The sequence below is a fragment of the Diplotaxodon limnothrissa genome, linkage group LG12 (genome assembly GCF_057381915.1).
Source record: "Diplotaxodon limnothrissa isolate DT_005_m linkage group LG12, D_limnothrissa_male_GT1.1, whole genome shotgun sequence".
NCBI lineage: Eukaryota > Metazoa > Chordata > Actinopteri > Cichliformes > Cichlidae > Diplotaxodon > Diplotaxodon limnothrissa.
Window position 1 is genome coordinate 2447316 of NC_140607.1, and position 72089 is coordinate 2519404.

Genomic DNA, 72089 nt, shown 5'->3' on the forward strand with positions numbered 1-72089 from the left:
GTAACGTGCACGTGCATGCTTTACACCGCGTTCCAAATTATTATGCAAATGATATTTTTCTCAGATTTTCCTAAATAGTCGATTCAAATGACAGTCGGCATAGTTTTGCAGTCATCAGCCATTAGAGTATAATTCATATGTTACTCATCAAAGCTGCCAATGAAAACAGTATGTTTGTCAAAAATAAAAAACTTAAAACGCTCTGTTCCAAATTATTACACACACAGAGTTACAAAACGTTTTATAGGTTGTAGAGAATTGAAAATGGTCATTTGTTAAATTTGCAGCATTAGGGGAACATATTCACTGAAATCAAAAACATCTAAACAGGTCAACTTGCATATTAACACAGGACCCCTTTTACAATTCTTGCATCCATGGAACTTGTGAGTCTTTGGAAAGTTTCTACTTGAATGTCTTTGCAGGATGTCAGAATAGCCTCCCGGAGCTGCTGTTTGGATGTGAACGGCCTCCCACCCTCTTATTTGTTTGCTTGAGGATGCTCCAAAGGTTCCCAATAGGATTGAGGTCAGGGAAGAATGGGGACCACACCATGAGTTCCTCTCCTTTTATGCCGATAGCAGCCAATGATGCAGAGGTGTTCCTTGTAGCATGAGGTGGTGCATTGTCTTGCATGAAGATTGTTGTGTTGCAGAAGGCACAGTTCTTCTCTTTCTACCATGGAAGAAAGTGGTCAGTCAGAAACTCCACATACCTTGCAGAGGTCATTTTTACACCTTCAGGGACCCTAAAGAGGCCAACGAGCTCTCTCCCCGTGATTCTGGCTCAAACATGACTCCACCACCTCACTGCTGATGTTGCCGCCTTGTTGGGACATGGTGGCCGTCCACCAACCATCCACCACTGCATCCATCTGGACCATCCAGGGCTGCGCTGCACTCATCAGTGAACAACACTGTTTGAAAATGAGTCTTCTTGTAGTTCTGGTTAGAGGTGGTTTATGCACAACTGCAGGTCTCTGGAGGATCCTACAGCTTGATGTTTGCAGCAGCTTCACATATGTGTTTGCTGCTTTGTGATGGCCTTTTTAGCAGCTGCTCTCTTAATCGGATGTATTTGTCTGAAACCTTCATCATTGTGCCTTTACCTGCACGAACCCGTGTGTGCTCTGACTCAGCCACAAATCTCTTACATTATGGTGATCACGCTTAAGTTTTCGTGAAATATCTGAGGTTTTCATTACATGTCCAAGGCATTCAACTATTTCATGCTTTTCAGCAGCAGAGATCATTTTTCATTCCTATATTGCTTGAAAACGGTGACCTGCTTAATAATGTGGAACATCCTTCTTTAGTAGTTTGTCCTTTAATTGGGCTCACCTGGCAAACTAATGCTACAGGTGTCCGAGATTGTTTTCAGTGATACAAAGAGTCCCGAGACACAATTTCATCCATGGGTTTAATTGAAAAACAACTTATTTCATCTGTATGACACTTAAACACAATAATAATTAGGGACGCGGTGTAGACTGTGACGCTGTTCCTGCAACACACAACTGAAATCAGCTGATTGTAGCGCAGCTGCAAGAACTGATAGGCAGGCTCAATAGACAGGTTGACTAACAATTGTAGGGAATTGGACTCCCACTTAATTCCCATTCCTAATGAAAGCCAGTGTTGAAATCTTTTATTTAAATTGTCGTATCTGTGGAGGAGGTCAGGAGAGAGGTGCAGCCCTGTCACAGTGTGGGGTTTCAGTTCTGTGTGAAGATCCTCTGTCACTAAGTTGCAAAGATTGTTTAACATTTGCTTTAAAAAAATCTATTTTTGCACATCAAAATCCATGTTTGTGCTGTTTCTTCACATACTGTGTGTATGTATAATGTGTGCTGCAGCAACAGTCTAGGGTCCTCCCCCTACTCTGGCTGTGAGCTGCACATGTGTGACACACTGTGTCTCTTCATTGAAAGTTCAAATTGACTTGATCAAAGTAACCCGATACTATGAAGACTACGTATGTTGGTGTGGCCTCAACCGAAGCCTCAGAAAAGAGTACTCCCCCACATACTTGTGCTAAAATATTGAGGTGGTTTTTGGGGAAACCTTCCCACCGAGCTCAGCTTCGGTATTTTTAGACTAAGTAGAGGTCTGAGAAACAACACTCGCGATCCCCCACCCTTCTCCTTTTTCCCGTTTCTCGTCTCTGGAGGGACTCGTCTGTTCCCTGCTGGATGTTTTTCTTTCTAAGCGGATGAATATGAGGATGATGTATAGAGTTTCCTCAACCATGTGGTGTAAATACGGTGTCTGCATCATTAAAGGCTTTATGAACTGTTTTCTGTTTTAATGTCTCCACACTGACAGCTAACGGATTTGTCCCAGGTGTCTCCATCGCTGCTCCCATATGTGTGCGTATGGAAAAATGGCCCGTTCCTTCTGTTTTCTTGTTGAAGTGGAACTATCGCAGTGCTGTATGCACATCCGAGGGCCCGCATGCACAGAATAATTCATTTGATGCTTTGATACGCGATAATGGACCCAGTAAGGTATTATTCATACGCCCCAGATCTCTTTGGAGAGTATGGCTTCTACAAAGTGTCCCGCTATCTTCCTGAGTGCCCCCCTCCCCTCTTTTAAGACTCTCTCGTCATTTATTATTTAAATCCCTCCATAATTCATCCAGCGCCCGCCAATACCCCCTTCTTTGCTCATTCTTCATTTAGTGCAAATTAGCACGAGCTCTGAATGTGCATTTGTGGAAAAGCAAACGGAAAGAAATGGCAGCGGGTCGGTCCGGTGGATACAACTCGATGCTTATTTCCTCAGTCCTGCCTGTGATGTGATGCCATGTGACATATTGAGTCTAATTTGTAGCCTAAAGAAGCAAACAGCTGTGGCCTATTTTGTTTAGCTGTTGTTCGGGTGATGTCACCGTTTGTGCCTCATAAGGCTGCCTTGCTTTTGGCAGTTGGTGTGAAGATGTCAGGAGAATTTTGTTAAGCTGCTGATGAAGAGGACAGGGGTTGTGTAGCCTTTAGATAAATCTGATAAGTCAACCAAGGCGGTTGTGTGCAGTTTGGAAGACATCTATTAACCAGTGTCACAGATTCACACACACATTGTTGCTATATTTTCCTATGTTGGACAGTTGGGACGTTCATAGAAGCCACAACAGTTTTAGCCCAGGAGGTTGCTGCCGGCATATAAACGTGGATGACCACGAAACTGAAGCTAACCCGAGCCAGCCTTCACATCTGTGACCCCGATGCTGTTGTCGTTTACTTTCACTAAACAAACGAATCACTCAAAACTCCTGCAGCTGTTTAGCACCCACAATACTTCCTGTTTAGAACGTTCTAGGTAGCGTGTATAATGAGCTCATCAGCAAAACTAGAAACACTTTTGGACACTGCTGTCATTTTGCAGTTAATTTCTGGTGGAGCGACATCAGAGACTGCGCTGCATGCAGTGGTGAACTCACGATATACTGTATATTTTTGGTCTCCACCTAACCGGTTGCAGCAGATGGTTGCCCCTCTCTGTTGAGGAGAGCTCTTCCTGTTAAAACGGAGTTCTTCCTCCCCACAGTGCCCGAGTGCTCCTCATTAAGGAGCGTCTGATTGTTGGGTCTTTGCTCTAATGTTGCGGGTGAGGTGACTGTAGTGCTGCTCGATATAACGATATATATCGGGTGTCGATATAAAAACATCTGTCGTTTCATTTTACGCTATCGTTTGTTTTGTGGTGTCCCAAAATAAACTGTTTACAGCAATATTTTTTCATGGTTCTGATGTCACTATAGTGACTTTATTAATTTCTTAAAGTTCTCTCTTTGTCTTATTTTTTAATATAACCACACTACGGACAGAGACGCGCCTGTTTTTATGCGTTGTGGTTAGCAACAACGACGGCAAAACCATCGCGTGTCCGCTGGTTTAGTTTCCACATAAACCTTTCACAATAAAGTTCAAGATCCTGTTGAGACTTTTCAAAATAAACTGAATCACGTGAAAGAGGCAGAGTATTTACGGATGAGAATTAAAAAAGAGCCGCCAGGTGCTAAAAAAGAAACCTTAGACTCAAACGTTAGAACAGGCTTCTCCCCGCAGCACGCTGTGTAAGAAATGCTCGCAAAGAAAACGGCGCCGTTACAACTTATGTCTAAAAATGTATCGTTTCATGCATCGTTAAAACAGCGGTCCCCAACCCCCGGGCCTCGGACCGGTACCGGTCCGTGAGTCGTTTGGTACCGGGCCGCGAGAGTTGAGGCTCAGGTGTGAAATGTCTGGTTTTCAGGGTTTTTATCGGTTTTCAGCGTTATTTTGTTATCGTTTTTATCGTTTACTCTGGTTTCCTGGGTCTTTCACGTGTGTTATGAATAAATCTTCTTTTTTTCGGTACCGGTACTAGTTTTATTTTGTTGTATTTATCCGCGACACCTTAAAGGCCGGTCCGTGAAAATATTGTCGGGCATAAACCGGTCCGTGGCGCAAAAAAGGTTGGAGACCGCTGTGTTAAAACCCTCGACTCCAGGTACGCGACGCCCAGCTGGAAACACTTCACCAAGTCGAGCTGCCCGAGATTCACAGAATTTACAGAAAATGTTACATTCTTGTGATTTATATGGTTATCGGACGATAGATGTCTTATATCAGGATATGAGATTTTGGTCATATCGCACAGCCCTAGGTGACTGTTGCTGTAAATTATAAAATTGTATTTAAAAGTTGAAATGAACACTGAGCAGTATCAGAGCCAGGGCTGCACATCAGTTGATTATTGAAGAATGTGAATAATAGTTTAAGGGGATCTTAAACGTGGCATTACAGCGTTTAACTGATTGTGTTTCATTTGCTCGCAGAGAAATGAAGAGTCTGTTTTGTTGTAGTAGTTTCATTTTAAAGGAAAGAGACAATATCGATCAAAAATCCAGAATTTAAAAAAACTTCTGGCAAACTTTAAATCATTATTTCCGTCTCTGCACTGAAGCACATATGTGACTTAACTGCACAGCAGCGAACTGCTGAACTGGGTTCAATATTCATACCTGCTCCTTCCTCCTGTGCAGGTCTCAGCACGTCAGCCTGCGTCCCTGCTTAGACATAACATTACTGCTGAAAAAGCCGACAGTCTCACTGCCTAAATATGCACTGACGGTCTATATCTGTTGATCATGCATATTGATAAGAGTTTTGTTTTCTGTGTCCACAGATGCAGTCGGGGAAAATAACCTGGGTAAGTGGAACATTTTGGGAGAATTCTGTACTGAAAGTTACTGTAAAGATAACACGTCAAATATCAAACGACTGAAATACTGTGGTTGGTTTTTCCACTCCTACTGCCAGTGTTATTACTACAGCCAGCATTAATGCTGGTACTAGTATTGATACGTGGCATTAATTCACCTTATACAGCACACATCGTGTTGGACCGTGTAGCTGCCTTAAATAATAATTTTCAATAAAGTCGTCCAGTTACACTCTTTTCTAGCCTTTGGCATCACGTCTGCCCGGTGACACATTCACCGGCTCACACTCTTCTGTTAGTATTATTGGACATTAACTCAGCTCAGACTCAGGTACCTGGTCCATGCTTGATGGGGGCTCACTTTGCTGAGATGTCCAACACTGATCAGTGTAGAGCTCTGTCACTTTCTCTCTTTGGTTATTTATTTGAGAAAAGATCACATTTAATTTTGAAGTGAACATTTCCTTAATGAGAGATGTGAGTTTGCTGTTTTTGAACGACGTCACGTTGGACTACAAAAAGAGAGGCTGATGCAGAATGTAGAGTTTTTAACAACACATGGATTTCTAAATATGTGTTTATTTAAATCAGAGGTAAATGTGCTCAGTTATGGGAGAGCAGCCATGTTTAAAAATTACGATTTGAATGGTCATTATGAGACATGCACAGAAACGCTGGCTGATGCAGAACAGGAAGAGACGTCTGAGCTTTTGACCGAGCGTTACATCCAAGAATGGAGCAGCCACAAAAACAATAAAACATTTTGTAAATGGGAGTTAATCAAAGAGTCGGCCACGCTTATATAGCCTGTGCAAAATAAACATTTGAGAATATGCCATGCAAACTGTAATAAGACGTAGACGGGACTGTGGGAAATGTGGAGCTTAGTCGAAAAACAATGTGGACAAATTTGACTTGTTCTCCTTGAAAAGGAGGATGACAAGGAGTGATTTGGGAATAAAGGAAAACTGCAGATGAAGAATTTGAACTGCAAGCAAACTAGCATAGCGCTTTGTATAAAAATAGGATTCGTTTTTGTTTAAATGTTAAATAATGATAACGTGATGGCCTGTTTCACATTTTCATCGCCTAATTGTAACGTCTACTCTTCTGCTTCTACTAAGCAGTTTATAAAGAGATAAACGGAATGGAGTCCAGCTGATTGGTGCCACAACTGTACCAATCAGGTCCAAACTGATCCAAAGCAAAGGCCAGCATAGGTGGGGTGGGGGGCGGAGACCAGTGTCAGGGGTGAATTGTGACAGAAGGATGGCAGCAAGAGTGAAGGAGAAACCTGCTGTGATAGATGGTCCTAACAAAGACACGGAGCTGCCCGGGAGGAGGTCCATGCTCATGGATTGGTGTGGTACAAGAGGAGGCTGGAGATGACGTAAGAGGACGTACTGTATTTTCCGGACCATAAGGCGCGCTGTCGATGAACGGGTCTGTTCATACATAAGGCACCCTGGATTAAAAGGCGCATGAAGTGAAACCAAACAGTCAGATAAGTCAAACACTGCTCAACTCATTCTTCTTGCTTCCTCCACTTCCGTACCATCGATTCATTAATGTTGAGCTAGCGAGCTAACTTCCTGCTAACTTCTAACTCCGTTGAATTTAATAAATCTGTTTTCATGGATGCCTGGATGTTAAACTTCATTGTTACACCTGGTAAAGCAGCAACGCTGATCATTTTATTACAGATGGAAGACTTTAGACAGTTTGTAACTCTCAGTGATGCTGCAGCGTTCGTTTGACTTTAGGACCTGAAGCAGACGGAGTTTAGGACCCAGACTCCTGACTACAGCAGCCGTAATGCTCCGACTATCCAGCATGCGGTGCGGCTTCCTAGCTTAGCAAAGTCGTACCAAAATAGTTTTGGACAGATTTCTGAGCACCGTGTAGCACATAAAATCAGCTCAGTGAGCACAACCAGAATTCATACATACGGAGCACCGGATTATAAGGTACACAAGCTCATATGTATAAGGTACACTGTCGATTTGTGAGAGAATTAAAGGCTTTCAAGTTCACCTTATAGCGCGGAAAATACAGTACATAGAAAATAAACAAATAAAAAAGAAATACATATAGAAAATGAATCAAAGACAATAAAAACTCACATAATGTAAAATACATATACATACTCCCATTAAGCTGTGTCTAAAAATACATAAAATAAAAAAGCAAAATTCAATTGTAGTAATAATGTCAAGTACAGTTTTATGTGAAATGCAGATGTTTATTGACAGCTATAGTGTAAAGTACCAGGAAATAGACCTGCTCAAAGCTCAGTTACCTGAGTGGTTACTATCCTCTGTGGGTCACATATGCTGTGGGTTTGGCCATTACTTCATTTAACTAACTCAGACTTTTAAAACCATCTTTGCATGAGAGGATTCACATTCATCAGCACTCAGTGGTGACACGTACAACATGGGACGTCTGTGATCGTAAATCCACAGAAGGTTATGCACATTATGTAATGTGTGGTGTGTCAGAGCTGCAGGTACAGCTATTTAAATATTAAAAGCGTCACTTCAGACCTCTTCTGTGCAAGTAGGCAGCAAAGTGGAGCTAACTTTGGCATCTGGAGGAGCAGCATTAGCACAAAGCAGCTGAATATTCGGTTAGTTGGGTAGATGAGTTCAGCTTTCCATATGTAAGAGCACAGTCTTGGTACTGATCAGCCGTCCATGTGCTCATGAACAGCTGATTATATCCCTGAACTAAGAAGCATGCTGATGATGACATGTGTCCAGTGTCTAAAGGACTTTAGAGTTGGTCACTGCTATACTTGTGTGTAGTTTGCTAGTAACAGCACCTACTTCCAGCACGCTGTGTCCACACTGCTGCTGTTTAGGAAACATCCACTGGTTTGTAGTTGCAGGTTGGCTTTGGTTAGGTTTCTCAGATTAGATCATGGTTCTAGCTCAAATCCAGCCTTTCAATTACATTATCCATTTCTTAGAAAGCATGTCTGCCAAAAAAAGCACAAGAACAACAATGTTTACTGCCGGTACCAGTTCCCATCACGTCCCCTGAGAGCTGCATGCAGGGCTCCTAAAGGCCGAGGTGAGGCGCAGCCAGCCCGTTGCCTCTTTGTCTCCACGCTGAATCCAGCGAGACCGGCGTCTCCTGGTGTCTCTGCCTTTCTGATTAGAGATCTCCTTGGGGAGTAATGACAGAATTGTGCTCCTGTCAGTTCCTGCTGCTCAGAGTGGGCTAATAGTCATGTTAGCGCATGCAGCATGTCATTAGCTCTGCGCTAGTAGCCCAACGAGGGGCGAGTCTGTCATTTTGAGTCTAAATCACAGGGCGGGTAGGCCTGAGATCACAGTCACAGCGGTTCTCTGTAGCTCCAGTGTTTCCGCCCACCCTCCTCTGCCTCGCTTAATATGCACCGACTTACACATACTGTATTAACTCTGAGGAATTACTGCGACGTGGGCTGGAGAAGGCAAATGGAAGTCAAAGAGAGCCACTCTGATGGCTGCTGATACAGCGATCATTCAATCAAAATCCTAATTTGAAACACACTGCTTATTTCTGACTGTGATTGGATGATTCATGGTTATCACTCGGATGATTAGCAGGCTTGCGTAGCATCTATCAGAGCATGGGCTAATCTGCTTTGATTATTAGCCTCTAAGCCTTCCTTCCACGCTGGGCTTGTCGGGTACGGAGTGATGAGAAATTGCGCTCTCCTCGTGTTTGTATTAATCTATCTGCGCTCACTCGCCAAACTGATAATTGCACGGCCCAGGCTTCAGATCAGCCCCTCCGCCGAGGAATGTTTTCCTGTAGCCTTAAACATGCAAACATTCCTTTGCACTCGTGTGTAACGTTCCAGCGTATCAATCAGTTTTTACAGAGTAGATAAAATTTGCACATTCTTACCGTGACAAACAAAATCTCCACCCCTGTTGGGTTACATTAGTTTCAGGTGTTTGGGTTTGTTCTGCCCGAGGGATGCTAGTCTGGTTTGGCTCTTCCCCTCTGCGGTTTCTACTGACCATCAGTGGACGTGTGCACCGTCAAACCTGAAGAAAGTCTGCTGACGCTTCAGCGTGCAAATCAGCCGTCTGCATGGAGCGTCTGTTACATGTATGTATGCCATGGCAGAATGCTTCTGTGCACAATAAAAACTTCTGCACATTTTCCAGCTCATTGGTCACAGTGGGCTTTTAATGCTAAGCACAACTTGCCCCGCAGCTGAAACTTTATGGGGAATAAGCTGAGCATGATATATTTAAAAAAACGTTGAAGCCCGTGGCTCCATAAGAAGATAAGAAGTGGATCTGTTTTTTGATCCACGTGAGGCAGATCTTAGCAAAGCCGTGGGTTGATCCGTGAGTCTGTGGGACGAGCTGATAATTGCGAGCGAGCGTGACCGTGTTATACAACACGTGCGCATCTTCACTCGGCGCCGTGACCTTCTCCGCTGAGATTTGCGTCCGCCTAACTGCCCTTTTGCTGGGGCATGTTGTGTAAGTGAAGGGGCCACGACGTGAATAACATTGGTATTTGTGCAACATCCTGTGTGCTGAGTGGAGAACTAACTGGAGCAGGAGAATGGCGCTGTTCGGCGAGGTTCACGGCTGTTATTCCTACAGGCCATGAGCGTGAAAGCAGCTAATGACATCTGACAGTTCTGGAGCAAGAAGAGGAGGGCTGGACAGAAGGGGGTGGGGGGAGGTTGGGGGGGTTAAGAGATAGAGGGGGTGGCTGTGGGAGAGTATGGGGGGGGTGAGAGAAATAAGGGATGAGCTCGGTGTGGACAAAGCAGGGATGAGGGATACGGGAGGGGAAGGGCTAAAGAGGCGAAACTGTTGGGACCTATTGTTAGCCACTGTAGAGGACGGCCTCCCAGTGCCGCCACTGTGGGCTTTTACCTCTATCAGCATGAGATGTCCAAATATTCTGCCCAGATGTCGTCCAGACCTCAGAGCTGAAGGTTGCCAGTCTTTAAATCTTCGATGTCCACATCCAGACTCCTCCCTGAGTTCATGCAATGGCTGCCATTTTGAAATGTGCCTTTGAGGGAATTCCAGAAACGCTTTCAAAGCATCCAACACGCTTACGTCCTCGCAGATATGTTTAGCCCCCCGCCTCCTCCAAAAATACCCCCCAAAAATCACCAAAGTGAGTTACCAAACCCCCAAAACAGACAAAAGATTGGGTGTAGAGGTGGGGGGTGAGGATTGGGGCGTGACAGATGGAGGGAAGAGGGAGACGAGTTGGGATCCCACTGTAACGTGACAGACCCCGGTCCCACCCGAGCTTCAGCACCACTGCTTTTGAAGAAGGCGTAGCAGGCGTCCTGCTGCCAGACTCACCTGTGAACCCGACATCTTATTGTCTCGTCCTCCTTCAAAATAAAGGCGTGAGGTTTACGTCTGCTCGCCGCTTCGTGGCATTCAGACAGACACGTGTCTGCGTTCGAGTTGCACAGCGGGTGTTGGGTGCCCCCAGCTGTTTTGTACAGTGAAGTCTGGGGTGGGGTCTCCACTCGAAACCCCGACTGTAGGTTGTACGTTTGGGCTTGTCTGCATTGGTTTGAGCTGTGTGAGTATTTTTATTTTGCTAAACTTTCACAAAGCTGCTACAGAGAACTGTGAAAATCATTTTCAGTCTCCAAAGCAAACGAATTATGTAAACGGGCTTTTGACAGCCTCGTACAAATATCTGTACTTTGATCCAAAGCAGTCGTCCACCAGTGGAAAAGAAAGCGCTTCTGGTAAGAGAAAGCAAACATCAAAGGTGGCGCTGGCTGTTTGGCTGTGGATGAGACGAGCAGCAGGCGAAGCAGCCCTCAGCACCCTCGAAGCTGCTGGCCCACATCTATACATTGTGATGGCTGCGGTCACACGCTGCTCTGCAGATTGTTGATATCTGTGAGTGAACAAGTCACCTCATGCTGCTGACTTATCGGGCTCTTTGTCTCCTGAGCTCAGAGGGGCTCTGGGTCTGTGTGTGACCACCCTCTGCTGGGGGATTGTGGTACAGCACCTCCATCACCACTATAGCCTGACGATGATGTGATGGTGCGACAGAATGTTTTGTTTTAACGAGGTAACGTCTTTCAGTGCTTTGGTGAAATGATACACACGTGTGCTTTGTTTCCCACTGGGCTTAAAGGCAGCATGAAACCAAAGTTTGGCACTAAGCTGGGATTGAACACTTCATGCAGCTGCTTGCATGAACGCTGTCCTTCAAAATATTCCACAGTGTATTAACAACGGGAACAAGTGACTGTGTGGTTACCAAGGTTACTGCTGTAATGTAAAACAACATCATTCAACATCATTGGCATCGTCACTGCTTGTGTCTTAAGGCAAGTGATCACATTAGTTACTCCTGATGTATATGTATGTAAACATGATGGCAGAACAAAATCAGAAGAAGAGAATCTGTAATAACTGCTCACAGCATGGTGATATCACATGTGCTTTACAGCAGAACACACAGCAGCTGAGTTTCACACCGGGAAGGATTAACATGTAATTTTAATGACTTTGCTATCAAATTATTGCCAACTCATCAAAACCGAGAGAGAGAGGGCGTCAGTCAAACAGGGGTGTGTTGTCACTTCTGGGAAACTCACTGTGGAAAAATCAACAGGGCATGGGGGGGGGGGAGTCCCTCCTCCTCCTCCTGTCCTCAAGCTTGTGACGAAGCCATGATTTCACCTTTGACCTTTTGTCATGCTGACTTGGCCCACTGTTCCCACAGCTTGAGCATGAAAACTGGTCAATATTCATTGTTTCAAAAGCTAAATGAAGGAAGAGCAGACTGGTGATTAGGTTTTTGGTTTCACGTGACATAAAAAGACTGAGTGAGCACTCGCTGTGAGTGCCTTTGATTTTTTTAATTTAAACTTTACAGAGTTAAAAATGTTACAGAAACTCTAAGTGTCCCGTGACAAACACTTAAGGTCACCTGAAGGAACAGAAACGGATGCAGCACTCTGTCAAAATATAAGCTAATAAATATAAAGAGTCACATGTCGTGTTAACAGGCTTGTTCAAAGGGCAGGCAGTTCAGAAAGCAGTTTCATTTCATGGTGTACTTTTGTTTTAATTATATAAAAAATTAAAACGTCAAAGATGAAGCAGCTTGAATCAGTCTGCAGAAATGCTGAGTGCCTTGCTGGGTTACATGCAGTCCGCTGTTCCTCTGCACGTCTGTCTTTAGCCACGTGCAGCTGTCCTGTCAATATGTTAACATCTGCAGTCCCACCTGACAGCCGTGCCGACGCAGTGATGGCACCAAAGGAAACCACGAAGCTTCATATTTATGAGTCATCCTGGGTAATGATTAAGATCAGCCTCCATCAACATGACTGCGTCTTTTTGAAATTCTGGGTTACTTTGTTCTAGTAAGCTGACTTTTAGCAGAAAGTAGAATTACATGAATGAACAGCTTCTCGTATAAAGTAGCTGTTAGACATTGAACTTTGATGTTTTAACCTTCCATGTGTTTAATGACAGGTTGGCATAATGATGGAAACGCCTACTTTGACTTCCCGGTGCAAGAATATCTGAATATGTGTGTGAAACAGAGGTGTTGCACTTCACCTTGCTTGAACGTTAAAGGCTCCTCCTGTGTGTAACGGGCACATTGCAGCTCTGAGTTTGAGACCATTAAATGCCAACATCAGGGTTTTGTCTCTGACAGTTCAACAGCTTGTTGTGCAGTTGCTGGTGCATCCATCCAGCAGTCCTACAGAGAGATTTCTATTAAAGCAGAGCTACAGAGAGACCACAGGCCAGTGTTAGTGGGGTATTTTAATCGGGATCAAAGGAATTCTGGGAAACTGGTCACAGATGAGGTAGCGGATGAGGAGAGTATTAAAACACTCGATCTTCAGGTGGGCAGGAAGAAGATCTGCACTGAAGGTTACGCTGTTGTTTGACATGCAGCCTCATTTGGACTTGTTAGAGTGAGTGTTAGTGTTACAGCCAGTAATATTACTGTTAGATGGATGTGTGAAAGGCTGTGAGATACTGAGCTCAAATCACACTGGGATTCTTTGTTTTCCTGCTGGCTGCAGGCAGATGTTACGCAACCTGCTGGCTTTTTCTTTCATTGTCTTATTGTTTCTTTTGCCACATTTTTGATTCATTATTTGCTTTGTTTTTATATGAATTTACTTAATTTATATTTCATTTACTACTAAAAACTGACCCGTGGTTTAGACGTTTTAATGCAAGGAAGCAAACTAAAGCTAAGCAGAGCGTGGTGACTGCACAGGAATGGACGCACAGCGATGTGGCAACCAGAGCTTGAGGAATGTCAGCAACCTGGAGCAACGACTGGAAAAACACCGAGTTACTCAGAGTGGGAAAGGCCCAAGTTAATGTTATGTGGAAATGTAAAATAAGCCAGAGAAAGTGGCTGCTAAACATTTATCGCAGGCAGAGCTGACCTGAAGATGGTCTTTAAGCGAATAGTCTGGACGTCATCATCTGTCATTTTCCTGTGATTTGAAGTCAAATATTTAAAATGTGACTTTCAGCTTTCATTCACAGTGTTAACAAGAATATTCCCGTTTATGAATGACAGCTATTTTTATACATCGTCAGTCGTTTTCAGAAGCCCAAACATAACTGGGAGAACTGGTTGCAGCTCTGGGGCTGGCCCTGCTTTGTTGTTTAATGCTTTACATTATGGGACTTGATTTTCTTCCCCACGTTGCTTCCATAAACAGATCCCATGAGATGGTTTATATTAGCATCAACATACACTGATCGATGCAAACAACATAAAATTAGCATGTTTCGTATTTTGCGAGCTGCATTCTGCGCTTTATTCAAATTGAATGTGATGAGCCCCACGCTGTCCAAACCCCGGACTACACTCTGACCAGCAGATGATTCGACCTGTTTTTATATGGCTGAAATATTTAGAAATGGATGTAAAATAAATTGCAAACATAACTCAATTCATGACGACTGGCTTGTGTGATTGGCTGTTTTTGGGCTCGCTCAGTGAAATCTGGAGACCAGGTCACCTCAGTTTTACCGTTTCTGCCTTTGGAGCGTCCAGCGAGAGAGCAGCCGCATGGATCCACTCATCACCCAGTGATTACCCCCCACACTGGTATTAATCATGAATATAAGCGTCTATTCCACTGGCTTCCAAGGTTTTTCAGCCTCCTATAGAAAATGAACTCCTTGTTATCACATGGAGATCTGACTGACCGAAGGTTACACTGAGACTGATTCATATTTAATAAGAAAGCCAACAAACCATCAGCAGTTCGGCTCGTCTGTCAGTACAATATTACAGTATTAGTAGTGTTAGAAACCCAGATGTTGATGATCTGAACATCAGGAAACGTTGGCTGTAATCTGACACTGTCCTTATAGAACAGTAAACCTGAGGTGACCTGTTTTTAAACGTTATTATTGAATACATCGAGACGAAGCGCTGTTATTCAGCCTTTTGTGTTAGGTGTGTGGGTCCAAAATAAAATTGTGTGTAACTCATGAAAATCCCACCCTTGATGTGGTCTCATTCATGTGCGACCAAAAGACGCATGGATTTACCAAAACACAAGAGAAGGCTTTTATTTGGCCTCTGAACATTCATCATTGAGAACAACTTTGCTCTTAGGAGGAGTTTGTGAGGGTTTCTGTGCTGGCCTTTGGCAGGGGGAGGCGGCTCGTTCCAGGTTTCAGTCCGTAGATCAGCACCTCAAAGCTCTGAAGGGAAAAGAATGAAAGCTAAGTGTTAACAACAGTCAGAAATAAAGAGCTGTGGGTTTACCCGTCTGTGTTTCAGTGTAGAGCTCAAATGCTAGAATGGATGGATGCTGCCGATTGCTTTGGGAAATGGTGTGTATGTTTGCAGGAGAGCGAGAGCCGTGCCGCCTGTTTTTCTTGAAGCTCTTTGTCTGAAGAGTGGAGAGGTTTGTGACAGTGTGGAGAGGGGGAAGGGAGCTCAACCAGAGCAATGCCCTTTGTTACCCAAATGTTCAGGGAAATCCAGCAAACAAGCCACAAAACGGCTCTTTCCAGCTGACTTTGTAGCACATCAGCGTTTAGGAACAGAACTTTGATTTGTTTTCAAAATGTTATGCAAACATACAGCATTTTAGCCTCTCATGAAACATGCAGTTGTGATACTAAGAACTTGTCTTTTTCATCATGTGAAAATCATGCATAACCCATGCATAGTGTTTGATGATTTGATTGTTTCCCCTGGTCTCAGAGCTGTGAGAGGAAGCCTGATATCGACATCCTTTGACCCTACACTGCAAGCTTCCACACATTCACTGGCTGCTGACTGCATTGACCCGACATGAAGTTAAAGTTAAAGGGATTTCATACAGTGACAGCATAGCCAACAGCCCAGGGCCAGGATAGAGAACAGGCCTCCCATCTTCTCACATACATCTTATATACATACTCTGACTTTAGCTGTAGTAAGTTGAAGCGTGAGTCTATTACATGTCACATCGTTTTATAGTAAGTATTTATGGCACAGTGTGTGATGACAACACTTTGTGTCCTAATGCCGCAGACAAAAGCAGGAAGATCTTTGATTTTAGCTATGCTGTTATGCAGCCGTAGCCAAGGTAACTGCCTCCTCTGAGTTAGGTGTGTAACCTGGCAACAGCTCTGACATGTAACAGTAAGTGTACTGTGATAATGAAGCACCATTATGACAGCGCTGTGATCCTGTGAACACATTTATTGAAGTGTTGCTGAAGATGATAGTTTTCCTTCATCCAGCTGCTGCCCAACCTGTGCATTGTTGCCTTTGCAACCGTGGCTGCTCGTTCACGTCGTATATCGCTTCAGTTTTATCTTCATAGTGCACATAAGCAGCTGACTTGGCAAGAGTGGGAAGGAAAAACTCCAAAACAGACTCATTAAAGGAAGTGTTTGAGGCTGCTGAACAAAAGAGTACAGGCAGTGCAGGACTTAACAACGTGAGACTTAAACTGTATTTGCAACAACATAAATACTAAATACTCTGTAATAGTGGATTCACAAAAGCTCTTTAAGAGCACGTCTGTGTAAAGACCCAGATTGTTATCAAAGAAAGTTGATAACACTAAATAAATCACTAAACCCTTCCTCAGATCACCTGTTCAAGTTTGTAGCTGCACCCATGCACTGTCAGTTTAACACAGGCTCAAAGGTAAAGTTAAATAAGTGCACATGCAGACAAACCCTTCTTACTACACTTATTATGTACCGCAACTTTAACCTCGACTCAGATCCAGACATGGGAGACAGGGGCGTGTTTGCTATTTGCCCTATGAGCAACAGACATGTTGCGTTTGTGTCTCAGCAGTGAGCCTGTGAGGTGTTCAGTAGGCAAAGAGTGAAACTGCATCACGGATGCATCACAAAAGCTACACAACTGTCAGAGATGCACATGTGATACAGGCACTTCTAATGTTTTGCATGTCTGTGTTCGTTTGGCTGTGCAGTCAGTCTGTGCTCGGTTCCACTCGGTGTGATTTGAGTTATATATTTAATAAAAATGTGAGCGTGGCGCACGTTCAGTGCCAAGCAGCATAGATATGTGTGGTCTGTGTCAAAGACAGTCTGGACCTCTGAGGGGCAGAAAAACCAGAAACTGTTAAATAAAAAATGAATAAATAAGATCTAAAAACACATTTTTGCTGATTATTATTTATCTGTTTAAGAAAAGAGATTTTATAGAAGAATGATCATCAGCTGTACACACACACACACACACACACACACACACACACACACACACACACACACACACACACACACACACACACAGTTTCCCAGGCCCATCCCAGGTAGCGCCTCCCTCCCCGTGACCACAGATAGGGCGCTCGGCGCTGTTTTGTCTCCCATTGACTTCAAGGTTAAAGGCAACAGGGGTCATTATGCTGTGGGAGGATAACTGCTAAGGTCAAGGGTGACACGTGGTACATCCCTCCCCCACTGCACGGCGCAGGTTTGATTTGTCATCAGTATCGAGCTGATTCCACTTGGAGTAAAAATATTGTGTACCAACACAGCCTGTGTCTGTTAGCATTAAAGTTCTTCTTCCTGCCGAGGAGACGCTGTGTGCTGCTGTGTTTCCTGTGCGTAACCTTTGAAAATGTCTCTTAAGCAGGACTATAAAAGTAAATAAAGGGTTGCTATGAGAACAAAGGTTTTATCTTGTCAGCTCCACAAAATCTGCAGCAAAAATCTGCACGTGTAAAATTTGCAGGTTAAGGATGGTTTTCTCTACGTTTGTCCCCTGGTGAAGAATTTTAATCCTCGAACGTGCATGGACAAATATACTGGTCAGGTGCACAGCTATGTTTGATATCCAGCAGACGACACACTTTTAGGTTTTCTCTCTCTCTTCTTGACAGATTCAGTTAGATTTTGGGTTTGTTGCCCAACCACTGTTACTGTAACACACAGATATTCTTACACATTATCAAACTGTGTAGTGATTCAGTTGATGGAACCATGAATTCTGCTCTCTGAAGGGAGAAGTTTGGGCGTCAGTTCCGCTCGTTCACCTCTGACTAACTGAAGCGTTTGGAGCGCTCGTATCAGTGTCTGGACTTGAATCAGACTGAGATGCTTTGCGATGAATTTTACAGGCCGTTCATGCCTGAAAACCCTCCAGCTGCATCAGTCACAGTTACTTTTTCACACCTTAGAATAACTTAAAATAAAAACTGCATTTTGTTTTTACTCTGGTTATTTCTAACGTTACAATTTGTTTGATGATCTGAAACATTTAGGTTCAACAAATATGCAGAGAAATAAATCATCACGAGGCAAATGCTCCTTTTTGGTTCACAGATCAGCAGATTCTGAAATACTCAGAGCAACAATTAAGTAACACGTTGTGATGCTTGAACTTCAGCAGGTCATCCAGAGAAGAAGAGCTCAGCCCACAGTGGATTTTGGGGCTGATAACAGGGAAGGATGCGTTAGGGCTCCTGTGATATTGGGCGTATACTTCATGAGAGCAGTGGTCCTATTATTAGGATATCTATAGAAGATTTGGAGAGGAAAATGCAAGAATGAAAAAACATCTGTAAATGTTTTACTTTTTCCCAAATGAATTAAATTCTAAAAACAAATTTTAAATGATCGATTACTGTCGCCCGTGCTTTCTCTTTGGACAGCTCCAGTTAATCTAACTGGTTTTCAGTGCTGCTAACATGGTTTGGTTGACTTCTAATGGTAAGGAAGGCCAACATGGAGCTGGGATGTTGCAGCTCTCACCAGGGTGTTTGTTTAAACTCCTGCTGACCCTGCTAAATGACTCATAATCAGATAATAAATATTTCCACCGTGTTGTGAAATCAGTAAGCAGAACCTGGCTCCTGGTTACCATCCTTACTCTAATCCACGCAGCATTAGTGAGGTTTAGAGGTCGGACGGGCAGCTTCAGCATGAAAACATGTGGAAGGTGGGAACGTGCAGGAGCACAAAGTGTCTCCGTGCGCTGCTGTTTGGCTTCCTGCTGTGCTCACTTTGTAACCAAGCAAGGTGTGAATCTTTAACCTGCTTCCCCTGTTTCGCTGAGCGCTTCAGTTAGTTAATGTCATTGTGTTTTGCCAGCTTGAACCTGTGTTTATGCTAGGGCATGCACGTCCTCCTCCCAAGTGCCAGAGGGGAGTTAAAGGGGAGGCTAATTTGGGTGTGAGGGCTGGGAAGAAAGGGCGGGGGCAGCATTGTTGAACGCCAGTGAAAATAGGACTATCATTTCCACTCAGATAACCCCTGGCTGTCATTGGACCACAAGCCAAGCGGTGACCCCGGGGGCTTGAACTCTTGCCGGTCATGTGACCAGGCAGTAAAGTGACCAGTGCTGATCTCTCTGCGGTCAGAGAGGGGCAGGCTGTCGAGGAAAGAGGTTGGTGGGGGAGAGAACAGAGGAGCCGGGCAAAGAAACCGAGAGCAATGTGGAGAGCAGGCCCAGTGGCTTTTTCCTTTAGCAGAGTCCATGCTTGAATGGGGTCCAGGCAGACTGGGAGAAGCATGAAATGGATACATGGGAAGGTAAGCAAGGATCACTTTCTTTCCTGAATGCGTCCCACGTACAAGTAGTGCAACTACATCTGAGTGGAACTGAGAATATATTTGAAATGTATGAATGAAACTCAAACTGCAGCACTGTTGATCGTCACTGTTGGTTTCTGTCTAATATTTCGAGTCTGAATGAACAGTGTGATGCGTACTGCTTGTGTGCAGGTTGGCAGGATAAGGCCTTTATGCTGTAATTAGTTAATGATTTTCAGGCCGGGCTAATGAGCAGAGAAAGCCCAGCTTGTCAGAGCCTCGCTGGCTTCCAGCACTTTGTTTATGTGCTGCTTGTGACGTAGCTGCAGCTGCACGGTGCACCTCCATATGTGCTGCTCACTTGATATGTTTTTCTTCCTTTTGGCTGTTTTATGCAAATGGTGTTGTGTGCTGGGACAAGAGGAAATGTCAAAAACAACAAACTGGTTTTTGGCACTTTCCACACTTTAATTCCGCCCACCACACCACCGCTGCTCCTCCCTTCCTCCTTCCCTTCCTTGTATCACAGGAATTTGGAATGGGGTCCTTTCTCACTCTTAATATCAGCCCCACGTGAGAGGGTGTCTTTTTGGGCTTCGGTCACATAACGTTTCAGCTCAGCTTGGGACAAATTGGACGGAGGTCCACAGACACAGCGCTTTCTGGCCCTTCGATCGATGTTTTCCTTTAAGGACTTTGGTTTGGCATGTGGAGGGAGCATGCTACTGTACTGATCCCCTCCCCCTCCTTTAATCCCCTCAGCCTGGTTGGTTTGTGCTCAAGCTGAATTAGGGTTAAATAGCACTGCTGCACCTCAACACCAACACCTTCTGTTTGGCAGTAGTTCTGTGTGTGAGGAGGATTGTATTAAGCCCAAACTAATCATGAAGGAGAAAGCAAGCATAAGAGGTTGTTTATGTGGATGAAGGGGGCAGAGGCTGTGTGAAGATCAATAGTAACAGTGGGGGGAGGTCAGGGACTGCTGTGACTCTGTAATGCTCATCTATAACACGGCTAAAGACGCTTCTCAATGCAACCACTGCTTTTCCCCTAATTTCACTGTGAGATATCTGCCGTCTCTCCCTGGCCACGTGAAGCCAAACGCCAGCTCCATCACGCTGTGCATCTTTGCTTTCTTGTTGTTTTGCAAGGGTGTGTTATTTCAACTGCCCCTGCACCCTTCCCCCAGGACAAACACGGACACACACTCCAACAGGATAAAACTTATCTGATGATTTGCAAATGCAGTTTTTGCCTCTGGGATTATTTACAGAGAGCGATGTGTTTACTTCAAACGAGGCAAAACTGGCAACTGATTTTTAATGCAGGCAAATTTACAATGTTTTGGCCCCTTTTCTGTGTTATATGGGAGCGGGAGGTCATCCTACTGTGTTTAGGAGGTCCCGTATTTTAATACACAGCAGATTTAGCACTTTTATGCAATTGTGTATCGCAGGGCATGGGCTGTGAAACTTCCCACATGGTTTGCATCAGCATGAACTGGCAAGTTAGACCTGTCATTAAAAAAAAGAAGCTCAGGGCCAAACAAGCTGAGCTTCAATGCTCTGCAACACAAATGAGAGAGGAACAAGGTGCATCTGAGACTCCAACAAATCATTCCTCCGGTGCATTTCTGGATACTTTTCCACAAAACCTTTTAGAAAAATGTATCAAATTATCACAAGTGTTAGCAAATTCCTGAGATGGCACAAACTGTCCAGACATGAGGGAATATAGGAAGAAGTGGGAAAAGCACGAGGAATAAATGTGTTTTTAAATAACAAGTCTTAGCAGTTTATGGACTCACATGTAGAACAGGTCACCAGGTTATCAACATCATCACGTCTAAACGCTGGGCTCAGTCTGCGTGGCTCAGCGGTCACATGGTGGATGTTTCCATGTACTTAGCAGCAACATTTGAACATCGGTCGCACATTTAATGGCAACAAAGATAACAATGTTTGTTTTCAACACACAGCTCCTTTTACATAAAAAAAGAAAATAAGAGCGGCTGAGGGAAATATTCAGTCGGACACGAGTTTCCTGGTTATTCTGTGCGGTTCATGACTGTAATAACTGGGAGCTTGTAAGACTTCCAATGATTCCTCCTTCTGTGAGAAAGCAGCCCGTCAGTGTTGTTTTTGTGCAGCATTAAGCAGCTGCATAATAAAGGACTTGATAGTGAAACACTGTTGATATTTACCTGATGTTTCATTAATACAGAGATAAAATAAGACGTCTGTATTCCTGGTGTTACAGTTTTTCTGTTAGAATCTTTCAAACAGGTCAAACTTTCTTAATATTCACCATATTACAGGGTTAGGATTGTTTGTGAATATGTAATTAAAAACAATTTTTCTGTTAAGTTAAATTCTTAAAGCTCGTTAAACCATAGAAGGCTTATCAGTAGTTCAGTTGGTAAGCTTAAGTAGAGTATTGCCAGCCTTTTACTAACATGCATATATGTTTTAAAAAACATAACACCAGCACACTTTACACGGAGACACAAGACCTTATGTGGAATTAACATTTGCCAAATAAACATTTCAAATCTCTTTCAGATGAAAACAAAGCCGAGACAATGAGTCAGACTCCTGTGGTCTCTTCCCCACAGAATGTAACAGAGTGGCATTACATGCTCCTGACATTAGCATTACATTAATATGGAGCCTAACTTTGGTGTGGTATTACTCAATGCTAATGACGTAACCTCTGAGTGTGGGTGTATATTATCAAGACAGCAATGTCAACAGGTCAGTATTGTTCTCGCTGATGAGCTCAATCTGCAACTGCATGCACATCGCTTTCAAGATTAGCATCACAGTGTCGGCCGCCAGGAATGTCAGATCAGAGTCCCAAAGGGTCTTGGCATGCCTTTAACCTCTGTGAATGTGGTCATGTACATTCCTGTCATAGTCGCGGGACACATCCTCCCCTCCTTCGAGCCCCAGGTAGGAGAGATAAGCTCGAGAAGAAAAAGAGATACGAAGAGGAAAATGAGAGGCTGAGGGACGGGAGAGAGGGAGGGCGGCGGAAAAGTACAGCAGATTCCTGCAACCCCCGATCCCTGTCTCAGCTGGGCATGATTGTGATGGAAAGCCTGAGACAAAAACCTGAAGAGAAAACCCTTCATTGGCAGGCACTGCTCTGTCAGCCTCTCAAAAGGCTGCTTTACACTATATATCAGCCTTTGTGTCTGTGGGATGTGGACAAAAGGGAGATTTGGCCACGATACATCTCTGTTCCCAGCATGATGCAGCTCAAAGAGGGTCAAACCTGGGGACCTTCCTGCAGGAATCCACCATTCTTACTGAAAAAGCCCCGTTCGTGCACATTCAGCTCATTCGCTCAGACTCTTTATATTTATTACAGTGGACGTTTCCTGGAACTCACGGGGAGCAGTGAGGAGATGCAGGTGATGCTTGTTTAACACTGAACAGGGCTACAATGTTTGACTTGCATCTCCTGGTTTGCGTTAAAGTTTGGAATGAAACCCAGGCTGACCCCTGGGAAACAATGCAGCCTTTAATGAGCCCTGGGGGGTTGGGGGTGACTGTGTTTGACACAGAGCATTGGGGGTTCTTGTAACCAAGAAGAGAGAGGGTGGAGTTCAAGATGAAGCAGTGCTTTTATGACTCCTTATCGTCACCTCGGGGGGAAATTTATCGTCACCTCGCCTTTTATGACCTTGTGATAACCTGAACATTTCTGAAAAGAGCCTTTGAGAGGATGAGAAATATTGCACTTCAACTGCAGAAGGCTTTAATCTCATGCAAAACCTCACTGTTACACCAATACGTCTCTGCTGTGTCACTTTTCTCCACAACGGTTTGTCTAATCAAGCCTCGAACACAAAACGGTTATCAAGCTGTCGTTGTGTACATGTGTGGAGATGATGGCAGCTTCTCTTGGAGTTAAAGTCCAGCGTGATGTTTGCTAGCGTGCCAGCATTAGTGTCAATCTCAAAAGTACGTTCTACACACTGCGTTTCCCACACTGCAACCGCAAGCCACAGCTTTTCCCTGCCCCTCCCTCTGCTGGCCCAGTCTCTTAACATGCACCAGGAGCACTTAACAGTAGGATCGTGTTGCATTATAAGCAAAAGATAAAAAAGCACATTTTCACAAACACGTGTATACACTTTTTGTCAGCTTATTATTGTAGGTTTTCAATTTAGTCGTGCTAAATAAATCATAAAGTTAAAAAGTCCATCCACCCGTTATAAATGACTTTGGCCCATCTGCGGCTCGTGGACACACTTGTTGAATCGCTGTCACTTCACACTTATATCATTCCTCCGTAGAGCACCTACACCTTTACCCAAAATCTTAAAATGACTTCTGAGAACTATGAAAATATTCCTACAGGACAAAAGCACTTTTAGTTTGATTGTTTATCAGAACGAGATTAAAAGCTGAGGTCAGATTATCTAAGCACTGTCTGATTTTCTGAAACGCTCTTGTTAAGAATTTTTAGTAGATCTGGACTAAAACTAGGGCTGCCACAAACCATTATTGTGATAGTCGACTAGTCAGATCATCATCCATTGGACGTAAAACTACAGCTTATTGCACCAGCAGCATCTGCTCTCATATAACTATCATTAGCTTACAGCTTTAAGTGTTTAAGGTATGTGCTAACTAAAAATAGAGACAAGATGATAGTTTATTAAATTTTAATGACATTTGCAGATTGTTTCGGTGAAGTTTAATGAACTCCTTGCTATCTAAAATATAACAGGACACCGGAGTAAATTCTGGAGCATCTCACACTTCTGATAATCAGCTGTCTGCTTGACATTTATTCAGCTGTGTAAAAACTATAACTTTAATCTCAGCCAAACCGATTTACTCAGGAACAAATAAAATACTAAAAAAGCCAAACAATAACATTTTAAGTTATCTAAGTGACTCATATATCATGTTTAACCTGAGTAGCGAAAGACGGCGGTGGGTTTGAAAACGATTTGCCGGGAGTCCGGTGTTCTCACGGCGCTAGTTAGCCTAGCCCCCGGCTCGCTATCGAGCTAGTGGGTAACAGACGTCTCCGAAAACGTCGGAGCGCTTTTGAAACTATGTGGTGTCCTGATAAACTGAGCAGATATTTGAGGTTTACACAGCTACATTCTCGCCTGAAAATATGTTAAATGTTTATTTTGTGACCCAGAAAGAATAATACGAGTAATATTAAAACTAACTAGCTGCCGCCATTGTTGGAAACTGAGCTGGGCCACGCTATGAATTCTGGGATAGGTTGGGCCACAAAGCAACCCATCCTTCAAATCTGGGGAAATAAAGGACGCATTTGTCGGCCGCATTTGTCGGAGTCTTCGAATGTGGACAGTCTTCGTCGTGTTGCTGTAACGTAATCGGCCTACAAAAGTAGGCACAGGAGGATGCAGTTCCTGAATTTGGACACCGCTACGATACCGGACACTGCTGCTTCTTCTTCGGGGTTTAACGGCAGCTGACATCCTTGTACATGCAGTGCTGCCATCTTCTGTTTCAGTCCGTTATTACACTCTTAAATCCTGCTACTTATTCCTGCGTCTTTTGGGATCTTACAAAGCTTCAAACGAAGCTTCGACTATTAAATCAGTCGTCGACGATTTTGATAGTTGACGTAATCGTGACTAGTCGACTAATCGTGGCAGCCCTAAATAAAAACCAAATAAACAGACAGCGAGCCACCAAGATAAAAAAGCTAACATCAGTTTCTCTTGAGCTGAACATGGATAATCCACATAAATGAAAATTCATCAACCAAAGTAACATTTTGCTTGCTGAAAAATTCCTTGTCACAGTCAAAAGATATGAAATCCCTAATAAAGTTCAAAAATGGTCCTCAGACATTCAAAAACATTTTGTTTGTCCTTCACTCTATCTTCTAATAAAACACGTGGCACGATATTATCTTTTTAGTTTATCTTTTTCTTTTTTCTTATTTTTACTTGAATGTTTTTTTTCCTGGAAAGCAATCGGAAACTGTAAGAAACTTTTTTTTTTTGCGTCTATAAAGAAACACTGAACACATTTGGTTGGTAATGTGAGCGAGCTTTATGATAGAAGACGTCAGTTTTACTGTTATGTGCATGCACTTACAGGCATTTTTGGTTTTACATGCTTTTACTTTGAAAGGCGGATTTTTTTCAGTACCTGTTGCTTTTATGTCTGTTTTCGCTTTCAGTTGAGACCTGAGCCATGAGGGAAGAGTTCAGTCGCATGTCAGAAATGTCAGGGTCAACTATTATATTTAGAAAGTCATGAATATTTAACTTCAGTCATCTGCTGGCAGAAGGAGGAGGAGCCATATGATGTGACATGCGAGATCAAGTGTGTGAAGGTGTGAATCGCTCTGTTTTATATGGCGGCCATGCACTTGAAAGAGGGTGAGAGATTTGGCAAATAAGCCTGAATGAAGGCAGCTAATAGCTATTGTGTTCTTAGCTCAGTGAAGGAAGTTGGGTGTTTCACGTGGGGTGGCCAGTGAAATATGTGGTTTCAATGTGTTCTCTTAACGGGCGCTCGGGCTGACAAATGGCTGGCCGAGGAGGTGACGACACATACGTTACACTGTGAGGTATTTGATCTGCCACATTTTATGGCGCCACAGTACAGTAGAAGGATTTATTTTCTTTTTCTTTGGGCTGAATTTGTGCTGCTGCTGTTAGAAGAACAACAGTTCGTTGGGTCTTTATTCTTCACGAAGGTGTCGCTCTGCGGCGCTCATCAGCTGTGAAGCTCTTTCTATTCAGACTGAAGTTTGCCTGAACCGCCCATCACTTCACACCTGAGTCATCTCAGCAAAGTTTATTCAGTTTTTCTATGCAGACGCTTCAAACATCGTAGTAAGATTTCATATAGTCGTTCAGTAATCCAAGTTTCAGTGTGGAACACACACTTGTTTTTTGTGTGTGTCGATACCGAGCAGCAGAATAAGTTCACTGTGAGAGACTAGAGTCATCGTTTTATGTGTAACATCACACCAAAAAACTAACAAATAGATTTAGCCAAGAATTAATTTATTTATATATATATATATGTATATATAAAAATAAATAAATAAAAATCTGGTTTTTGTAAATTCAAAGAAAATATTTGTATTCTAAATAGGAAAAACATGAACTTTCCTGTCATTTATATATTTCCTCACTAATTTGGTGGAGATGAGTTTAGACTTTTCTAAATAGGAAAAGCTGCAAAACCTGGATATTGTCCAGGTTTTGCAGCACCATTCAAAGTTCAAACTTTCGTGACATTTTCAAACACTTCCAGCTGGCCACATGTAGCGCTGTTCGATATAATGATATGTGTCAGATGACGATATGTAGACATCTATTGTTTCATACTATGCTATTGTTTGTGATCGACACTATTCTCAAACATCAAATTTCTGAATATGCATCAAACAAATCACCTCAGATAAAAACATGAGGTAACTATAAATGGCACTTACAATCGACGCCCAGCTGAAAACACGTCACACAAGTCGAGTTGCCTGAGATTCACTGCATTTACAGAAAAGAAACTATTTTGTGATGTATATGTTATCGGGATAAGAAATGTCATATCGCGATATGACATTATGGTCATATCGCGCAGCCCTGGCCACATGGGAGTCTTTGTTGTGCTGGTTCTGGCCCCCGTGCCTTATGTTAGACACCTTTAGTGTAAGCTTTTACCCTTTAATTTGTATATTTGCTAGTATTTTGTTATCATAAACTATCCGTCATCGATATTCATCCGAGTCTTAACTTCCTGGTAGTACCTGGGAGAATGGTTGGTTGCAGTGAGTTTGTGTTCCCGGCTCACACTGTGCTCACTGTCCTGGAAACACTTTGGAACGCTGTGGGCTTCCGACTCGGACAGCAGTGTTTTGGTTACTTCTGTCACATTTTCTGCTGCTTTCCTGCCTCCATGTTTCCGCCCTCCACACCATGTTTCCTTACAGAAGTAATGTAAAGCCCTTTGTTTAGATCCTGATCTGCTAACATCGTCATGGTGATACAAACAGGATAGGCAGGTACGCACGTTTAATGAATCCAGTGTTCATTTTATGTACGCACTCGATTTTTTTGCACTTATAATAATGAGTAAGACTGTTTGAGATTAAGAGTAAGGAGATGTTAGGACAGCATGTTTGCTCTGAGTGTGTCCATATTGTGTTAGCTTGTCACCTTGCAACAGGTGCACTGCTGCTGACAACATAGAACTGAAGTGAAAAGATCCGCCCTGTGTCACAGCACATGTACGTTTGGTGCATCACTCTTGAACATCCACTTACTTAACAGCCAGTTTGTGCCTGACTGCTTTAAATGAACCTCTTTATAAACCAGTGCTCCATCCAGTAACACTCAGCAGCTCACCCAGTCACTGTGCTCGTCTCCCCATAAAGAGAGTTAATGAAACTGAGGAGCGGCTACATTCACTTGGAGTAATAGTAGACGTTTTGATTTGAGCTGTTAGGAAAAGAAAAAAAAATTATAATCAGTTTTTTGAAGATTATCAAGTTTTAATGAATTAGCAGTTAAAAGTTGTTTTATTCTGTTTTTGCACTGATTATCTGAAAGTATGAACATTTTGCAGTTCATTCAGGTTCACTGGCACTTATGTGTTAATGCTTTAATATGTTGAACGTCAGTGAAAGGTCACAGTGTCTGTTATGAACCTGAATTGCAGGACTTTTCATGTAAAGCCTATAACAGGATTATTGTTTGTTAATGTTAATATTTCAGAGCCAGTGTTTCTGTTTCTGTGCTGTTTCTTCCTCTTTATCTTTGAGGTCAGTTATGATCATATCATAGCTTCCCATTTCAAAACTTTTCAACCAATCAGATCCAGAGGATCCAAATGTGTTAGTCTGCAAAAGCAACTAAAAGTACAGCAAAACTATAGTAGTAAAACAAACAAACAGTGAACAGTTTACCCTGCCTGGGATAGGGTTACCGGGGCCCCGCCCTGGAGCCAGGCCCGGGGAGGGTGCCCGAGGTCGAGCGTCTGGTGGCCGGGCCTTAGTCCATGGGGCCCGGCCAGGCACAGCCCGAAGAGGAGACATGGGCCCATCCTCCCGCAGGCCCACCACCCGCAGGAGGCGCCATAGGGGTCGCGTGCATTGTGTGCCGGGTGGCGGCCAGGAGCGGAGGCCCTGGTGGACTGATCCCCGGCTGCCAAGACTGGCAATTGGGACATGGAATGTCACCTCTCTGGTGGGGAAGGAGCCTGAGTTAGTGCGTGAGGTTGAGAGGTACCGGCTAGATATAGTCGGGCTCACCTCTACGCATGGCTTGGGCTCTGGAACCAGTCTCCTGGAGAGGGGCTGGACTCTGTCTCAGTCTGGAGTTGCCCCTGGTGAGAGGCGGCAGGCTGGGGTGGGTATTCTAATATCCCCTCGGCTTGCTGCCGGTACGTTGGGGTTTTTCCCGGTGGATGAGAGGGTTTGTTCCCTGCGCCTTAGGGTCGGGGAACGGGTCCTGACTGTAATCTGCGCTTATGCGCCGAGTGGCAGTTCGGAGTATCCAGCCTTCTTCGAGTCCCTGGGGGGGTGCTGGAAGGTGCTCCACCTGGAGACTCTGTTATCCTGCTGGGAGACTTCAATGCTCACGTGGGTAACGACAGCGAGACCTGGAGGGGCATGATTGGGAGGAATGGCCTCCCTTATCTGAACCCGAGCGGTGCTTTGTTATTAGAGATGGACCGATCCGATATTACGTATCGGTATCGGTCCGATACTGACCTAAATTACTGGATCGGATATCGGAGAAAAATAAAAAATGTAATCCGATCCATTAAATACCACGAAAGCACCTCACAAAACTTGCAACACGCCGTAACTCACCTCAGAACGTTAGCACGTCGGAGCAGTATGCATCACGTGATAGAGCGGCTGTGGCATGCGGGACCTGTCGGTGGTCTGGATAGCATGTGGAGCTTCGCTAGCAACCCGGCATTTCATCTCCGACAAAGTTATCCCGAGAGAAGTAAAGCAAGTGTGTAAGTCCATCTCTGAATGTTTGTAAAGCATTCCTGCGTTAAGCTTAACAAGCGATATATGGAGCGACTGCCTCTCGCTCTCCGGCTGCTACTTCAATCATGAAACTGCTTAACGATCAGCTGATCGGCTTTTCTGTCGCGAGTCCGTCTCTCTTGTTTGCTTTTGGCCCACTTTGCACCAGAAAGAGGAAACCAGCGGCTGAACAACAGCAGCACGTTTAAGCTTGATAAGCTGTTGTTAGAATTTATTTAATATTTCTTTCTACTCAAGGATCTTTTTCTACGTAGCTGACGGCTGTAACTGTGCAGGGGCGGATCTAGCAAAGTTTAGCCAGGGGGGCCGATAGGGCATGAACAGGGAAAAGGGGCACAAAGACACACTTTTCTTTATTCTCATTTAAAATGTCTAGCTTTTAATAAATAATTATCCGAATCTTACACCCAAAGTTTTAATTTGATGTAAAAGGAATAGAAGTCCATTACTGTATGTAGTAACTATTAAGTCTACGGTAATATATATATACCCTAGTAAGCTATAGTACTTTTTCCTTTGGGAAGGTACCATCTGTGCAGTCTGCAATTTTGCTGAAGAAAGATGTTGAATCTATTTAATATTTCTTGAAAAATAATTGATTTCTGTGCATTTTTTTTCACACTGCATCAAATTAAGGTTGATTACGTCGATTAAGCATCATGAGGTGGAGCGTGAGGGGTGGTTCCCTATTTTTTATTTATTTATTTTTGTTGTTGCTGGGAGTTGGAACCCTATTAGTTAGGTTGCTTAATATTTACGCTAAGTACTCTTTAAAATACCAGAATAGGGAGGATGGTGTAGGTTTAAGTTTATTAGATTGATCAGTATTGCTGAACTATGAAATATTTTTTTTGTATACAGGTATAACAGAATAGCTTTAGTGTAGTTGTTGTTTTAAACTTGAGTATGAACTTATACAAAATTCAGCAAGATATTTAAAAAAAAAACAGTTTTGTTGATTAAAAAACACTATATCGGATTCATATCGGTATCGGCAGATATCCAAATTTATGATATCGGTATCGGTATCGGACATAAAAAAGTGGTATCGTGCCATCTCTATTTGTTATTGGACTTCTGTGCTAATCACAGTTTGGCCATAACGAACACCCTGTTCGAACATAAGAGTGTCCATAAGTGCACGTGGCACCAGGACGCTCTAGGCCGTAGGTCGATGATCGATTTTGTAATCGTATCACCAGACTTGCGACCATATGTTCTGGACACTCGGGTAAAGAGAGGGGCTGAGCTGTCAAATGATCACCACCTGGTGGTGAGTTGGATCAGGTGGCGGGGGAGGACGCTGGACAGACCTGGTGCACCTAAACGCGTAGTGAGGGTGTGCTGGGAACGTCTAGCAGAGGCCCCAGTCCGCGAGATCTTCAACACACACCTCTGGCAGAGCTTCAACAGCATTCCAAGGGAGACTGGGGACATTGAGTCCGAATGGACCATGTTCAGCGTCTCCATTGCCGAAGCTGCTGCATTGAGCTGCGGCCGCAAGGTGGTAATCCCCGAACCAAATGGTGGACACCAGAGGTGAAGGGAGCCACCAGGCTGAAGAAGGAGTCCTATCGGGCTTGGTTAGCCTGTGGGACTCCGGAGGCAGCCGACAGGTATCGACAGGCCAAGCGGAATGCGGCTCGGGCAGTGGCTGAAGCAAAAACTCGGGTGTGGGAGGAGTTCGGAGAGGCCATGGAAAAAGACTTTCGGACTGCCTCGAAGAGATTCTTGCAAACCGTCAGGCGCCTCAGGAGGGGAAAGCGGTGCTCTACCTGCACTGTGTATAGTGCTGGCGGAGCACTGCTGACTTCGACTGAGAAAATTGTTAGGCGGTCGAAGGAATACTTCGAGGACCTCCTTAATCCCACTGACACGTCTTCCGAGGAGGAAGCAGAGTCTGGGGATGAGGGGAATGACCCGCCAATTTCCAGGGGCGAGGTCACTGAGGCAGTTAAACAACTCCTTGGTGGCAGAGCCCCTGGTGTTGATGAGGTCCGCCCCGAGTTCCTGAAGGCTCTGGACGTTGTTGGGCTGTCCTGGTTGACACGCCTCTGCAATGTTGCGTGGAGATCAGGGGCAGTACCTGTGGACTGGCAGACCGGGGTGGTGGTCCCCATCTTTAAGAAGAGGGACCAGAGGGTGTGTTCCAACTACAGGGGGATCACACTCCTCAGCCTCCCTGGGAAAGTCTATGCCAGGGTGCTGGAATGGAGAGTTCGTCTGCTAGTCGAACCTCGGATACAGGAGGAACAATGCGGTTTTCGTCCTGGTCGCGGAACACTGGACCAGCTCTTTATCCTCTCGAGGATACTTGAGGGCGCATGGGAGTTTGCCCAACCAGTCTACATGTGTTTTGTGGACTTGGAGAAGGCATTCGACCGTGTCCCTCGGGGTGTCCTGTGGGAGGTGTTGTGGGAGTATGGGGTGTTTGGCCCATTGCTACGGCCCATTCGATCCCTATACAACCGTTGTAAGAGCTTGGTTCGCATTGCCGGCAATAAGTCGGACTCGTTCCCGGTGGGTGATGGGCTCCGCCAGGGCTGCCCTTTGTCTCCGGTTCTGTTCATAATTTTTATGGACAGGATTTCTAGGCGCAGCCAAGTGGCGGAGGGCTTTCGCTTTGGTGGCCTCAGAATCTCATCTCTGATTTTTGCGGATGATGTGGTTCTGTTGGCTTCATCGGGTGAGGGCCTCCAGCTCGCACTGGAACGGTTTGCGGCCGAGTGTGAAGCAGCGGGAATGAGGATCAGCACCTCCAAATCTGAGGCCATGGTTCTCAGCCGGAAAAGGGTGGAGTGCCCACTCCGGGTCGGGGATGAGTTCCTGCCCCAAGTGGAGGAGTTCAAGTATCTCGGGGTCTTGTTCGCGAGTGATGGGAGAAGGGAGCCAGAGATCGACAGACGGATTGGGGCTGCAGCTGCAGTAATGCGGACGCTGCACCGGTCCGTCGTGGTGAAGAGGGAGCTGAGTGTAAAAGAGAAGCTCTCAATTTACTGGTCGATCTACGTCCCTACCCTCACCTATGGCCACAAGCTGTGGGTAGTGACCGAAAGAATGAGATCGTGGATACAAGCGGCAGAAATGAGCTTCCTCCGAAGGGTGGCTGGCCTCTCCCTTAGAGATAGGGTGAGAAGTTCGGCCATCCGGGAGGGGCTCAGAGTAGAGCAGCTGCTGCTCCACATCGAAAGGAGCCAGCTGAGGTGGTTCGGGCTTCTGACAAGGATGCCCCCTGGGCGCCTCCTGGGTGAGGTGTTCCAGGCATGTCCCACCGGGAGGAGGCCCCGGGGCAGACCCAGGACACGCTGGACAGATTATATCTCTCGGCTGGCCTGGGAACGCCTTGGTGTTCCCCTGGATAAGCTGGAGGAGGTGGCTGGGGAGAGGGAGGTCTGGGCCTCGTTGCTTAGGCTGCTGCCCCTGCGACCCGGCCTCGGATAAAGCGGATGAAGATGGATGGATGGGATGGATGTATGAAAGCAAATGATGTGTGGAGCCAGTTATACAGTGTGTTTGAACATTTTTCATTTTTAATGGTTTGGAAACGTAAAAATGCTCAAAATAAAGTTTTAAAGGTCAGATCTGAATCGGTAATATTAAGGACAATGATGAAGATTATCATTTGTTTTTATCATTTTATACTCAGGAACATAAGCTCAAAAACTGAATCGAATAAAACATTAGCATTGCATTAATCATGTTTCACTTACATTGCTCTTAAGAAAATGATCAAACGAGGCAGCGCCAGGCGATGCTTCTCTAACTGCTGGGCTTCCTCTCAGACTCGACTTAACCTGTGTACCGTAGAGAGTTAATCAGCAGAAGAGTTCAATTCTAATCCCAGGATGGGCTCGCCGTGTGACGGCCCATTGTCTCGTACAGTATAGCTGCCCCTGCAGTCTTCAGCAGGCAGAAAACTTAAACCTCACACCATTTAAATGGTAATCTGTCTCTGGGCTTTAGAAGTCCTCTATTCACCATCCTGGGAGAGGCTTTATGCCACACACCCCCACCCCCCTCTGCCTCCTTCTAATTACTTTTAGTACATGAGCCCGGCAGCCTGCTTATCCAGGCCCCTCCCCTCTCTGGGAGGCTTAGCTCTCACCTCAGTCACATATCTCTTTCTGATGAGCTGCCCCTTCAAATTATACACGCACAAAAGTTTAATCCCGCTCATTTGAATAATAAAGATTATGTTACTGTGGTCTGTTTGTTGTCAAAACACTGAGCCTTCTAATCAGGAAGGCATGACTGGGTCAACCATTTACAACAGCCACAGTATCAGGTTTCCCCAAGAGTGTGTGTGTGTGTGTGTGTGTGTGTGTGTGTGTGTGTGTGTGTGTGTGTGTGTGGGATTCTTCTGCTGATTTAGCCACACACACACACAACAGGTTCAAAAGTCATGTTCTTCAGTGTGTGATTTTTGTCTAGCGCACAGGTGGGTCTAATGTTCAGACTCACCAGGTGAACCTTCCCAGGATGAAGTAGAAACTTTATTAAATCACTACCAGCTCATTTTGTCGTTATTCCAAAGTCGGTTGATTCTTTTGCTTAAATGCAGGCTGATTCTGGCAAACTGTTTATTTAAAGACAGGATGTGAAACTGTGTTCGAGGCAGCGTATAACAATAATAGTTTCATTTAAAAATGCCTGAATGACTTCAGTTAAGAAATACTGAGGGTTTAACTTTAACTGCACTATTTTATAGTTAGAAGGATTCAGATGGTGAGTACAGGACATAAAGATACATCAACAAGCTCTAGAAGCCTTCATGCAGTCAGTCTCAGGAAACATGTCTGTCACCATTGTTGGCTTTCCCGCCACAGAGTCCCACCTGTGTGCGGTGCATTAGACATTAGTTATCTGCATTAGACACGAGTCTTACATTAATAAGATCTACAGGTTAATCTTCACGCTCAGCAGGCAGCATTAACCTACCGAGCAGCAGCCTCCTTCTGACTTGTTGGTAATGGCTGTAGCCCTTTGTCATCACAGCCACTGGTACCAGCAGAACAAACAGACAAAAAAAAGAAAACCTAAAAACTGTTCCCTCAACTCATTTTTAAAACACAGCATACAAACAAACATTAGAAGGTTGTATCACAACTCAGAGAATACTCTAAACCTGCAGATTGGCTGGCAGGCAGCGCCTTCGTTCTTAATAGGACTGGTGTTACACGAAGTCTATGACAAAATGACCCTGCACTAGAGCTGGGCGATACAAGATTTTTTCATATCACGATATGTTTTTTTCATTTCAGGCGATAACGATATCTATCACGATATAAGCCAAATAACTATATTTGTAAGATTTAAATGTGCCGTTGCTCACAAGTAAAATGTGAAATAATCAGCAGCTTGTTTTGATTTAAATATTTATTTCCCATAATAAGTTCAACAGGGTAGATGTACTTAAGGAACATGAGACTTTTTCAGATAGATAAAGGCAAATATTGCAAACTACACAAAAGGCAGCTGCTAAAGCGTTTAAGTTTCAAAATAGAACAAACGAAACAGACTAAATTCCACTTAGAAACAAAATATTAATTCTAAAAATAAATCTTAGTTTGTTTTACAGAAGAACAGACAAAACTGACTAACTTTTGTCAATATCAAATAAACTGAGAACTAAAAGGAAATTCTCGATCTCTCCTTGTTGTATAGCTGAGCTTTTCAAACAGTTTTAACAGTTACGTTAGTCTGACAAAAGCCGAATGACGAATTAGCGCTTCCAGTCAGAGACTGAGCTGCACCGCTTTATTGTATTTCCAGACCTGCTTTACAGTGCGCGCTACTCTGTTTTTTGTCAGACTTGAAATAGCCGAAATACCTTCACACTACGGAGCTTCTATGGCTCTTCCGTTTGACAATCTCTCCGGCGTTTGAGCCGTCATCTGTTTTCTCTTCGGTAACCTTCGGTCACGCTCTCGGTGGATTTTTCTCTAGTCGGCACACTCATTTCCTCCATTACCCGGGCGGCACGGCGTCTGGCTGCTTCCCAAATACACATGTGCGGCTTGGCACTTGTGCTGTACGTAACAAGTCACGTGACATGACGCTCCGGCTGTGATTGGTTCGGCTCTGCGCTAGTTAATTTGGATTGGCTGTTCTTCTTCTTCTTCTTTTTTTTAAGAGGACAAGAGAGATGAGGTCTATCGCAATATTTAACTTTTCTATTGAGAAAAAGTTATTTCGCAATACGTATCGTTATCGTTCTATCGCCCAGCTCTACCCTGCACCCATTTAATGGATGATGTTAGTTAACATTCAAATTCAAATTCAAATTTTATTTGTCACGTACACAGTCATACACAGTACGATATGTAGTGAAATGCTTGGACAACTGCTCGTGACCTAAAGAAAACAAAAAAGGAAAAGGCTATGAATAAGATAGGAAATAAATATGAAAAATTAAAAAGGGTAAATTTAACTAGGAAGGAATAAAATATAAATTAAGGTTAAAAATGAAATAACTGTACAACACAAATTAGAATGAAGGGTAAATTTAACTGGGGGAGAATAAGATAAAATATATAAATTAAAGTTGAAAATAAAATAACTGTACAACAAAATACACAATATAGAACTATATAAGAATGTATGAAGAAATATAAATAAATATATACACAATAACAGCAGCATATACACAATAACAGCAGCGTGATTTAAGTAATGAAGTGAAAACGATGTCCAGAATGTCCAGTGTGTGTGTGTAAGAACCATATGTGTGGGTCAGTACTGTGTGGTGGTGTGATTGAGAGACCGTATCGCCTGCAGGAAGAAGCTCCTCCTCAGTCTCTCTGTGTTGGTCTTCAGGGAGCGGAATCGCTTTCCTGACCTCAACAGAGAGAACAGTCTGTTGTTGGGATGGCTGAGGTCCTTCACCATCTTCCTGGCCTTGGTCCAGCACCGCCTGCTGTAGATTGAGTGCAGGTCAGGGAGCTCGGAGCGGATGGTGCGCTCAGCTGACCGCACAACCCTCTGTAGAGCTCGTCTGTCCTGCATGGTGCTGTTCCCGAACCAGGTTAAGATGTTTCCCGTCAGGATGCTCTCTATGGTGCAGGAGTAAAAGTTCCTGAGCACCTTGGAGGGCAGTTGGAAGTCTCTCAAGCGTCTGAGGTGGTAGAGACGCTGTCGGGCCTTTTTCACCACGGTGTTGATGTGACAGGACCATGACAGGTCCTGCGTGATGTGAACTCCGAGGTATTTGAAGCTGTCCACTCTCTCCACTGGGCACTCGTTGATGACGGGGGTCCGGTAGTTCCTCTCCTGCTTAGTGCTGAAGTCCACTATCAGCTCCTTTGTCTTACTGACGTTTAGAAGGAGGTTGTTCCTCTGGCACCAGTTCTCCAGATTCCTAATCTCCTTCAGGTAGGCCGTCTCGTTGTTATCAGAGATCAGGCCCACCACGACGGTGTCGTCAGCAAACTTGATGATGGTGGTGGAGCTGGTAGTGGCCACACAGTCATATGTGTACAAAGAGTACAGCAGGGGGCTCAGAACACACCCCTGGGGGGCTCCAGTGCTGAGAGTGGTGGAGGCTGAGACATGTCCGCCCATCCTTACTGCCTGTGGTCTGCCAGTTAGGAAGTTGGAGATCCACAGACACATAGATGAGCTGAGTCCCAGATGCTCCAGCTTGGTGGTGAGTGTGGAGGGAATTATGGTGTTAAATGCAGAGCTGTAGTCTATGAAGAGCATTTTAACATAATTCCCCCTTCTAGTGTCCAAGTGAGTGAGTGATGTGTGGAGGAGATGAGAGATGGCATCGTCTGTGGAACGATTTGGACGGTAAGCGAACTGTAGTGGGTCCAGTGTGTCTGGTAGTGAAGAAATGATGAAGTCTCTGACCAGGCGTTCAAAGCACTTCATCACTACTGAGGTGAGGGCTACAGGGCGATAGTCATTGAGAGAAGCAGGGTGGGGTTTCTTCGGGACAGGAACAATGATGGACTCTTTGAAGCATGTGGGGATCACCGACTGAGATAAAGAGATGTTGAATATCTCAGTGAACACAGGAGCTAGCTGGTATGCGCAGTCTCTTAGGATACGACCTGGGATGCCGTCTGGTCCTGCTGCTTTCCTGGTGTTCACTCTCTTGAAGGCTCTCCTTACTTCATGCTCGGAGATGACGAGCACGTTTCCGGTGCTGGCAGTATCTTCCTGTCTGCAGCCGTTAGCGCCGCTAACACTAGCATTGTTGGAGTCCTTAGCTGCACCCTCGAAGCGAGCATAGAAAGTGTTCAGCTCGTCTGCCAGAGTCACGGCCGCGTTCGTCATACCGGTTGTTGGTGCTTTATAGTCCGTTATTGTCCTTAGTCCCTGCCACAGGCTCCTAGAGTCACTCTGTTGGAGTTGTGACTCTAGTTTCCTCCCGTAGCGCTGCTTCGCCTCTTTCACCGCCCTCCGCACGTTATATGACGCGGCTTTGTACGGGTCCATGTCCCCCGTCATGAGTCCCGTGTTGTAGGCAGCGGTGCGGGATCTCAGAGCGTCGCGGATGGTTTTATCCACCCACGGCTTCTGGTTGGGAAACGTTGTGATAGTCTTTGTCTCCACGGTATCATCCGCTAGTTTCCCGATGAATCCCACAACCGCTTCCGTAAACACGTTGACATCATCATCGGAGCTGTTTCTGAACACCCAGTCTGCGTCATCGAGTGCGTCCTCTAACGCGGCCACCGATTGATCCGTCCAGCGCGCGACCTTCCTCTGAACCGGAACTTCCTGTTTCAGCCTTTGTTTGTATTTTGGGATGAGGAAGATGGCGGCGTGATCAGATTTGCCAAAAGGAGGGCGGGATTGTGCCTTGTAGCCGTCCTTGACCGTAGTGTAGCAGTGGTCCAGTGTCCTTTCACCCCTGGTGGGGCAGGTGATGTGTTGATAAAAGTTCGGCGCTGCGCGTTTGAGGTTGGCGCTATTAAAGTCCTCCGTCACAATAAGCGCAGCGTCCCGGTGTTGTGTCTGGTGCTGTGTGAGTGCCTCATGCAGCTCGCATAAGGCGGTGACCGTGTCCGCTTGTGGTGGAATATAAACGGCACTTACAATGACCGATGTAAATTCCCGAGGTAGATAAAAAGGACGGCACATGATGGACAGTAGTTCCAGATTTGGTGTGCAGGAGCGTGTGAGAGGAACAACGTTCGCACTGTTGCACCAGTTGTTGTTCACCATTAAACACACGCTGCCTCCCCTTGACTTCCCCGAGTCCCGTGTCCTGTCCATGCGGTGAACCGAGAAGAACTCGGCCGGCTGGATGGCGTGGTCCGGCACCGCTGGGTTCAGCCATGTCTCGGTGAAGCAGAGGAGATTGCAGTCCCGAATGTCTCTCTGGAACTTTACCCTGGCCCTGAGGTCGTCAAGCTTGTTCTTCAGTGACTGGACGTTGGCGAGCAGGATGCTAGGCAGAGGTGTGCGGTGTGCACGAGCTCTCAGCCTGTTCCTGACGCCGGCTCGCTTCCCTCTAGGCCGCCGCCGCTTCCCTTTGTTCTCCCTCAAGATCTCACTCGGCCAGCTCGGATCCGGAGTTAAAAACTTCGAATTGTGAGTACATTGTAAACCAATAGAAACAAGAGTGTCACTGTCATACCTAATGTACCCAATGGTGGTGATTTTGCCGATTTAGAAACGCTGAAAACTAACTTAAAAAACAAAGACAAAGAAAAAGTGGTCGGAGCAGTCGTGACGGCAGCCGACCTCACCGGCGCCATCTTTTTCTTCCTGATAAGTTTATGGTTTCAGTCGCTAATTTAAAGTCTTATTAAATATCAGACAGTGGTTTGAAAATCTCTGCACACCCGAATGAATGACGGGCGCATCGGACCAAGATCTGTTTTTATCTAATAGTTAGAATCTGTTTTTATTGAGTCACAACATTTCGGCCCAAATAACCTTCCAGTATCATCCATCCCTCTTCCGCTTATCCCGAACGTGGTTGTGGGGGCAGCAGCCTAAGCAGAGAGCCCAGATCTCCCTCTCCCAGCCACCTCCTCCAGCGTGTCCTGGGTCTGTCCCGCCCAGGACGCATCCTTGTCAGCTCACCTCAGCTGGCTCCTTTCGATGTGGAGGAGCAGCAGCTCTACTCTGAGCCCCTCCCGGAAGGCTGAACTCCTCACCCTATCTCTAAGGGAGAGGCCAGCCGGCCTTCGGAGGAAGCTTCCGCCGCTGTTATCTTTAATATCGTTGTTTTGGTCACTACCCAAAGCTCATGATAGGTGAGGGTAGAGACTGCAGCTGCAGCACCACTCCGTCTGTCGGTCTCCCGCTCCTCTCTCTCCTCACTTGTGAACAACCACCAGATACTTAAACTCCTCAACTTGGGCCGGAACTCGTCCATGACCCAGACTGGGTGACCCTCCTGTTTCTGGGTGAGGACCACGGCTCAGGTGCCAGAGGTCACCTACTAATCAGAAGGTTGATGGTTCGATCCCTGTCTGTTCCTGTGTATGTGATAAATATCCTTGGGCAAGATGAAAACCTCCTTTAGAAAATATTTGCAAAATTAGAATTAAAGATGATATTTTCCAAATCTGTGTTCAGACTGTAAATGCTCAGCACAGACACTGAGCACTGCAGTGGAGAAACGGAGGCCCGACCCTGCACATGTGGACGAACAGGGCGAGATAAAACAGACAAAACAATAAATACCCAAACCTCAGGTGGATGATCAATGATGGGAGCTTCCATCCCCGTCCTGCAGAACTGATCCTGCAAATTCCTGAAACAGAACCAACTTGGAGTAAGACGGGTGGCATTTTGTGACGTTTGATCTGTCAGAGGGTGACCAACTTCCTGGTACAACATCACAACGAGAACTTTTTCAAAATTACTTTCTGTTCAAAGTTGATGCTAAAGTTTTATACTTGTCAGATCCAAATAATCCCAAAGATGAAAGAGAAAAATAAATGAATAAGAAATCAAATTCGGTTTTTCCTGTTATGAAAAACAGGTTGATTGTCTGGATTTTTAGCAGGTGTAGCTCCTGTGGGTGCAGCGATTGTTCGACTGTTCGAGAAGCCTGACGTCAAACTGCATTATGTTAAAAACTAAACTTCACACACGGTGCTTGATGCTGGTCTGTTTTCAGCTCAGAATAAACGTGTGCGCTTGTTAAGCTAGAAATGAAGTCAAATGATTAGTCTTTGCCTTGAGACGTGGCAGTTAGTACAAGGGATGAACTGACAGCTGTTATTTTACAAGAATCTGTTTCAAAAGTTATTAATTATTAAATTAGTAACATTATTCCTAATTCATTTTTAGAAATCCATTTACTTCTCTTTTTTTGTTGCATTTTTAAAAGATTGTCAAAATCATTTTTTTAATTCTGAGAATTTAAAAACATTTTCCACTAAGTTTTCAAATTTAGAATAATGTTATTGTCAAAATACAAAAGAAAGTATTTGTCGCACAATTAACAGTAAGTAACAAAATGACTCGTATTTCGATGTGCGTGGCTCTCCTGGTCCTTCATGGAGGAGGGTGGAGAACAGCTTTTTGGTGTGTGTGTGTGTGTGTGTGTGTGTGTGTGTGTGTCTGTGTGCGCGCGCGTGTGTGTGTGTGTGTGTGTGTGTGTGTGTGTGATGAGGCTTAACTCTGCGAGCAGCCGAGAACACGCGCTGTAACTTAAGCTTCATTATGTGCGTTCTGTGGCCTGGAGGTAGATGGAGGATTAAGGGAAGATTTTCAGCAGCTTCCTCAAATTGCTGTCTTTCCAGTTTGAGAGTAGCTCTGTGATTAACAAAGTGTAGCTTCACAAGGATGGTCCTGTGTTGGCTCTTTCATCCTCTTCCCCTCCTTCATGCTGTATTCCTCGTTTCCCTCACTCCTGGTCAGCCAGCTGCCACACCAGGCTTACAAACACTCATTGGTATCATTTTAACTTTGATTTTACATCATTTTATCCAGAACATCAAATACGTGTGAGCCCTTTCCCCACGGGTTCCTACCACCTCCCTTCCTAACTGCTTTTCATTGTTTGAAGCAATCAGCTGAAACTGCGCTCTTTAAGGAAACAGAATGAAGGTTAATGATTGAGGGGCCGCCTGTGTGGAACATCTGTGCTAACACTAAGGATGCAACAGGTGCTGGGTACAGTAATACTGTCACATATTGTTACCTGAAGCAGGTTTTGTGAAATGTGTTATTTTAGCGTCAGGTGTCTTGTAAGAGAAGCGTTTTTATCAGACACTGCTGTGGGGAAGAGGAGAGAAAGGACGCGCTGCAAACAAACCAGCTGTGTCCTCATTCAGACCTGCAGACGTTTCTCTCATCGTACTGCCTGTTATACCTCCACTTTCACTAAATGAGAGTTGGAGCTTAAGAATCCTTTGGATTATCCGGTGCCTGGCTAGCACTTAAGCCCCAGCCGCCCTCGTGATTTCAATTAAAAATGTGTGCCTTCAGCAAGGTTTTTGCTCCCACTCCCTTTTTTAAGCTTTAGATGAATTACTGTAAAGACGCTGATGGAAATGGCTCTAAACCCTCTCCTGTGCCCACTCTCCTTCCATCTGCAGATGATCCAACTGACCAGCGTACTTGCCTTATCTGTGGAGATCGCGCCACAGGCCTGCACTATGGCATCATCTCCTGCGAGGGCTGCAAGGGCTTCTTCAAGCGCAGCATCTGCAACAAGCGCGTGTACCGCTGCAGCCGGGACAAAAACTGCGAGATGTCACGCAAGCAGCGCAACCGCTGCCAGTACTGCCGCCTGCTTAAGTGCCTTCAGATGGGAATGAACCGTAAAGGTAAAGTAGATGTTTCAAGCCACCAGAAACAGACGTTTGTTTGGTAATAAATGTCTGACTCATCGAGTTGCGGTAACAATGAAGCATCAATGACAAAAGAATCAGTACCCAGACCAGAAAAGAGTCAGAGGTACTACGGTTGAAGGTCGTGTCTGGAGAGTGACTGGCCTCTTAAATGAAACGTCTTCACAAACTTTCAGTCACCTTGTTTTTCTGCTTTTAACAGTTTTTCAGCACAGTGCACTGTCAGTATGACTCTGAAACCAACGGTAGGTGAACTGATCATCTTGTTACAGGGTAAACGGTTCTTGTATAACGCTTTTCTGCTCAGAGGACTCAAAGCAATTTTGCCTCATTCACACGAGTTTTTTCTATCCTCTGTTTCATACTCTGATGCATCCATCAGAGTGTCTTGACCAACGATATTTGGCATGCAGACTTTGGCGAGCACGCGGGGATCGAACCACCAAACTTCCAATTAGTAGGTGACCGGCTGTACTTCCTGAGCTGCAGGCAACCTTTGATTTAAGCATTCATGTGGACTTCACTGTGCCACTTAAACACTGTTGAAGATGCAGCACTTCCCCTGAATGTCCACAGCAAGCCTGAGTCAATGAGGCGTTTAAACCATCCACACCTAAAGGATGGACGGACAGATGCTGTTCCCTGGCTCGAGCCTATCCCAACCATCATGGGGGAGTTTGGGATTGGCCACATGAATGCTTAAATGAAAGGTTTCCTGTAAGTAGAGCCGGTCACCTATTAACTGGAAGTTTGGTAGTTCGATCCCACCGCTCTGTCACAGCGCTGACAGACCGGTGGGACTGTGGTGGCGTGGGTGAAGGTGTGTTATTAACCCTCTGGGGTCGATGGACACGCCGGTGCCCGCAAGTAATGTGACCGGTTTAAGATGACATAGTAACAAGATGCGACTCTGCTGAGTCTCTGTTTAACTTATGGTTAAAGTTAAACTACATGGCAGTTTTTACATGTTGCTGATAGGCCAGGTTACACCAGAGTTATGATAAAACATCCACACACTGCTTTTTTCTAAATACTATATGTTTAGTGCAGGAAGGAACAGTGAACATGGCCGCGCTAACAACAACAACACACCAAGGAAAAATGCCTCCCCTTTCCTATTGGTGGAAAAATGCACCAATCCAAAAACGATATGGCTGAATGTGACCTTTGTTGTTTAGGAAGAGGTCAAAGTTGTGGGAGAGAGTCGGGATATCGATGGGAGAGATTTGAGATGTTTAGCGTGTCTGGAGTGTGTAGTTAGTGTGTAGTTGTTTTGTTCTGTGTGTCAAAACAATAAGTCCACCGCTGAGTGTCACAGTCAAAGGCTGCAGTGTAAACGCTGCGTCCAGGTGGAAGACGCCTCCTGCTGTCTCGTGGTGGACACAAACTATTTTTTGGAGTTGCACAATCATTTGTGTGGCGTCTTACTGTGACACCTAACACTTCCTAATTTTTCAACTTCAAGTTATGTTTCTTGACTGATTTTTAGATCATTGTGTGAATGCAGTAAGTCACCATGAATAAAGAACTTTATTTATTCAAGACGAGCTAAACGGTTTTTAAAGGTGAAATACAAAGTAGTCAAAAACAGCCTGAAAGATGAGGTTTAAGTTTTTGGTAAAACTGTGTTCACAGTGCAGATTTGTGTAAATGTAAGCACGTAACAGAACCTCACGTGGAGTAGCTTCTAGATCCACCTGCTTATTTATGAAAAGGTTCTACAGTACAAAGTATATGGGTAAATGAGGAGGTTACAGACTGTGTGTATATGAACCGTGTATAGATCCGCCCCTGTAATTTAGATGTGTCAAAATCAGGTTTTTAAGATGCTGAGTGGCCAGAGCTGCTTCTGTCGGGACTTTGCTCCGTTTATCTGTGAGCCAAACAAACAGCTGCTCGCAAAGTCTCTGAAAACCTGGAAACGCTTGAATGTGTCAATTCTACCAATAAATCTGTTTCTCCCTCCTGGACACACACACACACACACACACACACACACACACACACACACACACACACACACACAATCTAAGCTGCAGTTTTCCTTCCACAGACATGTGCTGCCCCCATGTGGCTAAAACTTGTAAGTGACTGTCCTCATGGCCTTATTCTTCAAGTGCCTGTCTTAGAATGGAGATGAGACTGGGACTCACCCAGTCAGACACTAATCACAGCGATTTTATCTACACTGCAGAAACACTCACACACACTAAGACTATGAGATGAAATGTACTTTGCTTGTAAGTGTACCAAAACAATATGACTGCCCGCCAGCAGCAGCTGTATTTGGAGCTGGATGGTGAGACAGTTTTGCCTGATGTGCTTTAGCCACTAGGGAGAGCTGTGACACCGATCATGTTTGGTTAACGGAACAAATGACTTTTCCCTGTTTTTTGACATGTAGCAATCAGAGAGGACGGCATGCCTGGAGGGAGGAACAAAAGCATTGGACCTGTGCAGGTAAATGGACTGAAGGATTGTGTTGTTTGTGGTGCGCACTGACCTTTCCCCACCTCCCAGCCAGCCTGAGCATCATCGCTGTGGCTCAGCCTCTGAGGAACTGTGCTTACAGTAAACCCACTCAGATCACAAGCCATTAAATAACACAGAGCTGGAGTGCTGCAGTGCTACTCTTCGGGATGCTCATAATGAGAGCGAGCCCTGACCTTGTTATATCATCTGTATAATTGTGTAGCAGCTGATTAGTCCCCATTCAGCGGTGCCTTTATTATTAACGTGAAGCGAGGGAACAAATGGTCAGAAAAATGTGTGACATGAGGATAAGTACCACTGAGCCGCTATTCACGGGGAGGGAGGCGCTCGATTCATTCGGGCTCAATTGAACGAGTCAAAACAGAGAAACACGGCTTCCATTAAGAACCAGCGCCCTTAATGAAAGCAGGAGCTTTCTGTCATGAATATGGAATGAAAACGCCTGTTACAGTGTTTGGGATGAACTGATAGAAATGAAAGTGACTTGACCTCCCTCAGACATGAGACGTGGTATGTGCAGGCGTGCTGAAGCCTTTCAGAATGGCTTTTGTCTGCGTTTTCTGCTCATGCTGACCTGCACAGATCTTATTATTTTAAGTGTGTGAATCATCCAATCAAACGCGCACACACACACGCGCCTCTTTTCTTTCTGTGTCATTATGTGATTGTGTCCTTGCTCCTCAGCATTTTAATGAAAAGCCGTGTGCTGTTAGTTGGTGCTAATCAATTGAACTGATGCACATGCATGGATGTGCTGTAAGCTCCAAACCTCCCTGTGTGTGTGTGTGTGTGTGTGTGTGTGTGTGTGTGTGTGTGTGTGTGTGTGTGTGTTCTAGATAACAGAGGAGGAGATCGAGCGGATCATGTCGGGCCAGGAGTTCAAGGAGGACGCCCCGGAGCACACCTGGGGCAACAACGGCGACAGCGACCACAGCTCGCCAAGCAACGGCGCCTCGGAGGGCAACCAGCCGTCGCCTGCCTCCACTCTGTCGTCCAAGTGAGTCGTCGATCTCATCCGCTCAGCTATGCGCCTCTGGCACTCGCCCCATCTTTGAGATAATGAGCCGGCCCTGACAGTCTAACACCTCGTTCCCATCTCACCCAGACTTTAGTTAAAGTATTCATCGGCCAAAGAATGCCTGAATATGCAGCCACTCAGGCTCACTGATCGCAACCAAACACAAAGAGCTCACTGCACTATCTGCTGTTCTTGCTTGGAGACGAGCATATTGTCTATCTGCACTCATCAAGGACAAATCTTGTCTAGGTACTTGCATGATGGCATTTATTTTAGTCTCAGTTTGTGTAAACATCAGGTTTTATCTCAGCAGCCTGAAAACTATTTAGGGGATGGCTTTTCTTTTTTTATGAGATGGAATTAAACCTTGCCAGAAATGAACAGCAAACAGAAAGCCTGCGTCGCATGCGCTCGTGCACATGCCCAGAATGCAAAGTTTAGTCTGCAAGTTTGTGAAAAAATGCAAAGAGTTTGATTGGGGATGAAGCTCAGCACATCAGGGTGAGGTTAAAGGAGGGTTTGCCTGAGAAATGCAAACCCCGACGTGTGAGCCAGTGTGTTTTTGTCCCCGCAATACTAATAAAATCTGCATTACTGTAACCTTTGACCTTTGTGTGCTTCCAGTCGCTCCGCTGAAATGAACGGCTACACGGCAGCCCTGCGGGACCAGTACATTAACACCTCCATGCCCACGCATTACCAGCTCTTGCCTCACCTGTTCAGCTACGCCGCCCAGTCTGGCCTGCTGGCCTCTCAGCCCCGCAACCTCTACCCACAGCCCCACCCTCTGGTGCAGCAGCTGGTGGCTGCTGAAGAGCTGGCCCCCCTGACCACTCCAATGCTTATAGAAGAAGAGTGAGTTCATACTCAGCATCGTGCGTTGTGTGGAGGCGCGGCCAAATGAAAGGAGTGCAGCTGGTTTCAGAAAGCAAAATTCTCAATTAGATACTCATTTTGTAGCAAACAGTCCTTCCCAGTAAACCAAACTTGTTAGTCTTTTTCTAATTGTATGTCGTGAACGTTGCCATTTACCTCGGTAAGTGAGATGCAGGTGTGTTGGAATAGGAATTAGGCTCTTGAACCTCTATGTTAATATTTTGAGAGCCTGGCGCTCTCACAAGCGCTCCAACAGGAGGATATTCTCTGAATATCAAGTTCATCATGTTTTTGGTCGTTGATGCTGACTGTGTGAGGTTTCTTCATCATTTCTTCCACTTCCACATACACTGAAGCATCCCCACAGCATTCATTCCCACCATCAGTGTTCTTAGGGTTGCCTTTTCTTCCTGTGTACAAACACTAGCAGTGTCGCGGTGACCAAACAACTCTGGTTTAGTGTTATTTGACCAAAGGACAAAGGATTGTCCTCAGCATTCTTGCCTTGAAGGAGTCTCTTCTGCTAACGTGGAGCTACTCCTGTGAGCTCGTTGCTTCATTAGTTTCTCCCCTCCAAGTCTAAAGTGATTTGTTTTTGGCTTGATGCATTTTCATGTGGCAGCTCAAACTGCTGCCAACGTTTCTATACTACGTGTAAACTGGAAGATAAAACACGGCAGCGTTTGTGCTGTGGCTCAATGAAAAGCTCTGTTGCTCAGTGGGATAATAATACTGACCATGATCAGCGTTTTATCCCAAACTAGAATTAGTTTGAAATGCTCTGTTGACATTTCTTTGTCAAAATTAGAAAGGTTTGTGATTTTGAAAGTGCAGGAACTTTCTGATCACATCTTGATTTTTTCAGCATTACATCATTTTAAAGATTCTTTTAAATACATTTTGTGTGATTGTTTATTTTTTCCTCATTATTTTACATTTATTCCTCAGATAAATTCAGGGAAATGCTTTAGGAAATGGCCTGAAGTCAGCTGCTCTCTGTTGGTAACAGAGGTTAGAATTAGCTGAAGGCTAAGCAGATCTGCTCTGTGAAATGAGGAGAATATAGAGGGACAGGAAGTCAGACGGTGAGGGACGTGAAGGCTGCTGAAAGCTGTTTGTTGTGGAGTGGGATGCTGATTTGAGCCACGTCAGGCCCATTTTGACATGATGAGAGTTTTCCTGCCCACCACACATCTGTCTCGTTGTTGTTTGCTCACTAGGTACAAGGTAACACAAGTGGAGCTGTTTGCTCTGCTGTGCCGTCTGGCAGACGAGCTGCTCTTCCGCCAGATCTCCTGGATCAAGAAGCTGCCCTTCTTCTGTGAGCTCTCCATAGAGGACTACACCTGCCTGCTCAGCTCCACCTGGCAGGAGCTCATCCTGCTCTCCTGCCTCACTATCTACAGTGGCCAGATCTTTGGAGAGCTGGCCGACATCACAGCAAAGTACACGCCATCTGACGACGAGCTTCAGGGGTGAGTGGCGAGTGCTTAAAGAGCAAAAGGAGAGAACAATTGGGGTGTTTTGTTTATGAGCTTTAGAATAACTTGAATTATTGAGGAGCCAAAAAACACCCACATTTACTCCATTTAGTTTATAACTATTACATACCTCCCCTGAGTTTCTTAGAGGTGCACAGAAGAAACGATATGATAGATGGACACTGTGACGTCGTCCACTGGTTTCTGAGCTCTAGTTTGTTTTACCATCATCACCGTGGTTTAAAAAACAAGCAGACAACAATTACTTGTCACGAGGACGGGCAGGTCTGCTTGCTCATTGGCTAATCAATGTCATTAGCCAATGAGCAAGCAGAACCAAGTTGAACCCTCCTTGTTGAAGCATAGAATTACTTATATTTCCAAAAGAGACATTATTTTTGTATTCAATAAAGGCCAAAAAAACTCATCAGGAAAGTGTTTACAGAGGTCAAGTCTTTTTGCAGCTACAGCTATCGCCATCTGGTGGCCGTTATGGCATTTCTGCATTAACGTCCTTTTACCAAACTAGAACCTGCAGTCAGCTGTGCTTCACTTACTGCTCTCAGAAACCTCGTTTCAGCCACGGCTGTTTTCTCTTTTTAGGGAAAGAGCTATACGTTTACCCACTAGCAGACAACTGATAGAGTTAGCAACTAGCTAACTTCTAAAGCAGATCTTTAAGCAAAGTCAAAGGCAAGACAATAGGGCTCCGAATGATGGCTTGCATTGCTATTTGTGTGCTGGTATTATAACAAGACAGCTGTTTGTAACTTTGTAACTGTAATTCAAATCATTTATTCATATAGCACCAAATCACGACAGCAGCTGTAAAAACTCTACAATAATAGTTTTTTTGTAAAACCTTCTGCGAATGTTACAGTTACACTTTACTGGGTTAGCAACATAAATCAGTTATTACTATTACCATTAATATTGAATATTGAGCTGGCATATTTTGTACATATTATGTTAGCTAGGCAGCTGGCACAGACAATGACCTTTAGATTGTTTTCATATTGTTTTCTATCATCAATAATCAAAATATTATCCAGCAGTTAAGGAGTTGTTAAGGAGGCTAACCGTTTAGGCGACAGTGCAGAAACAGCCAAGGCTAACTTCTATGCTAGCTTTTAGCAGTAGAGAGCTTCTGAATTACTATATTGTAATTTTGTAACAGAGACTACTTTAAAAGTAACCTTTCCAGACACTAAAGTTAAGTAGCTCAAGCAAGAACAACAACAAGTGATCTTATTCTATAGTCATGATATTGATACGTAGCAGAAAGAAACTGCCTTCATTCGTTCTGTTTTGGTAATTCAGCCTCACCCACAGCAGTCACAGTGGGGCTGTTTCACTATAAGATATTAAATGTTTCTTTTTAGTCTCTGGGAGCTGTGCTAATTCAGTATTTCAGTAGAAATGAGAACAGCAATCAGGAATTCAACATTCCCTCTGCACAGCCAAGCTGTTTCACTTTGTGAGCTCATCATCTCTAAAAGGGCTTAATATTTTTCTCCAAGTGTTATTGCTGGGTGAGGCCCAGTGAAGTGGTCCGTGAACAGGAGGCCTCCTCAGAGCTGAGCTGTGGCTAGCACTGTCTGGCATGTGTACTATAGACGCTTGTTTCACTTGAAGTAGAAAAGGATGCGTGGGGGAAGAGGGGGAGTGTTCCTGTGTAAATCAAACATGTATAATTTGACCTTCTGACACATTCTCCTAATATAACGCTGCTGCTTCAGTCAATTTGCCCACAGTTTAGTGGTTTTAGACGTGGACGTTTGATTTACAGTGGCATTGTTGAAGTTTGTGAAAGAGATTAGAAGTGCAAGGCAGAAAATTGATGTTTAAAACGTGGAATGAACTTATGAATCTTCTCTTCAAAAAGCTGTGGAATCAGCAGGACGCTTTAAGCACTTTTAATAGATCTGACATATTTCCTCCCTCATTTTCTTTGCCTTGTCCATTGAAGCATGGAAGCTTAAGATAGCGGTGCTGGGGGGATTTTTGTCTTCTTTTTTTATGTGGATTGTAGTGAGGACAGCAAACCTACAAAAGTCTATATCATGGTTTGAGTTGGAGCCTTAAAGGCACCGTCTGGCTTCATAGAGCTGCAGTTTTCAGCTTAACTGACGGGTCTGTGTGTGATTCCTCAGATTCAGCGAGGATGGGATGGAAGTAATGGAGAGGTTGATCATTCTGTTTCGCAAACTCCACCAGTTAAAGATCAGCAATGAGGAGTACGCCTGTATGAAAACCATCAACTTCCTCAATCAAGGTAACAACAAAGTCTCCAGCGTGTTGACTTTTTGCCATCGCGACCTTCCCGGCTTGACTGTGATAGTTTCTGCTCCACAGATATCAGAGGACTGTCCAGCATCTCCCAGCTTGAGCAGCTGAATAAACGCTACTGGTGTGTGTGTCAGGACTACATTGAGTCCAAGTACCCACTGCAGCCTAAACGCTTCCCTGAGATCATGATGTGCCTGCCGGACATCCGCTGCATCTCAAGTAAGGCCTCAAAGAACTGTTTAGGCTGTTGTTGAAGACTGACTTTAGAAATGCACTCAGATACTCATACGTTAGTTTGTTTGAGCTACAAAAATGTGATACTACCCAGTGTATTGTGCCACAGCGATTTGTGTTCAGCCATGAAAGTTTCAGTTTGTGCCCTTACGACCTGTGTTGTTCCCCGCCCTCTACAGTGCCTTGTCTTTGGGGAAAAACACTGAAAATACAAAAACCGTTGCAAAATTTTATGTTTAATGAATTATTTGGTTAAATTATTTGAGCTAATGGGATAAAAGAAAGCATGGCTTTTGTCATTAAGACAAACTATAATAAGTGCATTAACCCTGTAAGACCCAACCCATCAAAAAATAGCCAGAAAATTCAGATTTTTGGAGCTGAAATGTTTAATAACCCTTAATACACAAATTTTATTTTGCTATATCATGTTGCTTACGATTTATTTTTTGTATTCCATTTGATACATTTGGCTTTTTCTTTTTAACACCAATGTTAATTTTAAAAAGCTGTCCATAACATTTTGAAATTATGGCAAGTATTGATCATGTTGATGGGTTAAAGCTTGAATCACAATCTAGTTACTTTTGTGGTTTTAGCTTATCAATTAAATCAAACACAATCAACTGTTCATTTTTCTGGTAATAAATAAAATCATGGCCAAACCTTTGGATAAATAGAGACACTTTGCATACATTTCTTTTATTTACCAACTCTTTGAAACTTAAGAATGATTGGTCGAAACAAGTAATCTAAATAAAAACTGTGAAATAAATGCTACTGCCAGTAATTTTGACTAACTAGACGTAACTGAACCGAAATCAGCTTCATAAGTTCTAAAAAAGTAAATGGCCTCAGTGAAAATTGTGTCAAAGAAAGGTCGTTAGATTTTGTACACGTAACCTGTCCAAATTAGACCGTTTAACACGAGCTGGGCACACTGCTGGAGCCAGCCTCTAGTGGCCGCCAGAGGAACTGCAGCATTCGGCACTTGGGTTGGCTTCATTTGTCTCGCAGGTTGCCTCCTGGACACGACTGTGACCAATGAAAATGTCGGCTGTACAGAAGCTAAGCTAATCATGAACTAAAGTGCCGTGTGTCTCGGGTTTCTTCTCAGCAAAGCTGGTGAACGTCCCTCTGGAGCAGCTCCCCCTGCTGTTCAAAGCAGTCTTGCACTCCTGCAAATCCAGCCTGACCAGCTACAGGACCGGCCCGTCGCCCTGCGTGACCGCCTCCACCGGAAACTAAACCCTCCCCGACACCCGAGTCGAGGACTGGTCTCCCCTCTCGTGAATGTGACAAGCAGCTAGTTTGTTTTTTGTAACTTTTTTCTTTATATATTTATTACACGACAGAGCTGAATGTATGCTGATTTACACTGTGCACATGCTTCTGTACAAAACAAATGCTCGTAGATGCATTGGTCTTTGGAGTTTACAAGCGTGTATCCATTTTGCTCCATGTGTCAGTGTTGCCATTGTTAGAGCTAGACTTTAAAAGAGTTTATTTTATACAGATGGGGCGCCTTGGCACGCGCGACGAGTGTTTTGAGACTACCTCAGGAAGATGTTGTTGCTATTTTCAGGTACCTTTTCTTACTGTTAAATGAAGAGTTGCCCAGTCTAAACCAAAACCCTGTGGATGCTTTGGTACCTCAATCAGAGATGAATGTTCAAAGAAGCTGCATAAATCAGTCTGAAAAACAGTTTTTTGTTACACTGAAAATGCAAAATGAATTAGCAAAAGTACTCAGACATCCTGCTTTTAGGAGGCGGTCTTGTCAATTTAACATTCCATGAGTTAAGGTGGCTGTTGTTGGATCTGTGGGATCATCGAATAGGAGCATACGGGTATTTTTTAACAATCATAGACTAGGGATGTATGGCTTTATTGCAGGGGAAGGGGCGGATAGCTAGGTTTGCTGTTTTTCTTTTTATTATGTTTCTCTCTTGACCAAAGTGTTATGCAAAGATTATATCAAGCGCCCGCTGATGGGTAGGGAGCTGACAGCTCAACAAAACCCTTTTCTTATCCATGAAGGACGAGGATAAGAAATGAATCAGTCTGTTTCAGAGGCAAGACGCTCTGCAGGGCAGAAAAGTTCCACGTTTCATTGCAAACATGCGCGTTTTGTCGCGTGCACACATATGCACAGAGCAGACACGATGGCTCTCATTTTGTGCTCTTCATTGCCAAAGAAGATGGTGCGTTTTCGCCTGCTCTCGACACAGCTGGGTATATGTGATTAAAAATGTGCGAGCTTCACGGGTGACACACACCGATCAGCCACAACGTTGAAATATCGGGGAGGTTTCTGATGTGTTGGCACATTTGGGTCTGTCAGCTCGTCTGTGCTCTCTGGCAGTGGGTCGCGTCACGGATAACACTTCCTGCAGGTTGAATTTTGAGCTTGATTCAATTTGAGGACTTTGGAGAGCAGGTGAACAAACCACGCTTTCCCCTAGTCCTGAGGGAGACCGCTGGTACTGGGGCACGCCATCATTTTTAACAAACACCACATTACTGATTACCAAGGTTAGGGTTGGGTTTTTGCTTTACTCACAATGGAAACGGGCCCATAAATTTTCATTTGAACACATTTTAGCCCTGGGGAAGGATTTTTATTTGGGTGGTTGGATGTTATTGTAACCCTAACCCTATATGTGTTGGCCCCAGCACGCTCAAGCTCTCCCAGCAGAGCTTTGCATAGTAACAAGGTAACGATTACTGGTCACTTCACCTGTCCGGGGTTTTGATGTTGTGGCTGCTTGGTGTTGCCCATCTTAGTGGAACCCACTGAAACCAGCCATTTAAAAGAATCAGTGTTTATTGATCCGTCCGTTTTGCTTAAGAGTTCATTTCGATTTTTCAAAACAGTTGTTGAATTTCAAAGTTCTATCGGCCAGTTTTGAAGGGCAATCAAACGTTTTTAGATGTAGAATGTAAATCAGACCACACTTGGTTTCCACGGGCATCAGGCCGCATGGACATCCAGGTACGGTCCGACTGTTTTTAAATGAGATGAAAGTGAAAATATCATTTATGCAGAATTGGCTTAAAGTTGAACGTCTAATCGCTTTAATCCAGCCGTAAGTGGACTCGGTGTGATCGGCTAGGGCTTTACCTCAATCAGTTTAGGCCAGGTTTGGAGAATTTTAGGGGATATACCCCTGGCTTGCATACCCACAGATATGCACGCCGTTTTAAAAAGTGTAGCCACAGAGAAATGGTCTTTATTTTTAAAGTGTGAGATTATCATTTCTGACCACTTGAAGTGTCTTTTCTGGCCATTTCACCATTTGCGTCATTTGAAATGCAGACAAAGTGCAGTCCCCGCAACCACTCCCTTTTTTGCACACGACAGTGAGGTTTGGAGACCTTAACCCTTGTTCTTGGCCACTGCCCACCCAATGTGTTCCTCTCTCAGGTCCCTGCTGACCTGGATATATACAGGGTAAAGTGAGTGTTATGTATTGCATTCAGGAGTTCGTCAGTGACCACACTGATGTACTTGTAGTATTAGTAGATGTAGCTTCCAGGACATTGTAGGTCCTGTTGTAGAAAGGTGTTTTTGTTTTTTGTTGTTTCAACTTTATTTCCCTCACCGTCCCCACCCCACCCACACTCCCCTTCAGTGAAAGTGGAATTAGTTTGCAGGGCAGGTTTTCTAAAGCTCTCGGCATTGATGACGGACGAAGCAAAAGGCAGCGGCATCTTTCCGATGTCACGGCTTCCCTCCCGTCGTGCGCAGCCTAACGAAACCACAGCCCAATCCAGCGTTCCTTGTAATGCTTCAGTTAGCCTCTTTTGATTTTTTTGAATGCTTTAATGTACCTTTTGTAGTTTATAATTAAGAATGTCTTTTTAGCTTTTTTGGGTTTGATTTGGAGTGAAGACAACACCTATCATTTTCTAAACTGATTTCTTCATTGTTGTTGTTGACGTTCACTTGTTCACTGTGTTCATTAAAGAAAGTGTTACTCAGGCTTTGTCAGCAATGCTTTACGTGCACGCTGCTGACATTTTGGATCTGTTTGCGTAATCTTGGAATAAGTTTAAACCTCAAATGTTGTGCTGTGGCGCCGTCTCTGGAGACAAAAGCCTCGTGTTCATCCATCAGGTGACCAGCACACCACACGGGGGCAGGGTTACGCTTGAGCCACGTGCCCGACGAGCACAGTTTGATAAACTCTTAGGTTTCAAAGTTAATCTTTGGGTGGAATAGATGTGAACCTCACCGTTACCATGGTAACCAGGTTACCATGCACGCGATCACCAGTGAACCACTTGGGTCCACATTTTCAGAAAGTCTGAGATGTTTAAATTCTTCAGTTTTGTTTCAGGTTGTATAAAAACAGCTCGACCGAACCCTGATCCTCCTCGCGTCGCTGGCTAACTGCTGGATGTTCAGATTTTGCAGAGATGAACAAAACCATTTAATGCTGCCTTTAGCGGCGCTGAAAGGTTTGGCTTTTAGCTTGAGATAGCTGCCTCCCTCCCAAACAACTGATAGTGTTATGTTTTTAAAAAACATACATGTAGAGGCAGCATTCCTCCACATGTATTAACTGAAAACATTAAACCAAACTATCTGACAAGATTACATTATCATGTCGTTTTGGTGAACCGACCCTTTAGATCACAGTATCTCAGGACACTTCTGTGTACCGAAGGTCTCACTGTGATGAAACGGTTCAGATCCCCTCAAACGCTGCTCGGAGACCCTGTCAGGCTGTCCCGTGTCTGTGCAGCACTGCCAGAAAAACAGCAAAATGACTGGAGGAATGCACTGAACATCACACTGAGATCTGACAGCGCAGCAGGATCTGAGGGGTTTCTCCTTTAATGTGATGCCAAACTGTCTGCTTATCAGCGGTGAATCCCACCTTTGCTGGCAGCACTCGCACTTGTTCAACGTTACAGTTTGATACACACACGCTGGTGTCTTTTTTTCACTTCCTGTTTGTATTGGTTGTGTGCAGACAAAGGGATGTGTCATTCCTAAACTACCTCTGTATTTTTCACACCGTTACTAATGTTCATTACACCAATGTTTTTTATGAGTTGACCTTACATGTGAACCACCAACACTTGTTTTCTTCTTCGTAGCCTTGTATTCCTCTCTACCTCAGGTACTTTTAGGGACCCTCTTCCTCCTTTGTTTCCTTAATGTGCTGTTTCATGTTAAATTAGCATCATCTTATATTTCACTCCTACCCTGTTATCAAAAATCACATACCAAAGATGAACGAATGTCAATGACAATGTCAGTGCACTGATTAAGCGTTCATGTGTTATGTTCTGGCTGAAGTTAACCAGTGTTGCATTTTTCCATGTTGACCTTATCCAAATATGCCTCATTATCTGTTGAATTTGCTGTATTCGCCATACCATGATAATCCTGTGTGTGTGTGTGTGTGTGTGTGCGCGCATGCACGTGCGTGTTTGTTGTTCGTTGGTGAAGCAGAGAACACACTCAGTATTATCCCACAGCAGCCGGTGCTGCATGTGATCAGTTGTCAATCGCAGGATGTAACTGTGCTCAGGCTGACTCTTCCTCCGGTTTGCTCACTCGTGTAACCGTAACACTGTGACCACAGATGGACAGACGGCTGTGGTGTGAGCACTGGGGCTGGACACACACACAGGCTCCGCCTTTAAAGTCGCTGTCCTGCTGTTAAACCTTTAACGCCATCAACTTATTTGTAAGTGAGATGTTCAAAAGACTCATGTTCCTACAGAAACAGCTTGTATTCACCACACTTTCTATATAACGCTCGTCCACTCCCTTTAGTTTTCATCTGAGAACAGCCAGTGGGTGTGGCTTCTAAACCAGAGCCAGAGATGACCATATTAGGGATTCCTGTTCAAACTGACTTCATACATGTTGGTGGGCCTGGAGCATTGTGTTTTTATGCAGACGCACACACAAATAGACATTTAGGCCCATATTGCTTGTCCTGGATGGAGCTCCATCCCCTAATTCCCTGTAACTGACAACACTATAGACGGAACAGCAGGTGTCCAGCTGTCAGAGCTTTGTTACAGGCACACGAGGAGCACACCGGCAACATATCTCAGGGAACAAACAGATTCATACACGGTCATCAGAAACTGAAACGCCATTTCTGTCTTTTCTCTTCAGAAATCTCTTGTCTGCTCTTGTTACTTTAACTACCTGTGAAGAATGTGATCCATTATGTGTTAAAAGCATGTTTAGAATGTGTTAGGACTTGAAACAAAATAAATGTGAACATTATGCAAGTGCACTCGGCTAACTTCCAGTTTCTTGCTGTCCAACTCTTGGCTTTTCTACGGGGAAGATGATAGAAACTAATGAGACCGTGTTCCTTTCAGTCACTGATAGGCAGAAGGTCTGCCGTTAAAAGCTGAGGGACCGGAATTTGGATGCGTTTGTCCCTGACCTTCTGCTTCGTGTACTCCAGTGTGTTGTTCACAGCGAGATTAGGATAAACACAAAATGTGTTTGAGCCTGGAAAGGAAACATGCCAGGTCTGCTCATTTACTGCAACACTCTTCAAATATAATGTGCTGATGACAATAATTTGCCTGCCGTTGTTTCATAAATGCAGCTTTAAAATATTTCTTATCCATCTGGGTGCTCTAAACAGCTGGAAATTTAAAAAAGCGTTCTGGATAATAACTGACCCCCCTAACTTTAGGGGGGTGCGCACTGAGACTCACCTGAACCCTGCACATATAGAAACAGACTCGGTGCAGTTTTCATCCCACATTCACCATCCAGCTGCTGTTTGAGTAACAACTGCTAAAACTGCAGTACCCAGGTCAGTGGTGCGTCATCATTCCAGATGAGTTTATGGTCTCAGTCACTAGTTTCATGTGTTACTGAAGAAAATATTAGATCTTTGAAATGAGGTGACTTTTGTTGTGATTTGGCACTATATAAAGAAAATTGAATTGAAATGAATTGAATGTTCCCCACCGGAGTCGGTAATATTTAATGATTGTGTACTACAGTGTCACAGTCAGAGCCGCGCCATTCATGAAGTGTGGTTTCAGATGGTGATGACCAAAGCTCATAGTTTGAGCCTGAGCGTGCTGATCGTGCTCCGTTTCACTAAAGTTCGACTCTCATTACCACACAGCACTGGAGTGTTGAAAGAAATGATTTTAAATACTAATCTGTCACAACATCAGTTCTGAACCATCGTGGCAAAAACATGGCGATGTGGATTTTGACAGACTGTCCTGGGTTACAGCAAAGGTCCCCAACCACCGGGCCGAGGACCGGCATCGGGCTGCGGGTCATTTTGTACCGAGCTGCAAAGAAATAATACGTTTGTTTCAAAAAGGGTTTTATTTTCATTCGTCTTTGGGGTTCTTTAGTTTACAGTGTACACAGACACACACACACACACACACACACTCAGGGCCTCTCAGCCAGGCTTGTTCCTCACATTTGAGTTTGTGGTTCCTGAGCTGTTGGTTTACACAGTATGTTAGACAAAGAGTGTAGTACAAAACATAAATTATGGTCCAACTAAAAGCTTCATACAGTACAGATATAAAATATAAACTGCTGTTGACTGGTATAGACATTGTAACAAACGGGCCTCAGTGGAAGAAGCATACACAGCCACAAATTTTGATACAGGCACAATCTGGGTTACCAGAAGATCACAACAACTGGCAAGTTTTTCATCCTTACAAATGTAGCAACAGGCTTTCCAGCTGTACAGGATTTATTGTTGCAACAATGATCAAACCCAAATGTTCTTACTTTCTTTGCTAGGCTTAGTAGACGTCTACAATCTTATACCAGGTTATATTAGACTGAAAAAATAGCTCACAGGATACCAGCATTAATGTTTCTATTTAAAATGTATCATCACTTATAGTGACATTTGCAACACTTTATGGAATCAAAGTAATGTAAAATAAAGCAGTTTATTATATTCACCTTCATCACTCAGAAATCACATTTTTAAAAGTATAATATTACATTAGGTTTGTTGGGCAAATTTCTCTGTAAATTGATGGGTTACAAACAAACCTCAATAACTCCTGCAGTATTTTACTTGATCTTATTTGATCGTACTGTTCCTTCATGATTGTCTAATGATGGGAAATAAAGACCCAGTGTTGGCTCATAATAAATCCCTCGTATCGTGACTTGGGCTACATCTTATGTAAACTGTACAGCAGGAGCAACCACGTGGTCAGATGTGGTTTGATTACAGTTTATGGTGTAGTTTTCATCTAGGCCAACAGATGATCCTGTAATTACCTGCATCATCCTCTAAGCTCAGTGGCACTATCTAAAGAGCTGTGGTGATGTCATTTGGTATATCACAACACTGCATTGCCAAAATTGTTCACTCATCCATCCGAATAATGAAATTCAGGTATTCCAATCATTTCCATGGCCACAGGTGTATAAAATCAAGCACACAGGCGTGCAGACTGCATGAATGAGTCGCTCTCAGGAGCTCAGTGAATTCCAGTGTGGTACCGTGACAGGATGCCACCTGTGCAACAAGTCCAGAAATTTCCTCGCTACCAAATATTCCACAGTCATACTGCAGTTATAACAAAGTGGGAATGTTTGGGAATGTTCTCTGGGTACCTCAGCTTTGTGCCACTGCTCACAGACATGCATGTTACACTAATCGCCATCTCTCTATGGTGACCCTGTGAGAGACTGGCAACCCATCCAGGATGTACCTTGCTTCTTGTCCCATATTAGCTGTAACAGGCTCTAGTCACCATTCTTACCCTGAAATGACAAAGGGTCAAATAATTCAGCAAGGAAAGTGTGCAGAATCCATCCATACACATCCAGTGCAGCAAGATGCGGGTGCTTCTCAGCATGTATGAAAGAATAAAAGATTTAAAAGAAGAGGGCCTCGTCCAGCAGATGGACACAGGGTTTGGTATATTATCTACCACCCAGCCCTCCTCTGTAAACTGACTGGTGCTTGTACCTTTGTACTCAGCTGATCATTCAAAGGACTTGCTACTAAGTCCCATTCACACATTCACACAGTGCCCAAGCAGTTTGTAATTCTTCTCTGGGGTTCATTACGCTGCCCAAGAAGTTAGGGATCGATTCACCGACCTAACGCTTTACATTCAACCTACTTTCAAAATATTCTTACTGTTTTGTTCCTGAATCGGGCACATGTTAAAGTGCACACAGGTCAGTGAGTGATGGTTCTAAGTGGGGCTGCTGATTGCATCATGAGCGCAGAGCAGGCTGGAGGTCCAGGAGACATCGCTTTATCTCCTCAAGGCTGATGGAGTGGCTTTTAACAGGTTGTCCTAACCCTCCTGCCCCCAACCGCCCGCCACCCCAACTAGCCTCTAATCAGATCACAGCTAGTCAAGGCTGCTGATTCCCTCGGGCACAACACCACCACTGACAGCTGGAGGGCTAGGGTGGTGGGGGTGTGACAGGATGGATTTCAGACACGATTATGTAAGAGCCCAGAACCTGAGGCTTACTATCTGCAGGAGATAACCATCTTGCTGCGAAGGCGTGTTTATTTGCCTCGTGTGTTGGTGTTTCTGGTCTCACCTTGGCACACAGCATCACACGCTGCCCTTCACAAATGCTAGCCACTGAGATTGTGTTATCTCTACCACAGTCCAACATCCTCTCTCTTTGATAAAACACATAGATGTTTTACACAGTGATAAGATTCCTGGCCTGGACCCCTCAGTTGTACAGGACAACCAATGCTTCACAACTTCAGGATGGAATCTAAACAGTCAGGATTTTTCTCTTTCCGTTCTTTATCTCATTTAAGCTTCACAATTATAATTAAACGTTCTCTAAAGAAGCACTTTTTTCATCTAATGAGTCTTAAATCTACAAAATGAAATAATTTATTCAGTAAAAAGACTCAAACCAGTCAAAGTCAGGTGAAGTAAGTTAATAGTGATCAGTAGTAGTTTTTATGGCTACCTCACGACAAGACTCTCAGGTTCTGTTTCCAACCACACACCATGTCAGTAAGTTCAGGTAATCTTGGTGCACCATGGAAATAAAGCTTACACCCGAAAGGGAATCCACCCATCCAAGGTTTGTTGTCATTATCCATCCTCTTTCATTGTAGTGGAAACAAAACTCCACGGCAGATGGTGATTTCTCTCTGTGATATTGTGAAGTCGTGACTTTTCTTTCTTAAGTGCCACGAGATGTCTTATGATTTGGTAAATATATAAGTCAGATGAATGTCACATTTATAATGTGGCAACTCCAAACACAACATGAATCTAAATCAACTGCGTATGCGCTCAAGGTCATGTGATGTATTGAGTGTAGGCTGTATGTAAAGGATGGACATGGTCACCTGGTCTGAACAATGAAGCCCATGATGCACGTTTAAGTTGAATGTTCACACACCTGCGAGGTTTTAATGCATGTTTAGTGTGATACCCACAACATGCTCAGTGAACACTAAAGCTAAATATTTTGGCGATAACTTTAAAAGCATTTGAGCACTATTAAATATATTCGAGCACTGCAATTCAGATTTTAAATGTTTAGCATCAATCCTTCATGTTTAAGGAAGCGTTAAAAAGAGGTGATGATGTCCAGGCAGGTAGCTGAGAGACTTTCAGCAGGCTGTGTGTGTTTGGTGCTTACTGACGTAACACCTGATCTATTTTTCTTTTACAACAACTTTGTCAGAAAAAATTCCAACTGACCAGCCTAGAGGAACAGTTTCTTAGTATCACAGGACATTTTTAGGTTTGGCCACAGATGGAAAAACGTGGTCTGACATGTCCTGGTCAAAAATGACTCCAGAACTAGTCCTGGAAGCCATGATGATGCCATCCACTGACGTACCTGGTTAGACGCCATGTTTCTGAGGGTTTTAGCTTCAGATCCAAGAACTTCAGACATTTATGACTTTTAGATAAGAAATTCATTTTGAGTATAGTTTGGTTAAATGTATTTCATCCCACTAAACTATGATGTCATTGTTTCACGTGCTGCTTTAACCAAAATATTTTCTGCTTATATTCCAAGAAGCGCTTTGTCAGCATTCAGAGATTCTCCTCAGGTGTGCTTCACTGATAACACAGCTCTCAAATCTGTGAACTGCACAAAAGCACAAAGCATTGATTCAGTCAGTGAAGTTGTTACTTTTGTGCACCGATATCAGATGTGCTGCTGCATAAATCTTTCAAGCATGCGTCCCAGTTAAGGTGAAGGACTTCCTGAGGACATATTTATTTTGACTAATGATGGTACAATAAACACAAAATTCTCAAATGCAGATTCAGGTTCGACCAAAAGTTTCGCCATGTTATTTGTATGTGTAGTAGAAGTCACTACCAGAACTATAGCATGCTGTGTAAAAGTCTCAAGCCCAATAGCAAACATACATGGGAATAAAACCTATGGGATAGTCGGTATGACCGTCTTTATCATGTAATAAAACCTGAGCAGGAAACAGCTGCACTACTCTGCTAACCCAACAGTCATATGACCCCCTATGAACAAGCGCTTTGGTGACAGAGGGAAGGAAAAACTCCCTTTCAACAGGAAGAAACGTCCAGGAGGATTCAGGGTCACCTGATCCGGCCCCAGCTGCATGCTAAATCAGAAAGGAAAGTTTCAAGCTTTTGGATGTTGTCACTTCTATTTCTGAGCACCATTAAAGCACAGGAAGCTCTCCTGAATGAAAGGTGTCGCCACTCAGACTAGACAACTGCATAAGCACCGATAAAGAAGGAAAAGCTGAGACAGAGGAAGTTTCCTAATTGTGTAAGAACGATCATAGTGAAAGAAAATCTCATCATCCTGTAATTAGTGTCATTTAACCAAACTGTAGTTTTGTGGGAAAATTTAGAACAAATAAAGAAAAAGCAACAGCAGAACTTTGAAATTATTGTGTGTAAAGACAGACATAGTGCTGTATTAGAGCTGTATTATATGAATTAGAGGGAGCCTCCTCAGTGAGTTTGATAAAATGCAGGTTTCATGCTAATGAAGAGCGTTTCCTCTCAGACGTACATGTTCAGTGGTGCCTTACAGCTGTGTGTGCTGAACATGACGAAAGGCCATCGACACTCGGAGGAGATTAAACGGTTCATTTTTGCTGTGTAAGGAACAAAGAATGAGAATAAATAAAATACTGTTTTAAGATGTTCATGTACGTTCTCTCTTTGTATTCTCTACATCCACCTACACATTAATTTAGTTTTGGTCGACTTTATTTGCGTCACTTGAGAGATGTGTCAAGGTTAGAACTGCTTTACTAAACTCCGCCTGTTTTAGCATCTTCTGGCGCGCGCACTCCACCACGCTCCCGAAGCGTGCCTTCACCTGGTGTGGTCCTCCTCTGGCCCTCCTTCGTACGCTGTTCCTCTCATCTTGTTCCCCTTGACCCTGACATGCTGTGACCTGAGGCTGATAACGGGACAGCAGACCGCCATTCCTCACCCTTTGCCAGCTGACATGCTTCCAGCAGGAAGGAATAACCTTGTTCCCTCACATTTTTCTCTGTGCTCCTGAATCTAATCCCTGGTTGTCTCTCTTTTTGCTTTCATTCACTTTTAGTGATGCAGCTGCTTTAAAGCCATACAAATAAAACTAGTTATGAACACTGAAAAGCTTGTTTCAGATTCTGGGTTTTTCACGTGTCGATAACTGGGACAGAATTATATTCCAATGATATGGAGGGAAAAAGAAATGACGTTCTTTATGTCGGTGCATTTGTCTTCATGGGCATAAAGACTTTTTCTGTTAAAATGTTATTTATCCAAACTGGCAAATATCATACAAAGAGAGTTGGTTTAATGGGAGCCTACACACGACCTGAACCCCGAACCTCGGGGACCGTGGCATTTATGGAAGACCACACACATCGAAATAAAGATTTCTGTGGTTACATCATGAACTGTACAATAAATTATGCATCTGTAAATTCATTCACAAACTCATTTTGTATTATTTTATTAGTAATTTATTATTTAATAATTACATTTTAAACAAAAACTATTTTTAAATCTATTTGTTCCACGTGAATTATTAATTGATAATGAATTATAAATCCAAAATGAGTTTCACAACAACAGAGTTAACTTCTCAATCAAAACTTCCTTTTACAAACATTTTACAATTCCAAATTAGAAAACAGATTTTTCAAAATCGTTTTTAAAACACAATAAAAAAGAGAAATAATTGTTTTCAAAAATCAAAGATTTATTTCTCATATTTAAAACGGTGATTCTACTCCTCATTTCAAAATCTCATTTCTGAAATCCTGACGCAGAGCGAATCAGCCCCACGGTGCGATGCTTGTGCACTACATTGTTATAAACTGTATATTCCACTCAGTCATGGATGTCAGTGATAAATCAGCAGTGATTCACCTGCAAGTAGGTAAAACCATCGCGTGTCCGCTTGTTTATTTTCCACTTAAACCTTTCACAATAAAGCTCAAGATCCTGTTGAGACTTTTCAAAATAAACTGAATCACGTGAAAGGATATGCAGAGTGTTTACGGATGAGAAGCAAAAAAGAGCCGTCAGGTGCTAAAAAATCAACCTTAGACTCAAACGTTCGAACAGGCTTTTCCCCGCAGCACGCCGTGGAATAAATACAAAGAAAATGGCGCCGTTACAACGTATGTCTAAAAATGTATCGTTTCATATACTTCACGCAAGTCGAGCTGCCCGAGATTCACAGAATTTACAGAAAATGTTACATTTTTGCGATTTATATCGTTATCGGGACGATAGATGTCTTATATTGGGATATGAGATTTTGGTCATATCCCACAGCCCTACTTGAACCTGTTCCAAACAGGTTCACCACCAATCTTAGAAATATGGTATCTAAGCAGATTCTTCCTCTGGATGGCATTACCTTGGCCTCCAGTAACGCTGTGAGGAACCTTGGAGTCATTTTTGACCAGGACATGTCCTTCAATGCACATATTAAACAAATATGTAAGACTGCTTTCTTCCATTTGCGCAACATCTCTAAAGTTAGAAATATCCTGTCTCAGAGTGACGCTGAAAAACTAGTTCATGCATTTATTACTTCCAGGCTGGACGACTGTAATTCATTATTATCAGGAAGTCCTAAAAACGCACTGAAAAGCCTTCAGCTGATCCAAAATGCTGCAGCAAGAGTCCTGACAGGGACTAGAAAGAGAGAGCAGATTTCTCCTTGCTCATAGGCGGTCATATGATTGTTGGGTTTTTCTCTGTATCTATTATTGTACTACTGTGCAATATAAAGCACCTTGAGGTGAGGTGAGGTTGTGATTTGGTACTGTATAAATAAAATTGAATTGAATGTTTTTTTTCTGGCTCCCAAATCTGAGGAAAGTAGCCCTGCACATCTTGACCATGTTTGGCTCCACATACAGCTGTGAGGCAGCTTTCTCCACAATGAACATAATAAAAACTAAATATTGTTCCAGGCTCACCAATGCGCACCTACACATGTGTATGAGAATGGCCCTGACACCATTCCAGCCCAGATTTACAATCCTGGTAGGGAAACGTAAAGCTCAATTCTCTCACTGAACAACAGAAAGTAGGAAGTGGAATATAAGGGGGAAGAAAGAGAAACTGTAAAATTGATACAGGGCAGTGATACAAGGAATGAGAGAACGGAAGAGCACAGCAGCTTACAAAACACGTAGCCATGTTAGCACGTTACCTTCAACAGGTGGTCAGGCTGAGTCCCCAGGTGCACGCTGGGAAGTCCAGCTCTACCTTTCAGTGCAGAGCCTCTTCAGTCGTCACATATCCGTGTCGAGTGTAAATCCCGAGGATGAACGGCCTTTGTGCAAGCAAACATACAATTCTTAGCAGTGCAAAACTACGACCACAAACAGTGTAGCAAAACCCAGGCAGCCAGCAGCCTGTGTCTGTCCAACCAATCAGAGGGGTCCATGCACCGCATTGCTTCGGGATTTCAGAAATCCTGTTAGCTTATGGATTACCTATTATATTAACTTTTTCCCCAAACCTTTATTTAAACATCAGTACAATACAAAGTGGAATTAAACAGTACTACATTAAAGGTGTTGTACTTACAAAAATTGTAAACCATAAACAAACAAATAAACATTATTCAGAACCTACAATATACATATGCTAGGGGGAGAAGTTTAGCTGATTAAGCCAAAGAGTAAAGTGATTGAAGGATCTTCTGTTTTTCACATACAACCATAGTTTTTATAGCTTTTGGGTTAGTACTATTCTGAAATAAAGATCTGATAGATTTATTGTTGCTTTTAGAATTCTTAGAAAAGCAAATCTTATCAACGAAAGTGTGTACTGGAGATGCCAACGACCTTTGGTATGAAGCGATATTAGGTACATTCTTAAAAAGCATACAAACCCCTAATGGTATTGAGCCAAATACTTTAGTATAATCATTATAATTTATAGCTAAATTGAAATGTAGACAAAATTCTTCCATCCATCCATCTTTATCCGAGGCCGGGTCGCGGGGGCAGCAGCCTAAGCAGAGAGGCCCAGACCTCCCTCTCCCCAGCCACCCTTCGGAGGAAGCTCATTTCTGCCGCTTGTGTCCGCGATCTCGTTCTTTCGGTCACTACCCACAGCTCGTGGCCATAGGTGAGGGTAGGGACGTAGATCAACCCGCTGCTTCACACTCGGCTGCGAACGGTTCCAAGGTAAGCTGGAGGCCCTCACCCGATGAAGCCAACAGAACCACATCATCCGCGAAAAGCAGAGATGAGATTCTGAGGCCACCGAAGCGAAAGCCCTCCGCCACTTGGCTGCACCTAGAAATCCTGTCCATAAAAATTATGAACAGAATCGGTGACAAAGGGCAGCCCTGGCGGAGCCCATCACCCACCAGGAACGAGTCCGGCAATGCGGACCAAGCTCTTGCAACGGTTGTATAGGGATCGAATGGCCCGTAGCAATGGGCCAAACACCCCATACTCCTGCAACACCTCCCACAGGACACCCCGAGGGACACGGTCGAATGCCTTCTCCAAGTCCACAAAACACATGTAGACTGGTTGGGCAAACTCCCATGCACCCTCAAGTATCCTGGAGAGGATAAAGAGCTGGTCCAGTGTTCCGCGACCAGGACGAAAACCGCATTGTTCCTCCTGTATCCGAGGTTCGACTAACGGACGAACTCTCCTTTCCAGCACCCTGGCATAGACTTTCCCAAAATTCTTCATAGGAGAAAAGCGTACCATTTGAATCGAATAACTGGTTGGCTAAAACAATGTTATTCCTAAACCACCTAAGAAGAGAGATTTTCTTTTAAATAGGATATCGCTGTTATTCCAGATACTGTGTGGACTAAAGTTATGTTTGTAAACAAGAGTCCAAAAAGCTTGACGATGAAAAGCAGAGATGTTTATAGGGATTTTATCAATATCAAAATTACAAGGAAAAATTCAGTGCCACCTAACTTAGAAAACATGAACACAGGTGTAGTATTCCAAATGGAAGTAGGATTATTAATTACATTATTTTGAATGTGTTATTTAGAGTGTTCAAATCTAACACATTAAGTCCTCCATTGACATAGGAGTTCATAAGAACTGTTTTTTTATTTAGTGTGTCCTATTTTTCCAGATAAAGTTGAAAAGTAACTTATCAGCCTCTTTTATGAGTTTATTATCAAGGTGCAATGCCAATGCTGCGTATGTAAGACGAGAGATGCCTTCTGCTTTAGTTATTAATACTCTGCCTTTTAATGATAAATCTCTTAAGAGCCACTGAGTAAATCTGTGTTTGAGTTTCTCTAGAATAGGATAAAAATGTTGTGTGATTCTTCTTTCCTGGTTTTTGGTTATTATGATACCTAAATAACGAACTTCTTGTTTTATTGGAATGTTACACAAAGCTGTTTTCAAACATTCTTTTATCGCCATAAGTTCACATTTAGGAACAATCAAGTACAATTCAATCCAGAAGCTTTGGAAAATGTGGAGATTGTTTCAATAGCAATAGAGATTTGATATTCATGTTTTAGGAATAATGTAGTGTCATCCGCTAACTGTGTTATGATTAAATCTTTGCCAATTAGCGATATACCTTTTACATTGTTTGACTTCATATGGTGAGACAATAGTTGGGCAATTAATAACAATTAACTTGTCTTATCCCTCTTTGTGTAGCAGGAGACTACTGTACCCATACGGCTGTGGGGGGGAGCTTCTGGTAACGAAGTAAAGTTGGGAAACTTCACCCGAACGTGCTGAGTCCAGTGTCCTCATTGTACATGGTGTCAGAAGTGCGAACGGCGGGTCTCCACGGTATTTTCGAGTACAGTACAGTTAACTTGCGAGAGAAGTTTTTGCATGGGTGACCCGAAAAAGACCGGCATGCAGGTGAAGTGTGGCCGAGGCAGTTAACAGTGCTAGCAACAAGACGCACGTGCTCGGTCGAGCACGAGCCTCACATGTCGGAGGAAGGAGACGGGGTCGGCGCACCGGAAAGCTTGGATTCTGATCGCGAAGAAGCCAGGGATCCACACATCACGATGGCGACCACGGTACAAATAACTCCCCCAGAAACATTTGACTTTTCTCGTCCTGCCGACTGGCCAAAGTGGAACAGAAGGTTTGAAAGATTTCGCATTGCAACTGCTCTCGACAATAAATCAGATGAGTATCAGGTTAACTCACTCCTGTACGCTATGGGAGATGCTGCTGATGACGTTTTGGCAGTGTTACCACTGTGTGATGCAGATAAAAAGAAATATGCAACTCTCAAAGAGGCATTTGACAAACATTACGTAGGAAAACACAACATAATTTTTGAAAGAGCACAGTTTAACTCCAGACGGCAACAGGAAGGGGAAAGTACAGAGTCGTTCATCACTGCTGTGCACAAACTTGCAGAAAATTGTGTATTTGGAGCACTCAAAGACGAACTCATAAGGGACAGAATTGTGGTTGGCATAAAAGACAAAAGACTGTCCGAGCAGCTGCAAATGGACTCAGAGTTGACTCTTGCTAAAGCCATTGAGAAAGTTAGGCAGAGTGAAACGGTAAAGACACAACAATCAATACTTCACAGCAGCGCGGCAGTGGAGAAAACAATGAACATGGACACAATACGGACAAATACAAAACGTGGGAAAACGCAGACGTGGCAGAAGAAAGAACAAAAGCCAATCAAGCAAAGTGAAAATGTGGCCGCTGTGGTCGCAAGAACAAACACTCATGGAAAGAATGTCCAGCCAAAGAGGTACAGTGTCGAAAATGTCAGAAGAAAGGACACTTTGCTGCGGTCTGTCGCAGTAGTGAAGCTGCAGTAGTGAAGCTGCAGTAGTGAAGCTGCAGTAGTGAAGCTGCAGTAGTGAAGCTGCAGTAGTGAAGCTGCAGCGCTACACGAAGTGACAGAAAATCAGAAAGATGCAGACAGCGAGGATGTGTGTTCTTGGGAGAAGTAGGGACTGAGAGGTCACAGCCCTGGGTGCAAAAGGTCAAGTTAAATGGGGAAAATGTATATTTTAAGCTCGACACAGGGGCGGATGTTACGTCTATTCCAGAGGGTTTGTACAGTCCAGACAGGGATGGTAAGCTGCAGAGACCCAGAAAGAAGTTACTCGGGCCGGGCAGTTGCCCACTCAATGTTAAAGGCAGCTTCGAGGCACAGCTAGCAGTGAAAGGGCGCGGTGTTTCTCAAGACGTCTACCTTGTGTCAGGTTTAGTACAGCCACTGCTAAGCAGGCCAGCGTGTGAGGCTCTGGGTCTTGTGTGCAGAGTAACGGAATTGGTGACAGATTTCAGGGCAGCATACCCCGATGTTTTTAAAGGTTTGGGCATGCTGAAGGAGCCTTACCACATCGAGCTAGAACAAGGAGCTGTAGCCCTATCCGCCCCAAGACCTGTTCCTCTTCCCCTCAGAGATGCCGTGAGAAACGCGCTGCACAGAATGGAAGAAATGGGAGTTATCTCCAAAGTCACTGAGCCTACAGAGTGGTGTTCAGGCGTGGTATAACATCGGCGCCGGAACATTTCCAAAGGAGAATGTCACAGATGCTGGAAGATTTTGAAGGGGTGATTTGTCACGCCGATGATGTTCTTGTATACAGCAGAGACAGACAGGAGCACGACCAGAGGTTGCACTGTGTGCTCCAAATGTTTCAGAAGGAGGGTCTCACTCTGAATGAGAAGTGTGAGTTTGCTAAATGTCAAATAATCTTTGTGGGAAACAGAGTGTCAGCAAACGGCATTGAGGCTGATCCCAACAAGGTAACAGCAATCCAGCAGCTGCCGCAGCCTCAGAGTGTGGAAGATGTGCGCCATCTCATGGGCATGGCCAACTATCTTGCCAAGTTTATGCCACAACTAGCCACATTCACCACACCATTAAAGGAACTGGGGCGACCGTGGCTCAGGGGGTTGGGAATCGCATCTGTAACCGGAAAGTCGCCGGTTCGATCCCTGGGCTCTCTGTCCTGGTCGTTGTGTCCTTGGGCAAGACACTTTACCCTACTTTCCTACTGGTGTTGGCCAGAGGGGCCGATGGCGCGATATGGCAGCCTCACCTCTGTCAGTCTGCCCCAGGGCAGCTGTGGCTACAACCGTAGCTGCCTCCACCAGTGTGTGAATGTGAGAGTGAATGAATAGTGGCATTGTAAAGCGCTTTGGGTGCCTTGAAAAGCGCTATATAAATGCAATCCATTATTATTATTAACTGCTAAAAGACAGAAACGAGTGGATATGGGCGGAGCCACAGGAAACAGCGTTTCAGAGACTAAAGGGGATATTAAGCTCTCCAGAAGTGCTCGCTCAGTACTCCAACTCAGCAGATACACGAGTCGCTGCAGATGCATCGCCATATGGTATTGGAGCTGTTCTCACTCAGAAACAGTCTGACAACTCCTGGCGACCGGTCACATACATCTCAAGAGGTCTCACAGACACGGAGAGACGCTACGCGCAGATAGAAAAGGAGGCGCTCGCTGTAACGTGGGCGTGTGAAAGACTGTCATCTTACCTCATGGGCCTACAGTTCACTCTAATCACAGATCACAAAGCCCTGGTCCCTCTTCTGAGCACAAGAGGCCTGGACGACCTGCCTCCACGCATCCTGAGATTCCTCCTCAGGCTGCTGCGCTTTTCTTTCACCATTGTCCATGTTCCAGGGAAGAACCTCGTCACCGCTGATGTCCTCTCACGAGCACCGCTGGCGGGGCCTCCTTCTGCTGAGGAAAAGCTGGAAAAAGAGGTAGAGGTTTTCATGGACTGTGTAGTTTCCCATCTCCCAGCCACAGATAAAAGGCTGGAGGAGATTAAGTTGGTTGATTCAATGCAGAGAGGTCTATTAACACATAGTGAGTGAGAAACGTGACTAAAGAGGAAATACTCAATGCATCATGGGAATCCCCCGGCAGCCTACACCTACTGCAGCATAACTAAGGGAGGATTCAGGGTCACCTGGTCCAGCCCTAACTATATGCTTTAGCAAAAAGGAAAGTTTGAAGCCTAATCTTGAAAGTAGAGATAGTGTCTGTCTCCTGAATCCAAACTGGAAGCTAAAATTAAAGCAAATACTTAACAATCGTTATCTAATAAGCCAATTGGTCTCCAATTATCAATCATTAATAGTTAATTAATATCAATCAACGTGGTCAAACTTTGACTCATTGAACTGGGAAGTTGTTGGTTTCCTATGCTTTCTGCAAAAACCTCAAGAAGAAAGGGAGACAACTCTTCAGAAAAAGTTTGATATAATTCTGCAGTAAGACCATCGGTGCCTGGAGATTTATTATTTTTTAATAGCCCAATTGCATCTTTGACTTCTTCTAATGAGATGGGTTGATCACATAATACAGAATCTTCTTTAACATTACAATCACTTTTAACATTCAGTGATTCTAAGAGGTGATCTGAAGCTTCCTGAAAAAAATGTAGAGCTATAAAGTTCCTTATAAAAACAGTGTTTAGAGATTAATCTGTAATCCTCTGTTATAACCCCATTTATCTTTAATTTTCTAGTATTATTTATGCTTGAGTGTTTCTTTTCTAAGCTGATGAAATAATGAGAATTACGCTCACCTTCTTCAAGTCATTTAGATCTGGATCTGATAAAAGCTCCTTTTGCTTTGTCTGAGTAAAGGCGATCTAATTTATCTTGTAATTTAGCAAAGTTCAATATATCCTCTTCAGTTAAAGTGTCAATTTGTTTATTAGATAACTGTGTAATTTGAGAGATTGTATTTTCTTCCTCTAATCTTTTTGATTTCGCATTAAGGCTGCCAGCCTTCCTTAAATATTTGCCAATTTCAAATTTTAGTAATTCCCAGTTATTTCCATACTTTAAATCTTCTTGAGCTATAGACCAATCGTTTGAGATCAGTTCTTTAAGATCCTTTTTCACGTCGTCTTTCTGTAATAATGAGCTGTTGAGTTTCCAATATGTAGATTTAACAACAGAAGATTTAGGGAAGGAAGTTACATTTATTTTCATATATATGGCTTTATGATCTGTTGCTGGAGAAGGCCATGCACCTACATCTATGCTGTCGCTATCAAAACATTCTGAATCTAACCAAAAGTCTGTCCTTGAATGTCTTGAGTTGGAATTGTTGCACCAAGTAAACATTTTGGTATGAGCATATTTAAATCTCCTGTCTATGAGCTTAAGGCGTAGCATAACAGCTTTCAATGTAGTATTAATTCTGTTCAAATGTCCTGGAGGAAACGTATAAGATAATAATATAT

At 44.0% G+C, this 72089-nt stretch overlaps 1 protein-coding gene across 1 annotated transcript; it reads left to right on the forward strand.

Annotated features, from left to right (window-relative positions):
• The first annotated feature begins 19099 nt into the window (after positions 1-19099).
• Positions 19100-51740, forward strand: nr6a1a (nuclear receptor subfamily 6, group A, member 1a). Its single transcript, XM_085367770.1, has 9 exons — positions 19100-19222; positions 41758-41988; positions 44417-44472; positions 45342-45502; positions 46148-46378; positions 47620-47874; positions 50034-50155; positions 50236-50388; positions 51521-51740. Exons 1-9 carry the CDS (start codon positions 19207-19209, stop codon positions 51649-51651), a joined length of 1356 nt encoding a protein of 451 aa, XP_085223896.1. The 5' UTR covers positions 19100-19206; the 3' UTR covers positions 51652-51740.
• The last annotated feature ends 20349 nt before the right edge of the window (positions 51741-72089 follow it).

What these genes read in the sequence shown, in the direction of transcription:
- nr6a1a (XM_085367770.1), top strand. An exon ending in GATGGGAATGAACCGTAAAG is followed by an intron (nt 41,989 to 44,416) that starts GTAAAGTAGATG and finishes TTTGACATGTAG; the next exon opens with CAATCAGAGAGGACGGCATG. An exon ending in CATCAACTTCCTCAATCAAG is followed by an intron (nt 50,156 to 50,235) that starts GTAACAACAAAG and finishes TCTGCTCCACAG; the next exon opens with ATATCAGAGGACTGTCCAGC.